Source organism: Haliaeetus leucocephalus, unplaced genomic scaffold (assembly GCF_000737465.1).
Source record: "Haliaeetus leucocephalus isolate CR32 unplaced genomic scaffold, Haliaeetus_leucocephalus-4.0 Scaffold162, whole genome shotgun sequence".
In the NCBI taxonomy this organism is placed as follows: Eukaryota; Metazoa; Chordata; class Aves; order Accipitriformes; family Accipitridae; genus Haliaeetus; species Haliaeetus leucocephalus.
This window is the reverse complement of record NW_010972598.1, coordinates 9,208,171-9,280,259: the sequence shown is the minus strand read 5'-3', so window position 1 is coordinate 9,280,259 and position 72,089 is coordinate 9,208,171. Positions and strand designations below refer to the sequence as shown.

At 43.4% G+C, this 72,089-nt stretch overlaps 1 protein-coding gene across 1 annotated transcript; it reads right to left on the bottom strand.

Moving 5' to 3' along the window:
- Positions 1–60,378: 60,378 nt before the first annotated feature.
- DACT2 (dishevelled-binding antagonist of beta-catenin 2) lies at positions 60,379–70,911 on the bottom strand. The gene is made up of 4 exons (XM_010562963.1): positions 70,816–70,911; positions 67,137–67,269; positions 65,417–65,704; positions 60,379–62,177 (listed from the first exon to the last, which is right to left on the bottom strand). Exons 1-4 carry the CDS (start codon positions 70,909–70,911, stop codon positions 60,379–60,381), a joined length of 2,316 nt encoding a protein of 771 aa, XP_010561265.1.
- Between the last annotated feature and the right edge of the window lie 1,178 nt (positions 70,912–72,089).

Genomic DNA, 72,089 nt, shown 5'->3' with positions numbered 1-72,089 from the left:
AAACCCAAAAGTCTTAGCTGAGGGTTTTTTGAAATTTTTTTTTTACTAATTATACAAGCTACTAACATGTTTCCTGGATGGCAGAGTAGTTCATACCTTCATGAGGTTTATTCTTACTCATGTCAAAGGGGCTAGGTTTTATCTAGGTTTTTCTTTCCCTCTCTGAAGAAGCATCCCAGCTTGGTGAAGCACTTGAGCATGTAACTTAGATCCTTAAGTTGAACTTGATTCCAGTGGAGTTCAGAGACATGCTTAAATTATCTGGTGAACTGGGGACTCTGGAGAAGTGACTTCATAGGGACCAGAAGAAATACCGAGTTGACACAGCAGCAGGACACAATCACTGCCAATAGCCATATAACACTGCGGATGGATGTAGCTGTGTTCGTGTCAGGCAACACAATGAGAAGCTAAATGAGGTGTCAAATATGTATTAGCCTCTCCCGCATTTACATGCTGTAGAGGCGTGTTGATGAAGAGCAGTATATTTTGCCATAACTTTAAAGACTGTTTGCTATCGTGCCCTCACTGCCTGCTCAGTGGCTGAGGGACTGCTGAACTCCTTACAGTTAACTTCCAGCCTTGTTCCACACAGTTAATAAAAATTTGGGAAAACTCAGCAAGAGACTCTGCACCACTTAGAAGTGAACTTGGTTAGAGAAAACCACTACAAATGAAGAGATGTTAGTGAGGGGTTTGGGTTTAGGGTTTTTTGGAGGGTTTTTTTGTGCTTTCTGCTGAGGCAAGATTTTTTTCCTCAGTGTGCACTTTTCATCACATTGTCCAGACTATTTAAAATGAACAGGCAATGGACTTCCCATTTTTCCCTCAGGAGGCTATTCCACAGTCTAATAGATCTGACCCTTCCATTTTTTTTTCCAGCTGACACTGAGCCAATGTTTTCTTTTTGCTACTTCGACCCAGTGCTGCTAGCTATGCCCCACACTGAATAGTCTCTTGGCTGTTTTATGCTCTGAAAAGAATTAAGAGTTTCATTATCTTCTTTCTTTCTCATTTAGCTGTGCTAAATATATTTAACTCCTATCATCACTTTTCATGAGTTGCCTTCAATCCTTTCAGAAGTTTTAATATCATTTCACTGACTTCTCTCCCAAACTGTGTTCCTTAAGTCATTCCCTGTTTCTAAACTTCCTCTCACCTTAAGTGCTGCTAACATCCATCACAGAGTATATGAGCTGTGGCATAGCCCGTGATCACTACGTAAAGACAATAAGTGTCCTCGCTCTGTTGCCTGTTTCTGTATTATTGAGTACTGTGATAAAGAGGAAAGGCACTGTAATACACGGAGCCTAATATACAATTGCTTAGACAGGATCCTGAATTGCTACTCTTAGCATAGACTGTTATTAACATCTCCCACAGTACAAAGACATTTTTACTTATCTTTTCCCTTCCACACCATGCACTTGAGTCACAAAGAAGCCCATTCTTTTCCTTTCCCTTGACATAAGCATTTAAATGTCTTAGTTGTCTGCCTTTTCTCCCATAAACTGGTGAGAAAATGCTAGATAGCTTTTTTTTTGTGCAACTGTAAGCAGTGCTGTATCTGAAAATGGTTGACGTGTTTCTAATAAAAAGAGTTGTGTTGCCCAAGCCTGAAGGTCCCCATCACCAAGCAGCCGGTCTCTGAAGATGGACCAAACTGCCCTAATCTCCACTCTCCTGAAGTGCTGCTCTGTGGATGGCTGCCCACCATGGACTCTGCATTGCTCTGGGTTTGGGAATAATCCCAAAGATTAACAAACCCTTCAGCTTCATGTATGAAGACAGCTGCCTTACTTTAGGCTTTGTAATTGCATTCATCACGCCTTAGGACAAAAAAAATGCTTGTTTGCATCTTCAGTGTGCCTACAGTCCGTCAAAGGGGGCCATATCTGGAGAGACAGAAGTGCTGATTCCAGGCCAAAATGTCTATGCTTCCTAAAAACATCCAGAGTAAGTCCACTGACAAATTAACTTGGCACCCAGAGATCTCAGAGATTTAGACTGCAGCTGAGCAGAGGTGTCGAAGGCCAGCACTTTGGCCATAAACTGTCCCCATTCCCTGCTGAATTTGATGCAAAGCTGCACAAATACTTGCGCTGGGATGGTGCAGGGAGTGGCGCGGAGTAAGAAATCCACAGCTGGAGAATGTCTCTAGAGGGGGTGGCAGATGCCATCTAAGCCTGGTTAAACAGCCCTGTGCTGAAGTGTAGACACTGAAAAGTGGCAGTTTGTGGATGAAGTTTCATGGGTCTTCAGTGCAGGTCCCTCCCTCCTCCTTCTCCTCCTCCTCCCTATTTGTGTTATGGCAGCGCTTAGGAGACACTTGGCATTTTTCATGAGCAGAAAAGGAGGTAGTGTAGCCAGCAATCAAAACCCTAAATCTGAAGCCGCTGCAGAGCTCCGCAGGCTGGCTGCCACCCAGGCTGGGCTGGAGCTGGCGGCGAGGGCTGTAGTGACATACCCTGCACTTCTCTACGGGCAGGGGAGGGATGGAAGGCACCTGCCAGGATCAATGAAGCTGATTTAAAGGCAACGTAATAGTGGTGGTGTTTTGGCACAACACGATCATGATTGCAAAGGAAGGAGGGAGGCAGCATTATTTAATGAGAATAAATTTTTAATACGAGAGGGCAACATTTAAATGAGTCCAAAAATTTCTAGAACTTCTCAGAGACTCAGTGTGTTCAAGGCAGTACATTTCTGCATTTTTAGTGTCTGACCGGCAGAGAATTCAGTGTCCCGTGTCTCTCCCAGCCAAATAAAGTGATTTCTCTTTCCATCAGCAGTACCAGTTCGCAGGGCCGAGCTAGCTTCGTGGCTGTAGGTGCTCTTGTAGCTGTTACCTGTCCCTTTCAGCAGGGCTCTGCAGCAGGAATGACTCTGCACAGGCACAGTCCTACTGCTCTTTGCCTCCAGCCTGCTGTATTAGCCACCCTTCCAACACCCTGATCCTGCTTTTTCTCAAACCTCCTGCAAACAGGCATCCCAGAGGGCTGAAGCCGTTCAGCAGGTCAATACAATAGCAGGGAAAATAAAAGGCCTTACGGGTGTCCGGATCCCCTGATGTGTGATAACGCAATTACCAGCTGATTAAACAGCTGTATATGGCTGAGGTGGGCAGCAGGCGCCTTGTCACCAGCTTCTGGCTGGGCCTCCCCGTGACAGAGCCAGAATTAGGGGTGCTGGGGAGCAGGGAGGTTGCAAAGGTCACTGCCTTTGACCGGACCTTCATCCTTGCCCTTTGCGATTTGCAGGGACACCCTTTTTCGACCTTTCCCTTTGTGCAAATGTCGGAGGGGCAGACGGAGCGGGGAGTGAAAGGGGACGCAGGAGGAGCAGCCTCCCGTGGGCTCTGCTGGGGATGGGGATGGGGGTCTCCGCCAGGAGAGGGGGTCTGGGGGCGTCTGTTGGGACAGGACAGGCTGCAGGGAGTCTCTGGGAGAAAGGCGATGGCGTTGTTGCAAATATTCTGATAAAGAAATCAAAATGTAATCACACAGAAGAGTTAGGTTTGGTTAAGAAGTACAATTGTGAAGCATAATCTATAGGATTGTTAAGTTTGAAACGTAGCCATAGAAACTTTAGGAACTGTGTTACGCGTGACTATAGGAACCTTGATATTGTTGAAGTCTGAAATAGCTAACCATAGAAACCTCACCAGGAAGTTACTGGTTTTTCTATGTTTTGTTTCAAGAAACTAAGGAAACTATCATGGACACCAGTTATGCTGCTTGGAAACCCCTTACCCTTCCCATCTCGATTTGAGTATCAAAGATTCCAATCAGTAGAGCTAAGTGAGATTGACCAATTGTTTTTAAATAAGAATAATGATAAGGTTATATAATCAAAGGACCAATCATTATAAAGGTTAAATTTAAGAGTGAACATAGTATGCGTTTTTATGTAAAGAGCTTATGTTACAATGACCTGACAGAAAAAGTCTATAAAAACTGATGGATTTTGATACTAAGTTGGACACACCTTTGGAGGAGTGATCCCCCGTGTCCCCAGCGCTGCAATAAACGAAGTGCCTGCTTCTTAACTTCACCTTGGTGTGAAGGAGTTTTATTCCGGATTTCGGTAACAGCATCAGGGGTCACCGTTCAGTGCTATAAAACGTGACGCACCAGGAGACAGGGGGAGATGTCTCATGCATTACGTTTGTGTCCTCTGGAAAGAACAGCTCGTTTAAATCAGCAGTGGTCTTCACTGACAACACTTGGAATAGTGGGGTCCTGCGGTAGACCTCCACCCAAATGATTGTAAAAGCGATGGGAGGGTAAAGCCATTCTGCCGGAGAAGCAGTTGTGCCCTATCTTTAGAGGGAAGTGTCGAGCGGAAGGGGCTGAAGCGGAGCGGTGTTGTTCAAGCGTTTGAACCTAAGATAAAAAGATAGGGTTTCCTCAGTGCCTTCAGTATGCCCTTGTACAGCACTTCCCTATATTTACTGTAGGAAATACCTCCAATATCTCAAATAGTGAGGTTATCTGGCTGCAAACACTTATTTAGCCATCTAAGTAACTTGCACCAGGGCAGAAAATAAGTAGTTTAAGTAATGTTGGTGCCTTGGTCCCCAAGGGGCTGGATAAGGTTTGCTGACAGATTCAGTCCCGTGCACCTTTGCATCACTTACTCCTTTGCTCGTGATACCAAGCACCACTGGCATTCACCGAAATCCCTGCTCTGCTCACTTCCTTTCTATGCTGTGAAGTTTTAATGAGTCAACTACTTTTAAGAGAGACCTAACCAACATTGCTTTTGAGTGGCTGCCACCTTCAGCCTTATCACACAGCTTTTGAAATACTGCCTTTTTGTTCCAAACCTCTTTACTACCAGGGCAAAAAGGCGTCAGAAGTGCAGTAGCACCCAAGCGGCTCAAAAAAACGCATCTTTAGCAAAGTGCTTTAGGAAGCGTAGATGGCTTTAACCTGTAACTGGCTGCTGAGCACACAGACTTGGTGTGTAAAACCCTTGATGCCCGGGACGGCTGGTGCAGCGATGGGCAGACACTTTGGCGTAGAGCCCTGGTGAGGGATAAGTGCAGTGTTGACAGATGCCTTTGCAGCAGGAATGTCTCCGCTGGTTGTGCCTCAGACTTGGATTGAAAATGCCTCTCTGTCCTCTTCAAACGTGGGTCTAAAATACCAACCAGGGTTTGGGAGATAGCTACTTTATTATGAGAAATGTCACTCCAGCATAGTGCTAATTGTGGCATTAGATGTATCCTAATGACTCTAATAGCAGCGTTGTCTGATCCGCACTTTTTAATAAGTAGGAAAGGATCCTGCTCAGAGTTCTCTGCAGCAAGACAAGTCGTAATGTCTATTTATTACAAATGTGTACAAAATGTCAATAATGCACTGTATCCACTGGAAAAAAGAGGAGAATCCCTCTGGTCTTACATACAAATTGAGAACAAAGTATTTATCAAAAAATTAATGATTGACCAGTGCTGTTAAATTTATGCCTTTTATTTCGTAAACAAAATGCACAGAGCAGTAAGTAACAGTTTACAGTTCAGGAAGGACACAGCTATCCCCTGTGCTGACAACCACTTATGCTCTATTTAACACAGGGAATTTAAGTGGTGCAGAAAGTACACTTGGCCAGGAATTGCTGTCTGAAAGCCTTTGCAAAGGAAAATGCATTTATTGCCAAAAATTAGTTTTCAGTAGGAAATTTCTTAGTAGTCTTCCAAGTCATAGACCTTCCTCCTGTTCTGTAATTAGACATCAAAGGAAAGCCTGTCATTTAAATTAAAAGATACCGATTGAGATCCTTTGAAACAAGCTGCATGCTGTATATAAATCATTAGTCATATTTCTGTTTATTTTAATCTCATGAATCTACTGTTGAAAGGCATTGTTAAGCATGCAGTCTGACGTTGGAAAGACTCCTATTAACTTTCACAGGCTCTGGGATAGGCTCCAGCGCTTAACAGGTTGTGTAGACAAAATAACACCGGTGATCTGCATTGCTCACATTTGTCCACAGCTAGATCGGACAGGTTATGTTTATTTTGCTTTATATGTGGTGACTGGGTAAAAATGAATGGCCTTTACTATGCAGGAGGTCAGATTAAGCAGCTTAATTAGGGACTCCCGACTTGTAGTCTGTGCATTTATAGATTAGTGTAGGGTAGGCATACGGGCTGGGGGAGTCCGGGGGACCCTTGCAGGGGAGAGATGCTGGTTAGGGCTGGAGGCACACGACACCCCATCAATTCTCTTCTGTGTTCTTCCCCAGCTTTGCAATAGGAAATCCTGAATCAGGGAGGCGTAATGACCGGCTGGGTAATTTATATCGCCCGAGGCATACTTGCTTGTGTAAGAGAGAGTTTGCAGAAAGCAAATGTCACTTCAGATCGAGCAGCAATAGACTGTTTCGGAAAGGAGAGACGCAGGTCTAGCAGTGACATCTTTGGGGATGAGTCCCTGGGCACGCAGGCAAAGGCCACCTCAGTGCCTACGCGGCTGCCTTTCCCACTCCCCAGGAGGAAACCAGCTCAGGTCGGTGGTAAAGGCAGAGATGGCAATTCCGGACCTTTATAGCCTAACCGATGCTATTTTGGGGTTCATTTGCTTAACCTTTGTTGGGACAGGAAGATCAACAGCAAAAATGGTTGAGAAAAAAAACAACCCAACAACATAAAAGAAGGCACAGTGCTTAACTAGTAATCAGGGGTGTGGTAACTGGATGCAGATAAAGTAAAAAATGACAGGCAATGAGTAAGTCCTAGGTATTGTTATCCAGATTATTTTCCTTTTAAAAAGATTGTCTAACAAAGACACTGCTTAAAGTATAATAGCCTACTTTGTTATGACTGCATACATCAGTTAAAAGAATCCCAGCTGCATTACTGAAACCCTTCAGACACCATTTTTTGCTGTTATTAGTATTTGGCATTGAATTGATGTCAATTGTTCACACAGTTCAGCGCTGGGTGTTTGATGTATGCCGTAAAAAAAAGAAAACTATAGAATAGTCTATTCATTACTGACACTCCTACTCAGAAGATGATAACAGAGGTTTTTTCCTGATACTTTGCCCTTCTTTCACCTTGCCACCTAATCAAGATCAACAGAACAAAGTCAAAATTAAAGGTAGCAAAAGGAAAGTTTCTGTTCTGCTTGATTTTTATCTAGTAAGACATCTTAAACTCTTATGAAAAAAGTAAAACAGAACAAATATCAATGTGTTTGCTCAGTCACTCGCAATTACAGAAAGTGGCTCCTAAACACCCTTTAATATTTCCTGATGTTTCCTTGTATTACAGTAGCAGTGGGAGACCAGAGCCCTATTTTTGTTTAGCCCTGAAGAAAAATCAACAAAAAAACAGGGCAAAGTCTGTTTCTACTAGAAATGCTTCTAATACAAACCTCATCCAGCAGGCAACAGATGAATGCAGCAGCAAGCTGCAGGGTATTGACAGCTTATTTGCAGAAATCACATCCCCTTTTTAGACCGTATCCATACTCCTTACAGTCATATTGGCTGACCAGTTGTCAACAGTGGATTCTGCAGAGTGTTTGCTTATTTAAGGATTTCTCCATTTACCAGCACTTTAAAAACAAAAGGATTTCAAAAGCTCACTCTTTATCCTGTCTCTTTGACACATTCTTCTACACCAGACAGATTTGCAGAAAAACGAATACATCGAGTTCCCCATATCTGTGTGCCCACAGAGTAATGCAAACTGGCTATATCTACACTAGAATTGGATTCTCTTGGAGTGTTTTTGATTGTAAAAATAATTAGTTAATTCTGTGAATGTCTTTTTAAATGAAATATTACTTTAGCTAGTTTCTTACCAATCTCACAGTAAAAATCTTTGAAAGAGGAATGCTGCAAGTAATATGCAGTAACTGTCAATTATTTCAACATGCCTTGTTCATCAAAGTCCTGAGATGAAATCTGCCATGGCTGGAGTCTCTGTTTCTGAGGCTGTTAATGATGTTATTCCTGTGCTGAGGATGGGAACCAGGATTCCACCTGTCAGCGCTCATTTGCGATGGTTTATCTGAGGCAGCGAGCAGCCTCCTAGCACTCCCCTGCAAGGATATGCATCAACCACACTTACTGTGCCTATGGTCAACTCTCTGTTTGGGAGCCGCGGGAGAGCTCCCTTTCAGTTCATTCTGACCCTTACTTCCCTTCCCAAGTGAGCATCGTCCAAAACTTCGGCTGGAGAACTCCAGTCAGCCTATGGGCTTTGCTCTTAGACGGTTATTCTGCGTTGAGCTATACTCAGCACATGCTCAAATAACCCAGCGAACTCTGCAAACTAGGCCACTCTGTGATGCTGCCCTGCCCTTGGCTATATTTAATGAGTGTTTGCAGTCTCTGGGTGTTTTATCAGCCGGACTTTTGCCACAGAGCCTGGATTTGAAGGTTGTGACTTTCCAGGCATGAAATCTGGATGAAGTTGCTGTTTTTGAAAAGCCAAGAGCTTTCTTGTGCTTGACAGCCTGAGGCACTTGGGTAGAAGTAAAGGGAGATAGCTTTAAATAATATCTTTGGCCTTGAGTTGTTGCGGAAGAACTTCTTTTACCACCTGTTGTCTCCCCTTGCCACTGCAACGACATAGTGGCACCTCAGGAACCTAATGCTGATTTCTCCCATACAAGACCCAAAGAAGGCTGCCAAGATCAAGGGGTATGCTGATTGCAACCTGGCTTCAATCTGTGACGAGAGTATAACGAATCCGTAACAGTAGGGCAAAGCAGTGCTTGAAGGTGCTGTTGGACCATGGTCGCCTGCCCTGCACATTGCACTTGGAGATGCCCAGAGATGGGAGGTACCGCAGTTGTTCTTCCATCTCTTTGCCTCTTTTTTTCATGTCAGGCCCTCAGATAGGCTGGCATTTATTCTCCTTTGGTGACTTAAGGCCCACAGAGCATGGGTATGCTCTCTTCTGTGATGGGATCCTTATCCTGAGCAGGCCTTTAGGCACTGTTACAGTAAAGGCAGTTTTGCTCTTTCCTATGTAGCAAGGCAAGTAAGGGAGGGCAAATGGAGTGGCTCCTTCCTGAAGGAGGTCAGATGATGATTAGCAGTGACATTCACCCCATGAGCACATGCGAGAGACCAAGGGCTTGATGCGTCTCTCCCATCTGGCTGAGCTTCCCTACATCCATGCATGCGTGTATCTCGTGTTATGCTTAGTATGAGTTGGAAAAAAAAGGAGGTCGAAATACATCAAAAATTATACAATTACACTTTGGGATTTGAACTGGGCTTATGCCTCCAAATATCTATTCAACCCTAGGCTTAGCTTGCCAGCTGCTTTCCAACCTGCAATTCAGGTTCCCATTTGGTGCCAGGGTGGCTCTGCAAGAGCTGAGACTCGTTGTAAATGATGGCCTTTATATTTCATTCTGCATCTGCACAAAGAGAAGTCAAAAGGCGCAGCACAGAAGCGCAAAAAATGAGATGGTCTTTTGTACTTTCAGAGGGAGTGGAAGTTGAAACGATTTGCAACAAGAGGTGACTCACTGGGATTTTCAGAACTGGTCCGCATGGATGGGTGCAAACAGGTCCAAGTGCCTTTGCTTTGACTATGTCTGGTTCGGAAACCATGGAGCTGCGCTAATGCTGTGCTCGAGTTGACTTGCCTTGCCGAGAAGCGAATACAGTTGTGTGGCTTTCAAACCAAAGCTGGCTCACGGCCAAGCAGCCTGGAGCACGGGCAGAGTGAGCTCATGTCTGCCTGCATCCACCCATGGAGACGGGGCGTAGAGGTTGTGTTTAACGTAACTGCAAGGATACCGCTTCTATATATCCCAGGCCTTAACAAGCATCACGCTTATGAACCAGGGCTTTGGGTTTGCCTTGACCAGAACAAGTGATGTGTGGGATGTTCCAGGGAACATCAGCTGAAGGCAGTGGAGGAAAAAAGGATGCTTGAATTTCTGAATCACTTTGAAAACCTGGGGTAAACTCCTTTTTAAGTATGGCTTATTGGATGACAGTGCTACCTAGCAGCAGATATAATCTTGCTGAAGTTTTAAATGTTCTGATTTTTTCCAGAATTAACTCTAAATGAGTTTCAAATTTGTTTTGTTTTCTTCTAGTACCTTCTGCTTTTGTTTCTCTATCTCATGCCAAAGCTGAGGGTTCTAACTGGAGTTTCAAACATTTCAAAATCTGTCACTTAAGTCTTTGTAAAATCAATCTGCTTAGACAGAGCCTACTTATATATACCCAGACAGCAATTCCAGCTTCCTATACTTCTAGCATTACAAAAAAGAAATTCAAAGGAATAATTACTTTCTATATTATGTTAGCTTTAATAAAGCAGCCAAAGAACAAATTGGCATCTGTTTCCTAGAATTTTTTCCGTTATTTAGCCATCATCTCTTTTGAAATCATGAACTTCCTCTCAAAATACTAAAGTGTGATTAGGTTGTGAAATCTGAATCCAATTAAAGAAGATCCTGTGCTTGAAGCATGCATCACTGTCATGAGGCCACCAATCAGACTTCCAAAAAATGAATGTTTAAAAAATGGTATCAATTTACTGTCAAATTTTCACCTAATTAGCTGGAGTACATTAGCCTTGTAAATATACAGATACCTCTTAAAACCCCTCCTAAGTGGGAAAATGAAGTTGATTTAAAAAGAGAAAAACAGTAAGTTTACAATTTCATAAAGAATTGTCCTTTAAAATTCCCAAGGCATTATTAAAGCAATAGCATTGCCTCAGTTTGTATACAAGTACCTAAAAAATTTTCCTCTTACCGGGTAAGGAGTGTCAGACTACTCCCGTGGAGAGTCACACCAAGATGCAAAGATGGCTTAGGGGTGGGATGCTACTGCCTGCATGAGGGTTCTGAAATTCAGAATAAACTGAAAAGTGGGGAGTCCTGGTTTTGAAGGATTTCTGAGATGCTTTGGTCCAGATGAGGAGTCAATGAATTTTTATCACAAAGGCTCCCTGAGACGTCCCTTCTTTCAAGGTAGGTTTTCACCCTTGCTATCAGATCTTCTCCTAGTTGCTCAAAATTTCTGAGTCTGCAATCTGGTGAATTGAATGGTGGCTTCTCATGGTCACAAGGTAAAAGACATTAAAGAGCATACAGACAGTGTCACGTCTCCAGCTATTCTTATCTCAGGAACTTCCCAGGTTTGATTCCCAGCACCCTCCTGAGCTGGTCATCCCACAGACTCCTAGGAACCAGGGAACCTGGTCCACTATAGAGGCATATTCTCCTTTAGTTCTTCCTTAATAGTTATTTGCCTGTCTTAAGTTTTCATCACAGGTATTGTTTAAAGTTAGGTTTAAGTGATAATGTCATATTCTGCTCTGGTTTTGTGTACGTACCATAATGTCTACACCTAACACTAGTTAGAGAGAGATATATATATATGCGTATATACTTATGGATATAAATATATGTTATGAAGTACTAATTTAAAAATGCCATTAAATAAAGTTCCTTGAACAACCTATTACCAAGGTGTTTTTTTTTTTAAAAAAAAGAAGAAACCAAATAACATTCAAGTCAAGACTCAAACTAAACAGAGCCAAAGATGTCAGAATTTGAAATCTTATCCTGAATATATGCTTCTCCGAGAGTATACAGCTGGGGAGGCTCATAGAATGCCAACTAAAATTATTGCCATTTGTATAATGCAATATTGAATACATTTACATTACAGATGATTACTACTGTTACAGAATGCAAGTAATCATGTTAAGTTCAATAACATCCAGTAGCACAGTCCTGTATAAGGGAGGATTTTAATTGCCTTAGAAGAATGAATCCATTGATTTTCCAGGTTTGCTTGCCAGTATTAAGAAATCAAAGTTTTATAAGACTCTCAGCATATCCTTTTTCTTACATCGATTTGCTCTTTTCTGTAAGCCAGGAAGATGTGAAACATTTTTAAACCCCTTTCTTTCCATATTCCCATTAGTGAATAAAAAATTAACTTTGTGGATTAAATTTACAGACATGAGGCAAAGTAATATAGCACATCTCATTTTAGAGGACGGGTACTTCAGTTCAAAGTGTCTCCTTCCTGACTGGATTCAACAAGTTTACAAAGTAACGGAGCATTTGTGTTCAAAGTCTCTTCTCTTAGGAGTACCATGTCTCTAAGGGTACTTGATGGTGTTTGGAAGAAATGTGATTTCAAAGAGCAAAATTTCAGCAAAAGTGATCTGGCAGAAAGAGATTGCAATGGCTTTGCACATGAAACAGCCAGAAAATGTCATCAAGAGACAAAACCAGGATATTATCCGTGGGTTCATGTATACTGATGCATCAGAAAAATCTTCCTGTCACAGTATAAAACACCTACAAATTAAACACAGTGCCTCTTTCTAGAGGCTGTGCTTAGGCAAATGAAAGCAATTAGAATATATATTAAAAATTTTATACTCTTTGTAGACAAGAAGATCCCATTTTTCTACACACAGAATGTGATAAGATGCTGAAATGAACAGCAGCAAGTTAAAATTTTGTGGCATCTCCGGTCACTGATTAAATTCTCATCTGAAAGGTGTTGGGTCAGCAGTAAATGGGGCCATTTTCAACCCTGGGAGAACCAATGTCATCCTCACATTAAAAAAGAAGAGCAGGCAAAGAAACAGTGCAGACATCAGCTGAGGAAGGCTTACTAGAACTAAAGAAAGAATGGCTCATTTATAATGCATGAAGCCCCTTGGCCTTCATTAAAAGGTAAGTATGCTCTTTTGGATACTGCCTTACCTCACCCCGGTGTCTAGAAGTCCTTGGTTTTGGAAAATGTCCAGATGAAAGCCATAATGATATGTAAGAGTAAAAGGGAATGTGATAATGGCTTTGAGGTTGTGACTTGCTCAGCCTACAGGACGTGTAACAGGAATCCAGCTGGGATATACAAGGACCCGTGAGGGAAGTGAGCACTAAAATGTCCTAAATGTCACTAAAATGAGCACTAAAGTTACATCGGGTGCTGCCGCCGCAAAGCCCACCGTGCGTGTGTGCGTGCGGTCAGCGGTGAAGGTGACCGAGGATGGAGGAACCTGCTCCGACAGGGAAACAAAACCAGAAAAGAGATGGTCCTCGGACGGTCTCTGCTTAGGGGTGTGCAAAGAGGGGCTGTGTTAAAAAGCAATTGTTGGCTGTTACGGGTGTCCCTGCAGAAGCGTTTTGAGGTGAAAAACCCCTGGGGAAAGTCTGTCTAGTCAGTCGGCTTTGCTGCCTGACTGGTCATTGCAAGGTAAAGGGCAGACGAAAAGAAAATGTGGAAGCTCACTCTTTTGAGCCAAATCTGCAACTCCTTATTCAGGAAAAGCCAAAGGAGGTCAAAACTGAATCTGTCTAAGATTCAGGGAAGGATGTCATGATTCAGGGCCTGACCCAAAGCCAGCTGAAGCCTGTGGGTTTTGGACTGGGTGTGCTGCTGTAAGCAACAAAGAGGATGTTACCATGTCCATTAGGGTTGCGGGAACTTTGAATATCAGACTGGAAGAAACGCCTTAGCTCATCACTTCCCATCCTGTTTCTATCATAGTCAGCCATGAAATATAATCCCATTTATAATTGCCTCAAAGGAGTTTTTATGCTTCTTTGGTAACTTCATTGCTATGTACAATATGAAATCAGCTGAGCTATGCTGAGAGGCGATGGAGAGGCAGTTAAGCTCAATTAGAGAAAAAGGTACTAGATGTAACTGTCAGACAGTTACAAAGCCTGTGGTTAAAGTAGAAGGTGTTCAACTGGTTATTGAGAATAATTTTTCAGCTTCCAATTGACCGTGCATGGACATCGCATCAAATGCATAGGATTTTCTGGGAATTCCCATACATGACAAAAGGGTCATGCAAGTTAGGAGTTAAATTCTTATACTGACAATCTGAAACTAATGTGTCTGGAAATACAATCATCTACGAATGCAGAGAATGTTGTAAAAGAAGCTGTTCAGCTTCTAAAAACCCCAAATATTAAAATCAATTGCTAAACTGCAGGCCTGGAGAGTGGTGAATTTAAAATTGAAATTTGTGTAGTTGGAGCAGTAATAGACTGATGAGCCTTCAGTGGGAGGTGTGCTATTTTAAGTAGCTGTTATAAAACCACCTAGATGAAAATTAGATGATTACAGAAATGGCGCTGATTTATGCCAAAGGAAAACCTTACTTCCAAGTATAAGGAATCATTAAAGTGTCAACAAATTAGTTGGTAAAGAAGCACTGGCAGCTATAATTATTCAGATTTTTCTTAAAGTCCCTCAAAGAGGCTATTAAAGAAAACCAGGCACCTAGAAGGTGAAAGGTAATGTTCTGCTGTGCAGTGGAAATGGGCTGGGAGACAGCAAATACAAAGGATAAAGAGCCAGCTTTCATCTAGAAATGAGGTTAATAGTGAAGTGTTTGCGATATATCTGCTGGGACTGAGGCTGTTTATTTATAATCCGATGGCAGGGCAAAGTAACAAAATTTGCAGATGATGCTAAGTGATTTAGATCAGTCAGGGATTAAGACATGCAGACATGACAGAACTAAGCCATCAGGCAATGTATTCTGAGTTTGATTCTTGTTCTGATTTTCTTTCTCTTTTTTTTTGCTATAAGCAAAAGCAAAGTCATAAGCATTAAAAGAAATAATGAAATTCCTTGCAGCACCAGACTGTGTTCTAAATGAAGTGATAACAGTTTCAGAGCAAGATTGGCAAGTTATTACAGATGGTCCAGAAGAAACTTCTGCTTAATACCAATGAAAGCAAAAGGGTTTTGATGGTATTAAGAAAGGGGCAGCAAGAATGGGGCAGAATGCTATAAGGCTGTCATATCTCAGTCCTCATCACCCCCTCATTTTTAATAATGTTTACAGTTGTAGTCAGCCAGGCCTCATCAAAATGTAGCCAGGGAAGAAAATCGGTTCTTCCTAAAGGGCAACAGATATGATCTCCAACATGGAAATCTTTCCAGATACTAAGAAAGATCAATGAAGACATTAATAAGAGGGAACAGAAGCTGAGAGGCTCATCAGAAATAAAAGAATGCTCATCAATTTTTAGTACAGCTTTAAAATAAGAAAGAGAAGAATCTGCTAAAAACTAACATTTCTGAAATAGAAAAATAGCTATTCATGCACAGTATGTAATGAACTTGCAGAATCTGCTGCAGAAAATATTGTTAAAGCAAATAGTTCAGGAAGACTGTCAAACTGAAAAATAAGTGTACCATCAATACTCAGAATAGATGGATGAAAATTTGGAAAGAACTGCTTTTTTACAACACTGCTGACTCTGAGACATGAGCTAACCACCATGCTAACCCCCATACAGGGTTAGGAAAATTACTTCCACTGTAAAGCTTTTTCATATCCTTGTACAATACATAGTTACAGCTGCAGTGGGGATACATTTTGTCATCTACCTTTATTGCACTTTTTTTCTCCTCCATTAAAAGAATCAGAGGCCTGTGGCACCCTCCCGCCTTGGAGATCTATATTTTTATTTAATTATTTCGGAAATACTGCAAGGCAGCAATTGACCCTCATCGATGTTCAAAAGCTCTGCTTTAAATATGCCGTCTGAATGGCAGTCAAGCTGTCATCTGTTTCCCTGGCAGAGGTAATTTTGGAACGACTGGATGGTACTTAATCTGGGAACATTATTTCTACTGTGTTACTAGCATCAGTAACTTAGAATTAAATGAGAAGGAAAAGAAATATAGAGTAGCTCCAAAGAGAAATAGAAGAGTGTATGTGTTCTGAAGACACAAAATTAATATAAAGGTCAACAGGATGAAGATGAGATGTTTGGAAATTAAGAAACACCTCGTATTAAAGGATAATCACAAATGCCCTTTGACAATCCAGTAAGCTGTTCTTTCTGCCTTCCTTCCCCTTCTTTATTTTTCTTCCACTGCTGCCTGATGTTTTGTGTGCACATTCAGATGCCAATCATATTTCTGTAGATCTTACATACAAAATAAATGCCATTGTTGACACCCTCAAATGCATTTATCTGTCCATTATCTCTGTTTGAACCTGCTGTTGACTTACAGAAACTGAATCTAAACTCCCATTTTCTTAACATAATAGACCGACTGTAAGGATATACCTTTATCAGCATGTATGGAGAAATTTAAAATTAAAGTGTCACTTATTATTTCTGTACAGACTGCATTGCATTTTACAATCCAACCTGGGTGCCTTTGGAGAGATTTTGAGAGGAATGAGAACATACAGTACCGGTCCAGGTATTTCTTGTGGTGGGCTTCCTTTTGGAGACCCTTTCTCCGCTCTTCTGGGTGGAGAGGCTGGTGCATCCCCACAGGAGAGGCTGCTCCGGGTGGCATCACTCCACTTACCAGCCTCCATCCCAGCTCTGCAGCCGGGCGAGACCCCGGACAAAACCCACTCCTGGCGTGAGTGGGGGCACTCCCAGGTCCCCGCAGGATTTTGCCCCCTCTCCCTGCTCTCCCTGCCGCAGCAGAGCCGGAGCTCGGCTGAGCCGGGCTCTGTTTCCTCTGCTCCCCCTCCCCGCCACCCCAAATTCGCAGCCCCTGGGCTGAACAGTGCTCGTTATCACAGAAGGACTCACAGAGGCTGCCAGGCAGCCCCGATGTGCAAAAAATCAATGCAGCCCTCCCTGCTAATTAAAGGCTGCCTGGCGGGCGCTGGCCCCACCAGTCCAGGCTGGTTATTGCCCCAGCTTTCCCTGTGCCCCCCTTGCAGAGACAGGCACCTGGGGTGATCCGTGTGCGAGGCTGATAGGAAATTATTAGTGGATTCAGCCCTGTTCGAAGTGGAAAACACACTTGTTAGCCTGCCACCCCTTATTGGGATGACAGGAGTCCTCTCCCTTGACAGAAAAGCTTTGTGCTTTTGAAGCAACTGACCCCAGTTTATTTACAAACAGCCACCTATTTCTCTGTGATTTCTCTTCCCTGCTGGTCCAGGCAAGCCCACCCTCCACCAAATGTAGCAGGAAGCATCCCGTGCTGCATCTGCTGCTTTTGAAGGTCATGCGATGGCTCTGCAGAAGAAGAATCAGTCAGGTGCTCTTTGTTTCACCCTAGTGTCATCCACTCTCATTTCTGGAGGTGGAAGCTATGTGTAGGGATGGGGACTGTAATTTCCATTTTGCAGGCAGAGACCCGAGGTGAATGTCCCAAGGTGGTACGGCCTGTGGAAGCCAAGGTTGCAAATGCCTTGCAAAGGTCAGGCTCAGCTCTGGCATTCCTGGTGAGCTACCTGGGTTCGAGTGGGAGAGAGGGGTCAAGGATGGACCCTGGGCTCATGCTGCTGAGCCGGAGCTGTGTCACCTTCCCCATCCCTTGGCATTCGGAGCAGGAGAAGAAGAAGCCCTTGTATGCCAGTTGTAGGATGGCTAGAACTTGCCTAGCTCACTGAAGCTGAGGGATTTCCATCAGGGACTGTGTGAAGATTTATTACTTTGTGCTTTTTATCATGATTTTTAATTAATACAGTGCAGTATCAGTACCATTTTAAGGTATTTATAAACTGGAATGAGCATTTATAACCTGAACGAGGGGGATTTATAAACTGAGGTGCATACTGGTCTGCTCTGAACATACAGTAATGAAGGCAGGTGTGGAGAAGACGTAGAGGTTTACACCGAGATAAACAGCTCTGACTAAATAACCTGGTAAATAAAGGAATGTTCCTGGTGCCTGGGTGCAGGCGGTCACACATGGCCATATCCCTCTCCCTTCCTAGGGCAGGTCAGGGCACATCTCACCTCTCCCTCTTCTTTCCCTTCTCCCCAGCACACCTTCCCCACGCCAAGGAACCCGCCTGTGCCGGGGTGCAAGGGGATCCATCCCCAGATCTGAATGGCTCATGGCACAGGATCCCATGGCACAGCCCAGCAAGCCCCTTGCCCTCAATCGAGTTAAAGTGATTGCAATTCAAGAGGACCCCCCAATAGGCACAATGCACTCCTTTTCCACTCATTAGGGTGGTTTTCCCTGCTTTCTGAAATCTAAATGGAGAGCAGACTGCAGGATTCCGAATGGAAACATGGTTTAGAGATGTTGTGCTGGGACAGCACGATAGACGTTTCCCCTCACAAGCCCTGGCTCTCCCAGGCTGCCTCCCAGACCCCAGGCTCCAGAGAAAAGTGAGCTCTGTCCTCAGGGAGCAAGGCCAGAATACAGTTCTGAGTGCCCTCCTAATGCCATTTTGATTTATCTGCTGAGCAACCATCAGACTCCGTTCAGCTGAAGCCAGCTTTATGGGTATTTATAAGCAGGCTTTTAAAAACAAAAGGTTTTTCTTTAAATGGCTATTACTGAACTTTTAAAAGTCTATAAGGCCCTTTGAAGCTACCAAACGGCACAGGATAATATCATCATCCAGTCAATCTTGCGTGCAGATTCACTGTGTTTTTCAAATCTGCTCATTCCTCATTACACCTATTTAGATGCAAGAGAGCCAGCCAGGTTCAGGTGTCATCGACAGAGGCATCACCAGGGAATCTGGGTGTGAGGAGGAGCAGGATCCATCTCCCAGACTTCAGCAGGGGTTTAATTTTTTACTGACCATTAAAGGAGGTAGGGTCATATTCTGAACTGTGGTAAATTAGGACAGTTCTGTATATTTCCGAGCAATTATGACAATTTCTATCACCTACCTGGTTTTATACTAGCTGAAGGTGTAAGGTGGGGCTGTAATTCAATAAAAACAACATGAATTTTGCTGTTGAGGTCAATGGGATCCCACCTTCAAGAATTTAAAGCAGTCAAGTAGCACGGAATTGATTTCAATGTGCCATTTTCTTCTTCCTAAGGACATTTTGTTTCTTTGAGGTTATATTTGAAGTGTTAGAAGAAACCTGCAGGCAGCAGAAAAATTGAAGTTTGGAGTTTGGTGTATTTTGACCTCGTTCATGATGACAGAAAAGTCACTGTGGGGAAAATCGGTAGAATTCTGCAACCCACAGGAGAACTAGATCACTTTTTCCGAGTTAAAGGCATCAGGCACATGGGTCTGGCTCTTCTGGCAACAGTTCCAGGGAGAAGACTCCCGACTGGACTACCATCACAGGGAATCAGAGTTCTTTCCTAAAATACCAGAGATTACAATTTCCTTTTGTATTAGAGACTGGCTCTGGAGAGAATTAAACTGAACCTAGCTGATCAATACACAAAGCTTAAGCAACCATGTTTTCTTCTGGGTGGGGGAAATTCTTCGATCCATCATTGTTCGGCTTCATTCTTCAGTGAATTAACATCTCAAATGACTATTCAGGTCACACAGGGTCAAGTCGCTAAGGCAGAAGCAGCTTTGCCTCTTGAGGACTATCAGGCAGCAGGGAAGGTAAATAAAGGGTTTTGTTTAATGTTTAAAAGAGCATACTAATGGACAATTAGCCAGGGGATCTGGGAGTAGTTTTTAAATCCACAAAAAAGCAAATCTTCAAACACTGAGCAAACGCGGCCATCCAAGAGCTGTGGTTTGGGTTAACAGGGCAGTACACACCTTGGAAAGGCAGCCTTGGTGGTGACGGTGAGCCCTGATGGTAAGGGCCTCTGATGAGAAATTGGGAAAAAGGCTGCAGGTGTCTGGAAGAGAGCAGATAACCTTAAGCAAAGTGAGTTTGCAGGGCGAGGAAACACCTACACTAAAGTATTTGCCCCAAACATCAGACTTTGCCTGACTTGCATCTTTAGACCACCGTGGCTGCGGTTACTGTTTGTAATATAGATGATGTGGGAAGAAACACCGAGGCAGCTGATGCAATGAATTCAGTACAGTCACGCAGTACTGTGGGTGCTGTTAAGCCCTTCAGAGAGACTAGATCGTATTTTAAAGAACATGACTCATAGGTATTTCATTTCTTATTTACAGTGGGTTGAGAAACAATCGACACGGTTATGCTGCATGTTGGTCACAACATCCCTGCTGTGAATAAATAAATTGAAAAGAAAGAAACGTAATTTTAAAGAAACACCTTATTTCTGAGGTGTTTCAGTGAAACTTTGCCTCTGGAAACGAGGTTAGGGAGTAAAATAGAACTGGCTTTTCACTGTGTCCAAATTTAAACAGTGCGCTCACTACTGAAATGAAAAGCAGAACGAAAAAAAGAAAAAGATGGCACATGCACTTGAAAAAAACAGCTATATTCCAAGTTACTCATTTTTAGTTTTAAGTTTTTTTGTACAGGCCAGTCTATTGGAGTTTGTAGCTCTGTTGCAGAAACATATCCTGATTTTGAAATGAGCTTCCCCAACTTTGTAGGAAGCTTCGTTTAAAAGAAATCTTTTCATGATGCCATTGCCTCCTGAGTCACCATCAGTGAGTGGAACAATTGTTCCTCACTTTTGAGGAGTAGTATTTTGCCTTGGTTTCCTAGTCAAATGATTGATGGTTTCTAAGTCTCCAAGCCACAGCTGAAGTCCTCACACATGGGAGATTGCTGAAGAACCCCTGGACAGAGATGGCGAAGTATAAACATATCAGGGATTTAAAAAAAGTAAAGTAACCAGTAATGAACTAAATTATAGATTTGGTGTCATAAGTATCAGATAATTTCTCAATTTTCTGATCTGCAAGTGGGTTACTTGTTTCTCTCATGAAATTGGGTAACAAGATGAAAATAAGAGGATAAATAACGTTTTCTCAGCTGGGAGACTGAAACAACCCAAATAGTCAAGATTACTGTTGTGAACCTTCCAATGAAACTTACGTTAAAAAATAAATTCAATAAAGGACTAAAGTAGTCTTAAAACTGATCTGAGACAAAGCTCCTTCCAAATTGGGTTTGGCAGGTATCTGAGATATTCATTTGACCATCAGTCTGTTAAAAGAAGTCTGAAAAGAAGTCTTAAACATCTTCTGGTGATACTATCATGTCAATGAATTATGCGGCTGCTTTGGAAAGCAGGGCATTCAGTGTTGCCCGTCAGTGATAGTAGCTGCTAATTAGCAATTTTACTTCCTCCCAGGTTGCCATTTCCTAAGTCATACTCATCAACTTTTGCGTCCCAGTACCCTGCTATATTGTAGAGTGTGGTAACAAGTTAACATTTTCCAGACATTGGGTCAATTCTTTGTACACAGCTTTCTGTACACAACTAGACCCAACCGAATTCCTAGCCCAAATTAGATTGGGACAAGGTGTCAATAAAATAAAGTCTTCTCAGCCAGCTACAGAAATGCAACCAACAGGCATTTCCTGAGAAGTTCAAATTTATCAGATTGAGTAAATAAACCAGTTTCCAGGAGAGGATAGCTCACACTCTTCATTGACAAGTCCTGGAGTTGTGTGTGCGTTGTATTTCTGTACCTAAAAGGGGCTGCAAGTACATTCCTATTATGTCCATGTCAAACCTGACCAAATGCCTAATTAAATCAAGATGAAGCCCTTACTAACCTTTATTAAAAACATAAATGTTCAACAGGAAAGTTGTAGCACATGTTGAGGACATTATTTGAGCACATCTTATTACATTCTTTTCTTCCAGATTTACAAATAAAAGATCATGATTATTCTTGTACCTTCTACAGTATTGTCCTGGTTTGGGCTGGGATAGGGTTAATTTTCTTCCTAGTAGCTGGTAGAGTGTTATGGTTTGGATTTAGTATCAGAAGAATGTTGATAACACACTGATGTTTTCAGTTGTTGCTAAGTAGTGTTTAGACCAAGTCAAGGATTTTTCAGCTTCTCGTGCCCAGCCAGCAAGAAGGCTGGAGGGGCACAAGGAGTTGGGAGGGGACACAGCCAGGACAGCTGACCCAAACTGGCCAAAGGGGTATTTTATACTATGTCACGTCATGCCCAGTATATAAACTGGGGACAGGTGGCTGGGAGGGGCAGATCACTGCTCGGGAACTAACTGGGCATCGGTCAGCGAGTGGTGAGCAATTGCATTATGCATCGCTTGTTCTGTATATTCCAATCCTTTTATTATTATTATTGTCATTGTATTCTTGTTATTGTTATCATTATTATTTTCTTCCTTTCTGTCCTATTAAACTGTTTTTTATCTCAACTCATGAGTTTTACCTTTTTCCTTCAGATTCTCTCCCCCACCCCACTGGGTGGGGGGGAAGTGAGTGAGCGGCTGCGTGGTGCTTAGTTGCTGGTTGGGGTTAAACCACGACAAGATACTACAGTAGAAACTGGATGTGTTTAGTCCTCTCCAGGCACAGCCCACATGGTCTGTGAACGCTCAAGTGTTTCCTATCTAGGAACATCTTTGGGATCTGAGGATAAAAAAGAGAGAATCAGAAACTAAATACTCTTATTGCTGAAAGGAATTCAATTCTCACTGAAGAGATTATTCAGTACTATAAAACATCTGAAACTGCTTCATCTAAAACCCTTTGTAGATATCTGTGGTTTTACCGGATCTGTGTCTGATGCTGGAATTAATTTCTGGTTTGTTAAAATACCTGTGAAATCAGGCTCTTTCTTGAATCTGAAGCCATGTTTTCAAAGGAATAAAGTTTTTAAAAATGTTTCTTCTGCAAGTATTTCAGTAGCGATACCTGTTATGAATTGTGCTGGAAGTTGTAACTGACCTTAAAACGAGGTCATGGCTGCAACGACATCTGTACTTAAGGGGCTGTATCGCACGAGACGGCAACACAACAGCCACGGCCAGTCCCGCAGCCCTTCTTGGCAGCCCGCAAAATGGGCAAAGAGCAAAACGCGGCTCTGAAATGTTTATAGGTACGACAGATCGATTGACCTCTGACAGACACACAGCTTGGGACAGCCTCAGTGCTCCCGTCCCGTCTCCCTTCCTCGCCCTCCTCCAGGGCTGTGTCCCTCCCGGTCGGGAGCGCCCGAGTCCCCGGGACTCCATCACCTCAGTCCATACATCCTTAAGAGGGTCTGGGGTTAGTTTTCGGCTGTGCCAACCAACACTTGTTCCCAGGCACAGTTCAGGCGTTGGTGTAGGGCCGGGGTCGGCAGTGCGGCTCAGGGCAGGGGACAGCAGTAGCTGTGCCCCAGGTAACTTCTGATTTTCTCTGCTTCACCTTTGTTTGGTGGGAAGAGCGATGGGCTCGTGCTGCTGTCATGAACTTCTCAGCTGCCACTGCAGTGACAGGGTGTGATGCATCCTCTCTTGTCTAACACTTAATTTTTTATAATCCACTCCAATTGCCACTTAATTAGAACAAAACTGAACGGTAACATTGGTAGGAGCAGAGCAGATGTTTGGAAAGAGGTTTTTCTCCGAATGAGTGGGGCTGTCTCAGACAGTCTCAACACACCATTTTTCATTCTCTCTGGGTTTTGGTATGGTGGTAGCCAGGTGCAAATGGATGCCCCACACCTGTAGAGCTCCTAACCCTCTCTCATGACCCACAAGAGCCTTTTCTAGGCTGAAAACTCATTTTTATTCCAAGGGTGACTTGGAGCTCCTGAGGGAAACCAGAACACCCCTGTGTTCACTGCTGTGCCCTGGAAACAGAGGCAGCATCTTGTGAAAAGAGTAGTCAGCTTAAATTGAAGCCAGTAGGTGAATAACAACAGAGAAGCAAACCCAAGTAATTTCTGGTGAATTTAGTAAACAAGATCAGCAAGCCAGTGGCTATATTATTGTTAAGGTTTACGTAGACTTTTCAGGAAAATTAACTCAGTGTCAGATGCTCAAAGACCAGCAAAAGACAGTTTAAAGTAAAGTTTCAAAGAACTAGCGGTTAAACTATTACAAATAGTTAAAATTAAAAGAAGGTTCAGTGCCTTTGTAGCCTTGGAAAATTCTTATTTCTCTCCTGGAATGTTATAGGATACAGAAACTGTTTGGACTATAAGGAATGCTATAATTAAAGCTGAGGTGACAAACGAGTTATAAACTGGAAGTGAGGGTTTCCAGCACACACAACACCTTGGGCCAAGGGCTTAGCTGGCTTACGAGCATGCAACTCAGTTAAAAGCTTTATCACTCTTTTACACCTGATAATTTACCTTTTTATGTAGCTATGTACTTTACACATTCAAAGAGTACTTGAGAGTTAAGGAAGTTTGGAGGGTTTTCAGTTCCATCATTATCTTGCTTCGTTTACACTTCCTCCCTTTATTCCTGAGCTGATCCGAGTGTCTGCTTTCTATCTTGCAGGGCTATTTTCTCAAAAGACATCACTAACTTCAGTTATTTTTGCCCACAGTACAACCTGTGAGCTGGCATTATCCCTATTGCATATGGGCAGGACGAGGGACAAACGTATCAAAATAGTCTGCCTGGAGTCATCGGGGAAACCTGCCGCAGACCCAGCAGCAAACTTGAAGCCCCAGGCACAGGGGTGAGCCAGAGAGGGTTAGTATTTGTAAATAAGAGCCTCCAACCACAGGCTCTGAGGATGAGGAAGGATCCAGGCTGAAACACTTGGCTACGGACACATCAGACCAGCTCTCTGCTCTGCAGGCTTTCTGAAGTGACGCCTGGCCACTCAGTTAGGTCTCCTACAGCCACCTCTCTGGTACGATGTGTAGGGGAAGGCTGTGCAGGTCAGTGGCTACTGCCCGTCCCATAACTGCTGCAAAACCAAATGCTATGGAATAGCTGCATTATACCAGTAACAGTGGTGCAAGTCCACAGCTCACCTGAGTCCTCATCCCTCCCACGCTCAGAAGAGAGAAGAAAAACTGTTTTTAGGGCTGTCAGTCTAGAATCTCTCATAAGAAAAACTCTCTACCCCCCAAATCTTGAGACGAAGCCTTTTTTTTTTACTGAATCATTTTAAAATTAATCACAACTGAGAATACTACGCAACTTAGAAGCCCTGCGTACCTGTTACTCACAGAAGACAGGTTAATATTTCAGTACTCTGCATCAAGAACAACCGTGGAGTAGTGTATAAAACAGGCAAACCCTCATTTTTCCAAAGATACAGCTGCTGACTAGCACGACAGAAGTAGACTCATCCTCTGATATTTGGATTTGTGTCAAAAAGAGGTGATCAGTAGAATCACTATTTCAGATGATAAAACTCCCTTAAGCTGTTGGATTTTACGGAAGTTTTTGTTCTTCTTTTCTCCTACTGAAGAAGCACATCTGCCTAGTGACAACTAGGAATGAAGCTGTGGTCTGAAGCAGTAGTCGTGCCACCTGGGTGAGGTGACTCGGGCAGTTACTAGTTATCTGCTTCCCGACCACAAGCTTGTGTCTCTACCAGGTCAGGACCGGGTTGGGTAACCTTGTCCCATAGCTTGGGTTTTACTTACTGTCAGTAGTATTAGGCAGGACTTGGATGGTTAGGGAAGAGGCTTGTAGGGAAGCATGTTACTCGTTATGAGGCTTTGCCTTTTGTATAATATGTTTGTTTAATCCTAAGGGATACAGCCTGTCGCTGAAAAATCTAATATATGAGATTCGACTTTAAAAATACAGCAGTGTTCTGTAAATTCCAGCCAGGTGTATTTGGCTACATTTCATTCACTGTTCCCTATGAGAATTCTCTTTCATATTTTCTGCAAGCAAAAAAGTGAGGGATAGTTTACTGTATTGCTGTAATGTAATGCAATGTAATTGATGTCTGGGAAAGCTTGAGTGAATTTTATCATCACAAATCAGGAAACGTTTCTCAGAACGCAGACTTCACTGCAAGGAAAATGTTATCGAAAAAACCAAAAAAGCTCACAAAGCAAAGTTTAAACCTGCAGCTGGCCTGATGGAAGGAGGTTACTGAGACATGCCTTGAACACTCTTTTCGATGTGCACTGGGCATCAGTTGATGGTGTTTAATTGCTCCTTCTGCTACCACAATGTTTGTTTTCTGGATGATTATCACACATTTTTTTGTGTTTTAGATCTATTTACCTTCACAGTCTGCTGACAAGGTGCTAGAAAATAGTATACCTGTTCCTTTTTGTTCAAAGGTGTATTCTTTTCTAGGCAACTTCTTTGATAGCTGACAGTTTCTGCCCAGAACTCGATGTAGATGGTGCGTGAAGAATCAACTGCTGACTGCTGGACTGGTATTTATTTTTAGAGTTTACCACATGAACATGTCCATGATTCACAGTTAGGGATTTTCAAAAAGCAAGACTTTTCATTCTGAAAAACAAGGTGAGTCAGATGCTGATGTGAGAAAACTGATTAAAACATAGTCTGAATAAGAAAACGAAAGGGCAAACCACATCAGTTTGATAGTTGGTCTCTTGCAAGACTGAATTGCTACTAGTCAGTTACTACCTGTGCAAATATATGGTTTTCTCCCCATATTTACATGCTAGATTTTATTCTTACATGAAGGAACTCTTAAGCTCCAAAGCAAGACTGGAGCCTGAGGATACATGCCTCTGAATACACATGGCAATAAGAATGAGGTTGAGCTCTTTTACTGGAGCAGTTCAATACCTGCACTCCCGTTTCATGCTGCCAGCAAAGAAGAAAGTTTACAATACAGACTGGAATCAAACTTGCACCTCTTGATCTTGGTCCACATTGACCATCCAGCCCAGCCAGGCTTTTCCCTTTCCAGCTCCTCGGCATGCAGAAGTTGAAGCGAGGGATCGCCTCCATCCCTAGGCAAGCACCTTCCCCAAGGAGATCCCTAGCTGCGGCTCAGATAAGCCAATCCTACCAGAGACCTGCTGTGATGAAACGGGGAGTTTTTAGTCCTCCACTCCCTTCTCCTTGGCTCTTCATCTCACACAATGTCATAAATTCAGAGGTTGAGGGATACTGTTGTAGAGTTGCTTGCGCTACAGATATGCACCAAAACCCTACAAAGAACAAGCAGAAATGTACGTGGAGGGACTCTGCTTCCCACATGCACGGACAGGGATTTGTCCTCCACTCAGGGTTACAGAAGAAAGCAACCTCTGTGGCCTTTTGTGTCTGGGATTGAACAATTTAAATAGCAACACTTAGCAAAGAAAGAGGCAAACAGCTCTTTGTCACTGGAGTTTCATTTTCAGAAATGAAGGCACTATGCTAAAGTGCTGGCGTGAAATGCTGCTTACGTTGCCTGGCCCTTGTGTGCCTTCTCTTTGCTCGGCACTGGGCAGCCTCCCTGCTTTGTTCTAAGAAACACTGAAAATAGAGCCCTGCAGCTCTTCTCGGTTCACGCAGAGCCCGGGGTCTGCTCTAACAATTTAACACTATGAACAGTTGAATTACGTTACGCAGGAATGTCCCCTGGCACTGTTTAATTTACTAGCATAGGCATAACCCAAGTGTCTCTTTGAGGCCAGACCGTGAAAGATCTCATAGCTGTAAGGGGTAAGATCCAAGCGGGCTGGAGTGCGCACGGGTGGGAGGGGATGCCCTCTGCCACTCCTGGGCACGGACAGTGTTCTTTCCACTGCAGAAAAGGGATGGCTAGAGCTTTCGACACACACATGAGGTGCCATGTCTTGTGGTGTCTCCTCTCCTTTTCTTTTTCACCCTTTGTAAATGGAAACCTTTCTTGAAGCTGGTGGCTCTCTCCAGGAAGACTCATAAGGATGGCTGAAGAGAAATGTGCCTGAGGATCCTTTTTTCTGGTTCCTGATAATGGCAAAATTCCCACTGATGTGAACAAATTTCTACTGTTATAGATTTACTGTACATTCTTAATCCCAACTGTCCCGAGGCAAGAACATCCTCAAATACTTGCATGTTCTCCATTTCCTAACAAACAATCCTTATTCTGATTTAAAAGAAAAATCTGTAAGAAATTACTTTTTGAACCAACTCTGCTGAAGAGAACGTTTTTCCCAGCTTTCATGCAGATCCAAGTTCTGAAAGCACTACGCTAGTGTTTTAATAATACTCAGCTCTCACTTTCATCAATCTCCTCTCCGGCACAAAAGCTCATCTGCAAGCTATTAGTGTCCCACCTTCGGAGCTCAGATCAGCACATCTGTTGCTTATAAGTGGGGTTTGATATCAGTGAGACATGACTCCATCATCCACCAGATTTATCATTTTAAGGGGGAGAAAACCTGCCCAGCTGGAAAGCATACATGTCCCTTAAGTAAATAGACCTCTGTTTGAATTTCCTATTGGTCTGGAGACAAATGAAATAAAAATCATGGGCTTTAATTGCCAATAAATCTCCATGCACTGCTGTTGTCAAGATGGGCAGGTATAAATTCAATGCTTCCGAAAGGGGTATACTGGAAACAAAACATTTTTTCTTTCATCTTTTCAGTCATTATTTGGATCTCTCCTGCAATTGGATTCAATATTAAAGTATATTACAGTTTGGTTTAGAGTTCATTTCATACTTAAGAATACAGAGGTGATATTTCTGGGTAATGTATTTAGGCATGTTCTTCTGCCTTATTTTGCATTATGCCAATTCTTTGTCATAGAATTGGTTTTGGTGAGAATACTTGGTGTTCACAGGTCAGAATCTGCCCATCAGGGAATGTTTTTAGAAGTGAGTGAATCTGCATTGATGGTACTTGCAACAACTTTTGTTCCCTTTCCACTTACAGGAATAGGTTATGTTTGTTACGACAGCAGATGGTCACCAAAAAAACACAGTGCCAAGTACTTCTTCAGGTGACTAGTGCCAAGACTTTATTCAAGAAAGCAAGTAGAACCCCCAGTTTCACAGTCCTGGCAGTCTTGATAACAGATAGACAAGAACATACCCGCTCATGAAAAATGCGACCACAACCTCTCAGTCCTTCCAAGACTTTCAGAAGTGTTGCAAGCACTTGTGCAGGCACACTTGACAGAAGCTGACTAGCTGAATTCTTTTGTTTATAAAAGCGCTTGGTATTTTGTGGCCAAATGTCAGCTTGCTCCATGCAGGCTTCAACTTGGCACATGAGCTGAGCCTGGCTAGAGATGCCCAGTCTCCCAGCAAGGCTTTCCAGTTCTGGCTCACTGTGCTACCAGGGTTTCAAAGCTTCTGCTCAGCTGGGAGCCCTGGCAGCCCTCACTCCTCCTGCCTGCAGAAAATGCTCTAGGTGATAGCCTCAAAAAAATCTGGCAGCAAAATTTACTCAGCTTCAACAGCCGGACAACAGTGAAAATCACTGAAGAGCTTGCTTGCAAATTATTGGCTGAACTTGTTCTGCATGAAAAGGTACTCAAGTAATGTTTTATGGATTTCCATATACAAGCAATAGAGGCTGTTTTCAGACAGTTTGTTAGAGGAAGAAGCTACAATTGTTAAAGCAGTTATTGCAAATGCAGCATTAGCAGTACAATAAAGCTACCTTAGTTCTTTCAGAACTGGTGAAGTCAAGAGAAATGGAGACAAAAGTAGGAAAAGAGCTAATTTGGGCATATGGTGAAGATGTATGGCTTTCTTACAGTCAAAATCTCCCCGTGCTTTAGGGAAGGATTACTCTGAGGTGCAGGAATATGCAGTACATAGCTTGTATGTGCACCCATGAACCCCCAAATCCTCCATTTCTTCTCTGCTTCAGTGACTGGAAGACAGATAAAATGGATACTCATTTTCAGACTTCAGTGGTGTCTGTTCCAGGGACTGACTGACTAGAGACCAAAGAAAGTCCGTGGCAACACATTTCTCTCATCTGCTTGCCCTGATGTGTAAGAGTGTGCACTCAAGAGTTCTTTATTATGTCTAGTGTGCTAACCAGCTTAAGAAAAATATATTTTGCCCTTGCAAACCTTGCCTTGTTTATAAACAGAGGTATAGAGGGAAAAATAAATTGTGAGAATTACAAGTATAACTACTGAGCTGTGCCGTAGCATAAGTACCCAATAGAGACCTGTCACAGCCTTGTGGGAGCTGAGTTAGCACAATGTCTTCTTTCATTCATGGAAAGACATAAACTTAGGTACCTCAGTTATTGCTGTTCAGTAATTGATTAGTTTGCAATATAAAATAAGTGCAGCTCCTGGGATGCTTTGTTCTGACTGCTCCCATCATGCTTTCACTTTCCTTCTATTTTCACTATAATATGTTCCTTTTACTTGCCATTACAGATGAATGAAAGCTCAGTTATCAGCACAGGAGTTACCTCTGGTGAAGGAAACGCGTACTCAGAATAGAAGTATTGTGCCACCAGCTGCGTTAAATTGCTGCCTCTAAGCTATTGCGGGACAATTCAAGCCTGTTGTAAAATAGATAGCAGGAAGGCATGCGTGTTGCCAAGGAAACCCTTGGCTGCAAGTTATTGTATAAATAACACCGGGGTGGGGAAGATGTGGCTCACAGAAGAGTGGGGAAAAATTAAGAAGTGCCTGGCATGTCTCTCTGCCTGGGGGGGGGTCGGAAGCAGAAGCAGCGAAATAGATTTACCACTTCAAGTAGTTGACCTTTCTTCAGCTGGGAAAAGCACGGAAAGTAGGTCCGTCATTCAGAAGTGATCGGGGAAGCAAATAGAGGCTGGAGGGTAGAAATACGACCATGATGGGCAAGTCCATGCACTGTGGGGTGGAGAAGCAAGAGTGACCCCTGCACCTTCTCATACTCACTACGGGAAGAGAAGCTGGTGTAAACCGCTGCTGGGTTTGCCCAGAGCTATGCAAGAGAAGTGGCCGATGAGGTCTGCGATAAGGGTTGTAGTGGCAACTAGGGAAGTAAGGGAAATAAGGAAGAGGGGAGCCAGCACAGTAATACATGTAAACTTGGGGACCGATTCAAAACCAAAACCAATAAATTTATGCTCTCCAAAGACTATCTACGTATAGCTTCTCTAAGCTGTGTGGACAAGTTGTCAGTAGAATTCAAAGCAAAATAGTGGGCAATGAATTCAACTCACTGCAGCAAGTCACACATATGCCATGACAACATGAATGTGTGCCGAAAGCTTGTCTCCCTCTAGACCTTACAGATAGTGTCTATAATTCATCAGTGGCTTCAACAGTTATTAGTGAAGTGGTCACATTAGCTTTCATCCTTTTTACATGCTTTACTGCTTTGCAGCTGGAACCCAAGCGCTGCGGTGCCGCGAGAAGTACAGCTGGGGTAGTGGGGTCTAGCAGAGAAGGCAAAGGGCTTACAGCTCAGGAGAAGGGCTGATTTCTTCCCTGCCAGTGACGGGAATAGGTCATTTCACCTCCTCATACCTTACATGCCTCATTCGGTAAAATGGGATAACATTGCTTTATCTGTAAAGCAGTTTGAGCTATGGGTCAGAGGAGGGCTCTATAAGAGGTGACAGTATTACTAGCTTCAGGCATTTATGTAAAGAGCAAATCAGTGCACATGCATGAGTACTCCAGAGCAGATGAGGAGCCGAAGTACCCACCGGGCTACGGCACCTGGCACGCTCCAGCACGTGCCTTCACAGCGATCAGAAAGATGGTGCTGACCTGGACTCCTTCTTTCTGACTGCAGATGGTTACAGCAAAGCCAGAGGGAATGGGAGGCAGCAAGCACTTGACACTTGGGATCACTGCTGTTAGCCTTAGGTAACTAGCTTCTCCTGTACTTTCTTATATCATAAGAGTTCCCAGGTGTAATTGCCCATTTAGCATCTTTGTGTGAGGGTTGCTAGTCCCTTTGGAAGCATTACAGAGCTAGACCGTAGCTTGAAAAAACCTCTTCTGACTGTGGAAGGGCTACTGAGATCCACCCTAGACAACTTGCAGGATTGGACCCATGGTTCCCACCTTTGCAGATAAATGCAAATATTGCGAAACTAAGGCCAGGCATTGGGAAACATCTGCCAAATGGTTCAAACCATGATAGAAAACATCTGTGTTGAGTGGTCCAAAATACAATCTCCCATTCAGGAACTTCATCGGGTCTCCTCAGAGTCCATGGCAAACGGATGAGCCCTTAAGGTATTTCACTTTTGGAAGCTGCCATGCACTACCCAGTGCTGTCATGTTTAGTGCTTATACAACAGCATTGCCTTGAACTAGAAGTCACAGTTGCTGGATTTATGACACAATTTCATGAACCGGGCAAGCTTCAGAACACATTTTAAAGTGACTTGTGGAGAAAAATAATCTCTGATTCTTGATTTATTAAATGAGTGAATTACAAATTAACTTAGTATCTTTCTGCAATAAGTTGTTTTAATTTTTCAATTAAGCTGAAAATCATTCATCCAATTTTACCTTAATGAATGAACACTTCCAGTCAGTATTTGTTTTAGAAGAAAGATTTCAGAGCGAGTTATTTTTTCCAAAAGAGATAAAGAGATGGTGGCTTTTTTCCATTTTCAACATGCCATTACTCTCAGAGGTATAAGATGGAGAATGTAAGATGAAATAGATACAGTAATTAAAAGTATAAGTCATTGCCAGAAGATCTTGGAGGATTCCTTCCCTTTCCAGACTATCTACCCCTATTTTCACAGAATACTTACGGCTAGGTGACACTATACTATTCCAGCCACGTCTCTGGAATGTTAATAAATACATATTTTGTTCCATTTCATTTCAGTCCTCAATACTGTCAGATTCTGTACAGTATTAAGTTGAACTTCACTTAGAAATTCTGTATTCTTTAATGTTAGACTGAACTGTTCCCTTAATCCAGTTCCATTTTCCTGTCTCTATACAGGTAATAAATATCAGTTTTACAGGAAGACTCCTTTTGTCTAGTAATTTATAGACATATGGGATTTTAAGCTTTGGTGAGTTTAGGATTCCTCAGATGAAAAAATAGTAGAATAATTCTCAATGGAGAAGCTGGTAGGTCTGATGTATTTTCTGAGCACTGACAAATCAAGGACTTTTTTCATTTTTAGTATGATGAAAAGAAACAAGTTTTTCTTGCAGTTTTTGCGGATTCCTGCTGGTGAAGAGCAATAGGAAGACTTTGGCCCTGGTCCCTCCTCCCGGGGCATTTAGCATTGATTGTGGTACACAGGAATGAAGACCCAGGTGAAGAGTGCAATAAGAACACCTACACATGAAGAGGGCAACTGTTTCATATTGGCTTTGTCTTGTGTTTAGTTGTTTCTAGAGGCTACGTGCTCTGATAGGGGCCAAATATCAAATAAAATGCTGCTAGTGGGATTCATGGAGTGACATCAGTTATTCATTACATGTTTTCATTTTCTCATGATAATCTGCATGCTGAAAAACACCTTCCTGAAGTTAAAAAAATCCAGATAATCCTTGTGGGCAAGACGGAAAGCAGAATGATTAGCTATGCAAACAGGGCCCTAACGAATACTTAAGGACTCTCATTATCAAAGAACATCGCAAAACTGGAATAGATCAGCGCTGTGGTGCGCCGACTGCCAGAGCTCTTCTCCGCCAAAGAGGCATAGTCAAATTCGTCTTTTCTTTGTGTAGTCAATCTTTGTATCATTTCTGAAAAGCATTCTCAAGTGCATCTCTCGAAATGATTTCAGGCAGCTGCCCCAGCTTTCCCTTGCCTACCAGGGGTTGTGCTGGCACATTAGCCTCCTTGCCTTCAGAAGAAGTGAAAGGCCAAAAGTCCACAGAATAAACTGCAGATGAGGCAGACTAATTGGTCTCAAAATCGAAACATATGGCTTCTTTCAGGATCTTGACTTTTTAAATACTTGTTTAAAGTAAACATTTGCAATTCCTCATGAAAGGCACTTTCCTCCCTGAATCCTCTTGACCCTCAGTGACCTTTCTTACCAATTGCACATTGCTTTACCCTTGGGGATGATTAAATCTTGAGAGGCTTTTTTTCCTTTTCTTCTTTTATTCCTCACATTCGTCTCCGAGGACTAGCTTAAGAACCAGCCTGAAGAAAGCTAACCTGGGTCAGAAGGACAGAAACAGGGCAGATGCCCACCTGAGCATCCCACGCCGGTGACTGGGGCCGGAGGGGAAGGAAGCTGCCGTTCACACATGTCCTCACTGCACTTTGTATTCCAAAAAATGGACCACAAAAAATAATCACTGATCACTGACTCACCAAAGCTAAGTTTTCAAGCTCATCTTTGAACCGAAAGGCAGCTGGAATGCCTTGTGTCCCCCGGGGAGAGGGGGAGCGCGGCGAGGGAAAGGCGGCCTGAGGCAAAGTCGTCACTGAGACAAGACATTTCAAACCTATGGCCTGTGGGTGTTGTCTCCTCTGGCAGAAAAAGCCTGACAAAAGTGATTGACTCCAGGCTGTAATGGCTGGCGAAGGCAGGCGAACCCTCCCGGTTTGTCTCCAGGGTGTCAGGACATGAAAGCTGACTGACGTCTCTCTGAAGTCACTTTATTCATAACTTGTGTTCTGGGCTCGAAGGCGCTCCCAAGCCCTGGTGTAATTGTGAGGCACCATCAGAGCTTCTGCCAGGGCCTGATGCTTGCTAACCGCACCGGGACCAGTTGTTGTCCGAGTCCCGGCAACGATTGTTCCAGCCTTTCTTTTCACTCTTGTTTGCTCGGGAGCTAGGAAGATTAGTTCTTGTAAAGCACTTCATTTTCAAAAGCTCCGCTGCCTAACGTCTCTGTCTGTCGAGTTAGATGTCAGCCTGCTCCTCCCGTCCTCGATGCATGAACCCATTCTCGATGCACGAACCCATCCTCGATGCACGAACCCATCCTCGATGCATGAACCCATCCTCGATGCACGAGCAGAAAGGCGGCTGCAGGGCTGCGACACAACGGGGCAGGCAGCACCCACCGCCCTGAGAGATGCGGGAGCATCCCTGCATCCCTGCATCCCTGCATCCCCGTATGCAGGCGAGCGAGAGTCATGGGGGCAACCAGACCCGGTGATGCCACGCACAGATAGGCATGTGGAAAAGCAGGGTGGTGAACTGGGTGGACACAGCCACTGTCGCTGGAGAGATCTGCATTTGCAGCCAGCTCGGGCACTGTGGTGCTGCGTACCTGGCACCCATGGAAATTTCCATCCCTGTACCTCCCCGTACGCTGTACGGAGAGAGATGGGCTGTCTATATTGCTCCTGCCATTGCAGCACACAGGTTTACCTGAGCTGGCTTCAACCTGCCTGCTGAGTACCTTTATGCAGACTAAATAGGTATCTTGTCTAAATGAAGGGTATTTTGCTGGTTTTCATCTTCTGCTGAGCATTGTAGCTTGACTGCTATTGCTCCCCATGGTCTTCCAGAGATTTCTGTACAGGAGCTTGAAGTCCTGCCCTGAGACCCCAGCAAGATGGCAAGGACCTGCAAAGCTAGGCAGGAAGATTAGTCAAGAATATATACTGTGCCTAGATATGGGCACAGACTACACGGGGGAGGCACCTGCTTCCACCAGCGATTCCTCAACGCACAGCTCCAGTGAAGGATTCAAAAGGAAAAGAGACATCCCTGTTACTGGGTGAGGGCTCTCCTTCACAAGGACCTGAGCTGTGCAGGAATTCCCCATTCCACCTACTTTGAATTAAGACCTCGAGTCCAGATTTCACAGGGAGTACCCTCACTTCTGCATTGCTGGATGCCCTGTCCTCCTGGTTGAGCCTGTTTCCAGTTTGTGTAACTCAAGATTCAGGGAAGGTACTTGGCTTGTCCTGTTGCATCTCTGCTATGTGCTTTAACCTCTGTGCTATGAAGTCACAGTTGTCTGATCTCATTAATGTTTATTTATTCTTGAGGAGTGGACTTACTTGAAAGGAAGAGCTCACCTCTGATGCCCACAGCCTAAATGTTGCATCTCCCACCAGATCCGGCTGCTGGCCCCTTTCTGAGTAAGGTAAAATAGGGCTTTAACTCTGGGTCTCCTATCTTGCAGAAGAGTGCCCTGAGCTAGGGAGGGAAAACAGTGAAAACAGCTTTTTTGTTATTAGGAGCCATCTGAGAAGATGAAGTAGAGCATGTCCTTCACGCAACAGATAGGGGAACGCAGCGTCTGAGCATCCCTCCAGGCCTTAGGCATTTGTCTGGTCTCTGCACAGCTTGGCGGTGACAGAACGTAACTTGTCCATGTCTATGGACAAAGTCTTGGGTGTTCAGGGGCATTCAGGTGTCAACTGGTCATGCAGCATCTGAGCAGATGTCTAAAGCCAGATCCAACAGAGACGTCAATTTAAGGCACCGAAGTGACTTTTTTTGTGGACCTGCTCTTTCACAGCGGTGAGCAGGTGTGTTTTTCTGATAGAAACATATGCTCATTTCTGTTTTCTCTCATTCTGAAGTGATCCTGTTTGTCAGTCCTGGATTAGCAAGACACTCTTATGTGAAAAATCACATTTGTAGATGAAGGGATAGTCTTATACAACATCGCTGACACTGGGAGAGTTTAAATGCATGTGTTACTTGAAATGGATTCAGTCTTCAGAAAAAATGCTATTTAGATGCTCATGTGTTTAATCAAGGAATAGTTAGGAGATAGTTCAGTGAGGAATGTCTTATCATAGGATTTAGAGCTAGAGATTGGATCCATATTTATCAGACTCCTTCAGGATGTGCTCCAGTGCCTCATTTCACCTCCATCTGTAAAATGAGGGATTCTTTCCCAGCTGTGCCCTAGGTACAACTGTATCAGAGGCCCAGGTGGGATATAACCAACCTGATACCAGACAGGATTTTAGCTGATCTTAAACGCAAGAATCAATGCCAGCTAGGCTGAACAAGACTCTTGAAGTACGAGCATGACCAAACGTGAGGGCTTGCTGTGGCTTCACTGAACATCTTTATAAGCTTATTTGTCGGTTTCTCTCATATGCAAGGTCTCAAATCTGGTGCATATGGCCATACAAACTGGCTAATGTATGTCAAAAGTGTTCAACTTCATGTGCCAGCAGGCTGCACAGCCATTTTATAGGAAACATTTCTTCACGGAGCTGAATGTACACATGCCTATGCTTATCAATTATCTTTGCTGATGAAGTTATCCCTTCAATTATTCTTTTCCTTAAAGGATCCAGCATTTTATCTCACATTAACATAGCTCCTGGAACTAGGTGGGGAAGTTTCTCTCCTGCTTGCTGGTAATGAGGCCCCACAGCTCTCATTTTCAGTGCAGGTGAGATGGAGATACGCACAAACTTGTCTCTGACTATATCTAGGCTGTGGGTCTGTCTTAGTCCTTTATCTATACCTTGGTCTGTCTGGAGTGTGCCATAACTCCTTGCAGCCTGCATGCCTGGGTTTCCCGCTCAGACATTTGGGAAAATTGTGCCTGCCCAAGCCCTTTTTAGCAAGAAGCCTGGGTGAGGCTGGAGCATCCAGGGAGAAAGCCGCTGAAGAGCTACGCAGCAGCAAGAGCATCCCAGAGCTCCACAGGGCAGTACAAGAGAGAGGAGTTATTCCGAAGGTTTTTATAGAAAAAGACTACAGTTGCAATCTGAATGGAGGTTGCGTTATTCATTCAGATATCGAGGCTGCCACTGTACCTGTTGGATGAAGAAGTTGTAAAAGTAAATGACTGCCTTGGAAGTAACACACTAAAGATGTGCAAAGAGGTTTCTTCATCTAAGTTATCTCTTTAGGTGCAGATAAGAAATTCCTTCTTCCCCACTCCCACTGCAAACCTCATCAGGAACCCTCAGCGAAAACAACTCTCCCAGTCTCCCAAGAGCTGAGGCAACTCCCTGCACTCCACTTGCTAGCAGTATAAATAAATATATTTATACACATATTCTTAAATCAGTATGGTTCAGCTGATGTTGACCGAGGAGAGCACCCATCTCTGGGGCTGTCCCTGTGTCGGCAGGCTGCCCTGTGGCCGTACCACCTTTAAGAGAATTCTTTCTAATCGCAGAGGACCAGGCTGGGAGGGGGCCGTCCTGACCATTGTCAGACACATACACACAATTTCCCTGACATAATTTGGCAATACAATATAAACGAAAGACACACTTCATGGAAAAGGCATGAGGCACACCCTGACCCAGTTGCTCTGCACACTCACCACCCAGCATACGAAAAGGCTGCATAGCTAGACTATTTCCATTAGCTGAAGTAAACACCACTTGAGAAAAGTAGGAGGGAGGCATACCTCCTATTGAAATATCTGAGTCCTTTCTGAAATGGAGATCTTTCAAATGTTTACTGTCTTCTTCCTAAGACCCTGTTTCTCTTGCTGGGGGAATGTACCTCGTGGAGAAGACAAAAAGCAAAGTTATGTTTATAACCTGAGACTATTTTATCTTAGTGGTAAAAAACCTTCTTGTTCAGTTTTAAAATTGATCCTGTTAGAGTTTTCCCTTTGTCTCAGCTTTGTCCCTCTTAAAAGAACTGGAAAGTGAAACATGTTTTGGCTATTCCAATAATCAGGGAATCTACATATGAAGAAGACTGGTACTTCTTCTCGGAAGAGTGTGTCACCCACAGCTCAAGGGCTGATTCCTGGGCTGAGGAGGAGACGTCTAGGAGCTGTCATCTCACCTTTCATTGCCCTTTGAAATTCCAGCCCCTGCTGCTATCTGCACCACGGACTGCAGCCCATAAACCTCTGTGCAGAATGGGATTAGCAGGAATGTTCACCACCTCTCACATTTTATTTTTTTTTAAATGAAGGTGGGAAGAACACGCACAGGATCCCGAGCCCAGGCCAGGTAAAACCGATGCAGACCCAATGATCTCGCCCCTTACTGACAAAGCAAGCAGCGCAGAGAGCCTGGCTTTTCTGCACCAGCTCTAAGGGCAGGTGTGCTTAGCTCCACGCTCTGCAGGGCTCTGGCTTGAGCCTTTGCCCAGACCAAGGGACAGTGGAGAAAGGGACCTGTGGGTGCTCCCCAGGCTCCGAGCGGGGCTCCGCTCCCAGCCGGCAGATCCTGGATGCTTTTTCCAGCCAACAGGCTCTGTTGTCCTTTTAACTGACGGGTCCGCTCCCGCGATACTCGCATGCTTTACTTGGTTGACAGATAGGAAACATCCGTTTCTGGATGACTGAATATACCAAGCTCTGCTTTGATATACTGGCCATCTGCAGCCAACGTTATCCCTAGTTATGCACAAATGGAGCAGCTGCCTCCTGCCACGGCCTGAGCTGACCCCAGGTTCCCTCGGCTTGTCTGTGCTATGCTCTCAGCCCATACCAACAGCCCTGAGCCGAAAGGAACACAAAAAGGTGTATTTACAAGGGGTCTTTTCTGGGAGGTGGAAGCCTGCCTAAACCCGAAGCTGCAGAGGTGCAGATAGGATGCTGCCGAGGGCACCCTGAATCTTCCACGTCCCTGCTGAATGGCAGATTATTAAACTTGGGCCTGGAGCTATATTAATGCAACTGTGCAGCATCAGTCTGGCTTATAGTGTGGACACAACGAATCTTCTCCTGTTGGCCAAACACCACGAACATGCCTCAGGGCATTTCCTTTCTAAACCAGGAAGGATAATACCTCTGCCAAGATTGGGATGTTGCACAGCAAAGTTTGCAAGGCTCTCAGATGTGATTGGGGGCCACACAGATATCAGCAATAATATTTCAGATAGGTAGATTACAAGGTGGTGACTGACTTTGTGAGCTTCTAGCTTACTTTGACTATTCTCTAAATTAGAAGAATAAAAGAGCTTTGCTGCTGAAAGTTTGCAAAAACATTCATTGCTCAACTAAAGATCTATCTTGTTACAGCTAAGGGAAAGCAGTTGAAACTGTAGAATGACTGATTTCACTAGGACAAGCACAAGCTGTTGCTGTGTGCAACTGGCAGCAAAATTCAGCAGTGTGAAGGGATCAATGGGAGAAGATGTGAATATAAAGCAGATAAAATCTAGATCACTAAGGCTGTGTACTGCAAATTCACGCACATGAAATATGTGATGCAATGAACAGGCAACTGAGAATTTCAGCCGTAATTTGATAAGCCTTGAGTGGTTCTAAATGAAGTGGAATAGAAGAACAGAGCGAACAATTTGCAATCACATTCAGATGAGTTTCTCTTAATATATATACACTTTAAAAAGCATGAGTGTTATTATGTAGAAAGAGAAGAACAGAGGGTGATTTTATGCTGTCTGCAGTGATGTGAAGAATAATTTTGGCCGAGCATGTTAATTACTCGCTATTGTTTTAAATTTGCCTCTGACCTATCTGTTCATTGTTGCAACCTCAGCAACGTAACATGTCCTGCTTTGGTTTTTTGCAGGTTTACATAGCACAAAAAAGCAGCACACTGCAAAGTGACCTCTGCAAATAGCTTTGCAAATTAATGTTCCACATCTCTGCCTGCAATTAGACACTAGTAACCACAAATTAACCTGTCAGGGCAGTTTCATACTTTGCAAAACTCAGATAGTTGCAAAAGTGATGTGTCCAGGCAATAAACGTGTTTCTGGCATTCACAGGCGGTTGCAGCTGCTGAGACAGGCAGCTGTTCTCAAAAATTTGGTCATAAATGAGAAAAGCATGGCTTGCTTAGTTGCTGCAACAAATGTTAACTTAGTTGAATGTAGTAGCTATAGTTCAAAGGTGAATTAAACAGACCAGGAGAGGGGCACATGGCTTGGGGCCATATGGCTAAACTCTGCTACCCTTAAACAGGTTGTCCAGGTCTAAATTATCTTTTTGGAACAGCCCCTGGCCCGTGCTGTCTCCACAAAACGTGTCCATCACTTTTCCGGGAGAGGCTGGTCACCATGAGACCAAACCTAACTGGGAAGCCTGATACACGTGCCACTGCCTGAGCCGGTGCCCTGGTCCTGTGGGGCTCACTGGTGTAAATGCAGACACCGGTGACATGGGATGATGCAATAGCAAATCACGGCTGCATCACACGGCTCCAGCAATGTGAGGTGTCAGTGGTGTCAGGAAACCTGAGCCTGTCCTATAAAGCTGTCTGTTATAGAGCAGCACGGGGGATACGAGGGAAATATCTGAATGCCCTTCCTCCCTTCCTTGCCGCTGACTTGCTTTGAAGGGGAGGAAGAGGAAGAAAAGGCACCGCATCTCCGAACAACTGAAATACTGACCTTGCATAGGTTTACACACAATCTTAACTTGGTATATTAGGGTGTAGTCTGACTTGACCTCAAATGTGATCTTAGAAACACTTTAGCAGCTGTGTAAGAGTTTATTATCGATGCAGGAAAGTCTCCTTCCTTGTGTTCTTTAAAAGATAATCATGCTATTGACCCATGCTGGTTTTTATAAGACTTTCACAGTCGTTTTTTTTCAAAGAAATCTGAGAGACTGACCAAATCTTAGAAATAATCCCCTTAAGCCTTTAAACAAAAGGCCAATATTGACCCAAGGACATGTATGTAAAAACCAGGTAAGTAATGGTGAGGGGGTATCCAGGGTGGAACAGCTTTGTGTGGAAGTAGCAGGGCAAAACACGGCACTGCCCTAGGGGATGAGAGGATGATGCTGGCTGCAATAGCCAGGGACTGAACTTTGAATCCAGGGAAGACTGCCCCGCTCTTGTGCTCCTGTGAGCTTGCGCTGTAAGTAACTTCAAAATCCACACACAAATTTTTACTGGCATGAGGTCTTAGACTGCCCAGTCTTTGCTCCTCTGCATCTTCTCTGTACAGAGAGGGAAAGAAATAAGAAAGAATGCTCCTTCTTTGAAAGCTTTAGTGTTGTCATAGGAAAGATATATTATCCAGTGTATATAGTCAGTCTCACACTGGTCTGGTAGGTTGATTTGAGATGTGGAGAACTAATACCACAGTGGTTTAAATGAAGGGTAGAAGAAGGCAACTGCAATTTCTGCTCACTAAACATTTGTAGCAGAAGGGGGGGAAAAAAGGAAAGTAAGTAAATATAAAACACTTGAACTCCCAAGAAGGAGAATGAAAGAAGTGTCACCACAGGACGTAGCTGCTGTGCTCTCTCCCAGCAAGTTCTCTGGGTGCTGATCATAGACTTTTCAGGGTCTGAGGCCATTACTGAAGGTAGCCTGAATATATCAGGAACATTTCTCATTTTTATAATCTCTTAATAACAGGTTACACTCTCAAGGGTATGCCAGGGACGTAAACTTCAGCTATAAATTGTAGGAACTGCATGGGTGTTTTCTTGTGCCCTGAGCACCTAAATACTCCCAAGGAGGAAGATGAGAGCCATCCATGGTCAGCGAGGGCAGAATTATTTGCTTCTGCGTGGGTCAGCTTAGAAAGCATTATTAAAAACAAGGATAAATTCCGGCATTTTAATTGTAGGTCTTCCTGAGGGCAAGAGCCTTTCAAAACCCACAGACAACTCCATTAATGAGACAGGACGCAAAGGAAGCACCGTACTGCTGTAAAACGCACTGCACGCTCCCTCCGAGTGACCAACCTGTCTGAAAACCAGCTGAGTCTAGCCCCATTTAAGTACAGTCAAAACAATCATCTGCCCAAAGACAATTACTGCCTTAAGCAAGAAAACTATGTCAAAGCCAGAGAAAAGAGCTTATATGGAGCCTGGCAGAGCCTCAAGTCTGCAGTCAGGATCAAGGGACAGTACAAATGCCAAGAGAGAGCAGAGAAGTGAGTTTACCTTGCGCATTACAACAGTACTTTGTCTGGCCCATACTTGCATTTAACAAGTTCTTTCCTCACCGTAAATGACAATGACACTTTTTTCTTCACTGGAAAATGCCTGCTTATCAAAACGGAATTTCTGTTCTAACAAACACGCTCATTTTAGCTAAATCTCTTCGGGACTTCAGTTACAGAAAAGCACTTCCAGCTCAAATGGAGTAGGGAGGAGAAACACTGCAGAAGAGCCTAGTGCCCGGGAGTGACAGGGCTCACCTCGGCCGAGAGCAGAGTGGTTCAGTGGATTAAATTAACCGAAACCAACAATTACTGGTCTTTGCCCTGGGCTCGAGTACCCTCTGGAGCAGGATGTGGCTGGACAGGAGGAGCCAGGAGGAGAGGCAACACACAACACCAGAGCGCAAGGTTACCTGCTTGACCAAGCAAACCTCATTGTTTAATTTATTTCAGGAATGACAAAATAAATTGGAAAAGGGGCAGCCCATGCCATGGGTAGGTTCCAGGTTGCAGGGAAGGCAGGGACCCAGCAGCAGCACGCCTGCTCTCTGTCTTTCTCAGATACCACTTCTTCACAGTCAGTATTTCATTAGCAAATGAGAGCAGCCTTGTGTAGCCTTCTCCAAAACATTTGGCTCCAGGGGTAACCTTAGACAGTTGAGTTTCAGGAGGAGGACTGCAGCCAGGGAATGCAAAATAAGTGAGGTTATTTGTTTACTGAAGAAAAGCATCTGATCTGAGAGGAATTTCAGAAAGAGGAGCCTTAGGCACAAAGCTCAGGACAGCCTAGCACAGATGTCTTGCTACACTAGATTAAAAACAAAAAGAAAGAAGTAAAAAAGAGAAGAGTGTGAATTTAGTATTATATCAATCAACTAAAATAATTTATTCTAAATTCGGGAGCCCTATCTAGCATAACAATCATAATGATCTTTTAATAGGCTTGGTCAAAACCCATATTCTGCCTTTCTGGTCCTTACCTAATTCCCTTCAACTACCTAATGGCTTCTTCTCGAAAGGTGTGACAACATCTTCCCTTCCTACTTCAAAAACTGCTTTTTGTTTATTAGTTAATAATTTACTAGGAGCCTCAGGTAGTTCTCCTTCGTAAAAAATGCATGGGCAATCCCAGCTGCGAAGTCAGCCCTGGCACTGTTACACCCCCACATCAATGTGAAATTACCTTAAAACTATTCAACATAAGGTAAAGAGCCTGGCCGCTGCATCCCTGCTCCATCAGCACTGTTATTAAATATCTGCCTCCATTTGGAGGCACCCTAAAGCGCCTGAAACACTCATGGTACTTTTGCACCAGGAGATGGAAGGCAGGTCTAAAACTGCTTGGAGCATCTCTGCTTTTGCAGCTTCTGCTCAGAGGATCCACGCTGTTTGTAGGAGAAGCAGACCTTGGTGTTATCTACTGTCAAAGCACGCGGGAACGCAAGTGGACGTGCCCTTGCCAGGTCATGGGGATGAGAGATGGGGCCGGACTGTTGTATTCTCTACCCCCAGAAAGGGAGGGCTGAAGCCCAGGTGAGCATCCTGTGGGGTAAGGTCTTGAGGGTCTTCACTGTCGGGGGTAAAAAAGGCCATTTTGCAGAGCAGGTTTCCAGCCACACTTACCTGGCAGTGCCGGTGCACCCCGAGGTGCTTAAATCCCAGCGGGAACACACAAAAATGGTTTCCCATGTAAAAATCCATGTCAGTGATGGGCTGAGGAGGGGCAGCGTAAATCTGTTGGACAGCGGAAAAGAAACAGGTGAGGAGAGGTCAGGACTGGTAAGGAAATGGGTAAAGATGGTCATAGGTAAGGACTGGATAGGTCAGGCCTATTTTCATGTGAGAGCTGAGGATTTGCTGCTGCCATTTAAGCATTAGTTCTTTTGAAGGCCAAGTCCTCTGCTCCCCAAAATTGGCATACTGATACTGATTTAGTTGTTTATTTGCATGTCTTTTCCTGAGGCAGATCAAGCATTTTCTTTTCAAGCTGAAATTTCATTTAATGATAGAATTATTGGCTTGGGTAAGTTCTACTGAAACATAATCACAAAGGATATTCTTCATGGAGTACTTTTTGTAGGAAGCCTGACTATTAATATCGTGTACTATGCACCACTGAAAGGCCAATTACTGGGGATTATGTAAGAAAAATCTTATTTACTTGATTTATGTTTTCAAAGAGTAGAGGCAAAACATAATAAACGAAGACAAATTCACATGCAACTTTACTGAGACAAAGATTTTGGTATGAAATACACAGTTTGAACACTCTAAACATTCTATTTTTCTTCATAATTACATCAAATACTTCCTCCCCTGTGTCTACTCCATAGGGAGAACAAACTTTGTGTAAATAAACAAAATTTAGTTTGTGTCTATAAACTTGCCTTACATATACAAATACTTTGAAAACTATGAATAATTTTATACAAATTTTGCATGGGTCGTTGCATAGTGAGTATTAAAATGCAGAACTCATACATGTGTATATATGTGCATATAACCATTCCAAGCTAAAAAATGAGTGATGGCTGTGGCCCAGGATGGGCAGCATATCTGGAGGAGAGTTTACGTGTTTAATAAAAACTTTTCTCTGTCAAGTTGATTTAAAAACTGCAGCTGCTGTTTGAAGCTGCTGTATTTCTTGGAAACTCATTATAATCCCAACAGGGTGTTCTATATTTGAACAACAGCAGTGCATTCTAAAATTTTTTTGCTCACATGATTTTCTGTGACTATTACACAGAACACAACAGATTTTTGATAGAATTTGGAACCCATAAAAAGGGACAGATGTCTTAAAGAACTTTGCAGGTTGCACGCAGAACATTTTTTAATTTCCTTAATAAACTATATTTCTGTGCAATACTCCCGTGACAGCCAGATTTTTTAATGGTCTCGGTAGAGCATTAGATGAGTTACACCTGTCTCCTAGATGACATGTAAACCCTGAACCAGATTCGCAAAGGTTCTTTTATGAAAATTAATGTTTTTGTAGCTATTCCTTTTGTGGGTTATTATGAAAGAAAAGAAATGGTGTGACTGTTTTTTGATTTTGACAACATTTTTTAAATTAAAAGATGTCTTTCCTCTTCTACTCTTTTCTTTCCCACCTTTGTACCATATACCTTTTTTACTAGGTGTAATATACTAATTGATATGTTCATGAAATTTTCCTGGTACTTCTTCTGCTCAGTCTTGTTGCTTATGCCTTTTCCCTTTATTTACACCCGCAGTACACACACTCATTTTATTTCACGGGACAAGTGTAATGCAGTGAAAGGAAAAGAAAATGAAGCCTACTACTCTCTGTCAAATCCCTCCCCAGCCCCACTCAGGCCCAGACATCTGATACAAATTTAAGCTTTCACAAAATAAGAGGCTTTTAAAGATAGAATTACAGTTGGTATAATCTTTTTTTTTTTTGCCATACACAAGGTCCAATAGATCCTGTCGCCATAGCTGATAGAAATGAGAAGCCATAATGCTGCCCATGAACTAGTAACGTACCTAGAACTGTTCTGACAGATGTGGCCTTCAACTGCATTTTTAATGTACTCAAATAAGCTACACATAATTAGGACTAACTTTGCTATCCCCAGATAGATTAATGATTAGTATGTGGGGGCTTTAATATTGCTTAGAGAAGGATCAAGTGACCCTAATTGCATCCAGCTTGTCCATTTAAGTGCTTGATTTTTTCTGAAGGAGTTGTTTGTATAAATAACACATCTTGGTGAAGGGAAGCTGATCTTGTTCTGGTTAAGTTTCTTTTAAACGTGGTGTAAATTACAATTTCAGGTTTTTTGTAGAACTGTACTTCAAAACATTTCACATTAAAACTAATAGAGACAAGGAGGCAATGCATGGAAAAGTAGGAAATGAGGTTCTGAAACCTTATTTATATGCATCAGAATAATTACTCCAGCATGTAGAAGTGTTTCTTTCTCTTTGAGCTAAATATTTTCTTTCCCAATTCACTGTTAAAGCAAACAGAATATGTATGTTTTTGATCTTATTGTTGATTAAGAAAACCCTCCTAAAACCCTGAACCAGACCTCAGAAGCATCATTGTGCAGCGACAAAAGCTTTTTATTGCTAATTGTAAAAGCAGGGCAGTCTCCAGCAGAGAGTTGCTGGGTTGCTGCCTGATGCCTTGACAGATAACAGACAATCAGTGCGACACTCCAAGATTCCCGCTGGAAAAACAAAAGATGCTTAATTTACGAACAACAACCAGGCATCCACTTAGCCATACCATTATGCGCTGGAGAAGACTCTGCGCCAGGCAGACATACAATGAGCTTGCTGCAAAGTAGGGAAAGAGTTGGGTTTGTCTGAGAGTGGGCAAATAACGGCGGAATGGCCATGACACTCATTAAAACCCCCAACTCTTCTGTCCCAGCTCAGTTGGGGCTGTCTAGTGTTGGCACAGCAGGTCTCAGCGTAGAGGTGAACTGTGTCCACTTGGAGATTCAGACTTATTTTGAGGGATTTTCTATCCCTCTGCATGGCAAAATGGGATTGTAGGGGATTTCAGTCCTCAACCACACCGGCATGGGAGGGCGGCAGCAAGTAAAGCTAACAGAGGAATCCATAGGTGAGGTGAGAGCCATTGGGACACTGGGGACCCAGAACAAAGGTCCAAAGATTAATGGGGTTTCTGCAGCTTCCCGGTAGTTTCTTACAGACAAGCTGCAGCTGGACTCTTTTTCCTTTGACTTTAAATCTCTCAGCAAATGCACCGCAGGAGTGTGAGTATGAAATACAGAACTGTGTCACCAGCAAAGGGCAAGTTTTCCTGAAGCAGCGAGGCGGATCTAAGTTTGTTATGTTTGCTTACCCCATTAACTGCCCCTTTTCACCCTTCATCAAATCCTTGTTGTTGTTGTTGTTGTTGTTATTACTACATGGATGCTGACCGGGATGGCATGAACGTGCGGAGGCAGAAGCAGGCAAAGGGGGTCTCTGCCCCACAGCACCTACCCCGTGTGATGGAAGGGCTGGGGCAGATGCCAGGGAAATGTATGAGAAAAGCTGAGGATGCCAAAAATTCAGCAAACAGCTGAGGGCGGCTGGGATCTACAGGTCTTTCAGAGCAGGAGCTGGTGCCTTCGTAGTACATGAGAAACGCTGGGCAGGGCAGAGCTACCGGAGCAGCCCCGAAAATGCAGAGTCTCTGCGCACAGCAGTTTGGCTGCTGTCATTTGTTTTATTAGGTCTTTTGCTTTTAATGTCACTCCAGCCTCTCCAAATGCTTTTGTCTCAGTGAATGCTGTGGCTGGGTGTGGAGACGTTTGCCTTGTGGAGTTATTTGTAGCTACAGAGCGTGGGAAGAGGAAGAGATGGATAAAGGGCATATAAAACCTGGCTGGTTACAGGAAAGACTTGCTCCCGCACCTGCTGACTGTGCAATTAAAGCCACACATCGTCTGCCAGTGCCTCATGGAGGCTGGCACATCCAAATCTTGTAACGAAACCAAAGGTGGGCTCATCCAGACGTGGGAAAGGGGCTGCGTGGGGAAACAAACCTGGCAGCCCCTCGGCGTGAAATCACACCCGCTGGGAAATCTCAGGAGGAGAAGAACAGGGGTTCGACCAACAGACAGCCAAAAAGCCGTATGAGGAATAATATTGTGATGCTGAATTACGGACTGGGCTGAGGTTTGGTTATCCCAGGCACTCTGCATCTGGTATGATGGCAAAGCTGACCCACAAACTGCTCCTCCCCGACAGTCCCACGCAAGCGCGTGCATCTTTACTGCAATTTAGGTGCTCTGCAGGATACTCGAGAGAAATGGCAGGTTTTGGACAGTCCTTAGAGCGGAGCTGAGACACAAGCAGTGACCTTTTGACCATGTTTGGTGGTTTTTAACACTGTGCTGGAATGTACACTGAACAAAGAGAGCAGTTTCTATGAAAACAGGTGCATTTGAACTGGTCAACCAAATACAGACTGCTGAACAAAATGGAAATGCTACTGAGATTCCTGCCAGACCCCCTGGGTGGGGAGCTTTCAGTTAAGACCAGAGGAAGCTATCTCTTGCATAAGATACAGTTAAGTCCTGTGGCACCCTATAGCTGAATGACCTGCCATCAAAAGCTACCCTTCTCCTCTGGCATGCAGGAAAATTGTCCCTTCCCATTCATATGTACGCTAAGGGCTCATGGAGCTTGCAGGAACTTGCTCTGAAGTTTGTTGTTATTTTTTCTTTTTTAACTCTCCAACAATATCTGAATTACATTCCAGAGCTGAAACAATCACAGTAGTGCAACTGTCAAAACTATTCGGCAATTCCCCTTACGAGTTACGAAAGTGCACATCTTACTGAAGGAAGAAGAATGCATGTTACCTTTACTGAGCCCACCCAATGGAGTGTCCTGCTGGGAAAATCCCTGTCTCTGGGGCCAGAAGCTTTTCCCCTTTAAATTCCTTTTCAAAGTCTGCTTTTTTGTTTTTACTGTAAATTACCTAGAAAATCACAGGGCTTCAAAAATTGAGTATGTGTGCATGCCTGAGTCGATACAGTATATTTACTTATACATTTAGTACCACCAAATGAAATGAGATGAGGCACTTCATGTTTATAGTCCTTTTTTCACAGGGATGTTTGTGATAGGAGTTCTGGGTTCGTTACATGAAATTGTGTGTTTAGGTAAATCTACAGAGGTTTGATGGCTTGGTCCTTCTTATCCTGCACCTGGTAATTCGGACTACTGCAAACAGTATGAAAACAGGTCAGAAATATGCAGGAATTAGAACAGTCATACTTGTGGAGAGGTCCCTGTGAAACAGGCACTTTTTCTGTTGATAGAGTAGATCTAGGAATAGCAGGCATCCAGGCTACCAAAGACATGCTCTCTGTTTCCACTGAACAGTTTTATACAAGTAGAGAATGAAGCTTTGGTCATGCCTTGGATTTTGGTTTTGAATAACTTTGACAGAGCTGGAGAATTTATTTTTTACTGGTGTTTTTTTTGGGGAGTGGTGGTGGTGGCATTTGTTTTGGTTTTTTTTTACCCTGAGTTAAAGATTGTTTGGTCATTTAACTCATTTAACTGTCATTCAGGGAGAAAGTCTCTTTTACCTTTTTTTTTTCTCTATGGAAAGAATGGAAGTTTTCTTTCCTTTCCCTTTGAAACAGTGTAAAGTCGTATGAAAAACAGCCATTTTAAAAATCAGCTGAACTTTTCAAAGCCTGTGAAAACCAGTTATGTGCAAATTCCCTTTGATTTGATTTAAGTGACTACATTAAGTGCACAGGAATGGTAATCTGGCCTTTTTGATTCTTAAACAGAACAGTAAACCAATTCTTAAACAGATTATTGAACAGAACAGTAACTAAAGCCCCAAAGAAAGAGGGACACAGCGTTACATGCTAATGTCTAAACAGGTAGATGCTGCAGCTTTTCAGACGTTATTAGATATTACTGAGTTTTTGCAAGTCCATTCAAGCTTCGGTGTCCTCTGGAGTAAAAAATAATTCTTCACCTCTGCAGAAGAAGACAAAGAAGAAAGAAAACTACAGGTCTAAGGGATTTTTAATGTAACAATTTTTGATTGATAGATTCCTGTTTTATTTCTTTATTCTCAGATTAATCCAGGATTTGGGTATAATTTCAACAATGTCACAGCTCTGTGCTGTGTATGTGCTCTGGCTTGCCCTTACTTGTACCATCTGTACGCTTATGTGCTGTGCCTACCCTGAAACTTATTCCCAGCATTGCCAGTACTGTCTAAAATAACTCCTTTATAAAAAACCACAACGTAATAATTCCATTTCTTCTAACAATTCTTTAGATATCTCGGTGACAGCTATATACAATCAAAAGCAGCTACCCACACCCTCAGAAATCAAATGTGTCTGATCTGATGTTACTTATTCAAAAGTCAGGTATCGCTGAACTGAGTCACTTTGGCTCCTTACAGTCAGCACTTCCCGAAAACGATTCAGCCCACCGATCTGGGAGACCTGCTTTGGAATGAGGTAATTTCCCGGCTGGCGGCAGTGCTACTAGCACTCTACTGGCAATACAAGGTGCCTAAGAGACTGGTTTAGCCCAGATTCCTAAATTTTAGATGCCTTAAGACAGACGTAACAAATTCCATCCTAAATCCATTGATATTTGCCTTTAAGGCATTGGAAGAGACTTTTTCCTCTAGCTTGCTGGGAAATTTTAAATTTGCTTTGTGATCTAAGGATCACTCTCCCCTTAAAACCGAAATACAGTATAGGAAGCAGAATAAAAGTTAATAGAGTCTAAAGCTCAAAAGGATTACAGAAGGATTTAGTCTGACCTCCTGCACATTACAAGCCACAGACTACAGATGAGATGATAGAGAAAGATATTTGTTTTTTTCAGAATGACAACATGGAAAGTGTTACTTTCATAGCAAAAAAGGGCTTCTAATGAAATAATGGAAAAATTTCCATTGAAGACAAATTCCTAGCAAGATACAACTTCACTTTATAATCTTCTTCCTAATGTTTAACTAGAAAAAGCGTTATATTCTTCTAGAGATTTGGTTTGATCTAGCTTGAACTCACAAATGCTTACTGAATTGCTACAGGTGAGTTTAAAATGCAGAGAGAGTTTTTTCTCTGAGTCTCTTCAGAAATCCAGTTTGTTTTAGGGAAGACTTAATGATTTGTTTGCTTCTTTAAACATAGTTTTATAACTTCTCAGATGAATATTCAAAGCAAACTGCAGTCATTATCCAGAGTGTTTTATTAAAGGAAGAACAGAATGTCTGCTAATTCAGGAAGCCAAGTAAACCGTAGATAGGAGGCTCTGTATCTCAGAGAAAGACCTTTAGCTTTACAGGAACAAGATGCTTTTCCTACAGGTGTTTGATCCTACGGGTGTTTGAGTAAATGAGAGCAATTAAATAGCATTGTGCAGGCCGGCAGGCCCAACATACAATGGCTGTATTGTATATTACAAGAGATACTTTATTTATTGTATTCATGCTGTGGATTTCTTTGAGTAATATGTGTCTAGTGAAGACAGTAATTATTCTAGCTGCTTTCCTTATAGTCTTGCGTAAGTCTGTATACTTACAGTATATACTTTTTTATATATAGTATAGTCTTTATAGTCTGGATACAGACTTGGCCTTCTTACACCTGGAAAGCTGATGTGAACTGAATCCATAGGGAGATGCAAACAGTGGCCCTTTGTTGCAAACCACATTATCACATTGAGTTTTGTTATAAACCACAACTTTATTAAGGGCAATTTGTGCTCACACTGGTCTTGGAATATGCAAAAACCAGTGCTCTCCATCAGGGAATCAGGCAGTGTAACTTCAGGCTTAGAAAGAGGCAGCTCAGGGAGCAAAGTCTGCTGTAATAAAGGAAACTGCAGGTCAGGTCTCTGCTTCCCAGCATGTGTTAGGACAGACGGACACCAAAAGGCACGGAGCCCGGCTTCTGCCGGGCACGCGCTTACCTCTGCAGGATGGGGTGGCCGCGTTGGAAAAGTCAGGGAAAGCATCCTGCAAAGGGGCAAGTGGGAGAAATCAGCTCTGTAATTATAGTGTCTAATTATAGGTGATGGTATAGAGAAAAGTTTCTATGAAAAAAGCCATACTTGGTTTCTATTCATTCTAACGGCTGCCTGCAGAGCTCTCAACACACACCAACCGCACAGGGCTTGATCCTCCTCTAATTTGTAAAGGTGAAAATCATGTATACTTGTGTCGAGGATCTGAACCGGTGTGGTGAGGAGACCGAGGGGTGTCGAGCGGGGTCATTCAGCCCGGCATAACGTGGGCCGACGCGCGACCCGACATGGCTGGTGTCTGCTTTGCCTGGCTGCACCTGGAAAAAAGAGAGTGGAGGGTCTGTTTGTTGCCTTTTGGGTTTTGATTTCTAGCCCAGGCTGCATCCCACTCTGCAGTAGCTTCCCTTGCTGTCTAGGGCAGTTAACCCCAAATCACGGACCCCAGAGACCTACGAACGGACACGCGCCATGGGAGTACATTTCTGCGGGCTGGCTGTGGGAAGATGCCCCAACATTTCCTCGTCACGAGTTCTCTGCACGCTCTGAGGTTCGTCTTTATAACTTGACGAGCCTTCTGAGAAAATGAGGGGTTCCTCTGGAGGAAGGTCCAGGACACGGCAGCCGGGGAAGCGACGGAGGTTGGCTGGAGGGGACGGGGGGCAGGAGCAGCCCCCATCCTGGGAGGTGACCCCCAGGGACCCGGCACCGTGGGCTGGGCTTGGGAGGGTGCCTTCAGCTGCAAACACGTGGGATACCTGGCTTCTAACCCCGTTTCCGTGGCACACATGCCTCCCTGAGAACCACACCGGTGTTCCTTTGTGGGGGAGGCTGCTGTCATGATACACTAACCACAGTGCTAGAAAATTATTAACCCTCCTATAATAACAGAGCTTTCAAGTGTCCCTTTTTATCACACTCCCTGCCTATCTCGCAGCCTGTTTCAGTCCTCTGGACTTATTTAACACCATCTGTGGAGAGCTTTTCCCCTTGATTTGCAGTAACTCAGCATCAGACTGTGAAATTGTTTTTTTCTCATCTTGGCTGTCCTGGAATTCTTCCTGTTTCTGGCTTTATAGATTCCTTGTTCTGAAGCCCTCTTCATCTTGGGCACCTAGGAGACAATATGTGGTTTTTCAGCCTTTTTTGATTTGTGAGCTCCTAAAAATTTGAAATGAAAGTTCATACTGTGGTACAGTGTCGTTAAGCCTGCTGGCATTAGGCTTACTATTCATAGTTACCTTTCTCTGACCTCCTAGAAGCAGCCCATGCTCTATAAATACTGGTCATAAAGCTGCGGTTGTAGGCATACAAGTATTATATCAATTCCAGTGCCCCTGTGACAACAAAGGAGACCCAGGATGCAAACACAATCAAAACCACAGAATCTAAATGTAGCATGAAGAGCTAGAAAAGCCATTCTACAATCATACTCATTTTATTAGAGGTAATTTGTATGTCCAATATATGCCTACTTTTTTGGGGGAGATGGAGAAAAAGGGGCAGAATTTTCTAACACATAGCTATGAGTACACTTCAGATGATTCAGAATTCAGGTGCAAATCAGGTAAGCACATATGAAGCTTCCCTGAACATCTTGGTTTAACAAAATGTATCATGGACTTATTTTCAAGCAATTCAGCCCACTCCAAAGTTAGATTTGATAGAACCATCCCCAAACTCACTAGCTTCAGTAGGTGTAATTAAAACAAAAAAGGAAAATGTTCACAGTACTAATTTTAATCAGCAGCATCTCGTTCTCAGTACCTCTCCAGTACTGAGACCTATTTTCTTTGGAAAATAGTCAGAGTCAGTGACAAGATACAGTGTAGTCCAGAACCTTTTTTGCTTTGCTTCCAAAGCAATGTCTGCAGACATAATCACATCCACCCATCCACTGAACTGCCTCTTCCCAAATATCTGTATATACATCTAATGATATGAAGACGTATGGCAAATTTGCATTCTAAGAAATAGCTTCATAAACCTCAGTCCTTATGGAATATAGAGAGTTCTACACTAAGGTGAAATTCTCAGCAATCAGAGTGCACAGTGTAGCTGATAAGCACCCTGTTCTTCCACTAATGCCCCAGTGAAATAGCGATATTGGGGACACAAGAGATATTGATTTGGTTACACACAGAAGGATGGTGAGCAGCAGTTAGTGAGCACGCTTAGGATATATTCAGGACAATCTCCTTCCCTCTGCAAATAATTTCTATTCAGGTAGCCCTTTGCCACAAATTGCATCTGAGATAAGGACTCTGTTTAATTCCAATGATCTCAGCATAGGAGACTTTGGGTGTGCCCTAGCCATTAACTTCCTCCACTTCCTTGCCTTTGAATTGGTTAAAAAATGGTTTCTGCATTGCATGTTTGAGATACATCCTTACTGCAACTGTCTCTGCTCTTGTTCTTTCGCATGTCCAAGTGCATCAAGGGAGGGTCAAGCCAGATAACCCTCCTAATGAACAGCATAAAAATGAACTTCTGCTTCTTTTCTTTTGATTTTATTCTTTAGGGAATGTTAAGTAGAAAATAGGAAAAAAAATGCATAAAAAGCCATACTACTGGCATTTTCTGCCAAATTCTCTGTACCCAGACAGTGGTCAAACTCAGAGACTGTTTTCATAATTGAACTTCTTGGCTTTCATTAGTGAGTGAACTAATGCTCTTAGAAGATTTAAGATTTTGTTTGTGTTTTAGCATTGCAGTGGCCCAGACAAAGTCTTGAACTTTTATATGTTAAATAGTAAAGCTCTCATTGATGCTACAACTCATCATGTGGGTGCAAGTTTCATTTCTGGATGCCCACTAAGGGATATTTCCTGTTGTCTCAAGAGTCAATATATCCATATCATTCCATCTGGGAAAATGCAGAAGAGTTTGGTAGAGTCTTACATGTAATAACACATTGAATGAGTTAGAACCTTTAGCTTTTTAGACTTGGTTTTGGGATGCTAGGAATGGCGAGAACATATTGCATGTAAATAAATGTAGGAGTGAAGGTTTGCAGTAATGCGTATTTCTCAGAGCAACTTGTTAGCCTGACGCCTCTATCTTGGATGCTGAAGACTAGGCACCCAGAGTGATTTGACAGAGCTTTTGAGCACATCCAGCTGCCCAGGTCTCCTGCTGAAACTGAGATTCTTCATTTGGGGCTTGTAAGTCTGCAGTCTGGGTTCAACATTGCCTGGTCAGCGCTGCCTGGTCCATTTGATCTGTAAGCTTTCTCCTCTCTTGGTTTGTAGCTTTACAGGATCACCAGACTGCTAATACTCTTTCAGTTTGTGTTTTGAAAACCAGCATAAACATGAAATGCCATCTCTGTGCACAGCCCTAACCATCTCCCTTGCTCCGCCACTAACACAGATGTGACATGGCAGCAGGATTCTCCACCGGCAAACCAGCCATAAACACAGTTACTTCCACAGCCTGCAGCCCAGTCAAGAATGAAAGCGAAGTCTGAAATCCTCCTTATTTTCCATCTGTGATGCTAATCATCCCACTTGCTGACATCTTGAGAACAGCATAAGGGGACAAATGAATCTGTGGGGTAGCTCCTGTGACTTCCCAGGAATTATGTCATGGGTGAATTTGATGCACTGCATCCCTAGTTACAAATGGTGAGCCAGGAAAAGAAAGGAAAAACACTGGAATGCTTGAAAAAAATCAATACAAGCTAACAATAGTCTCCAGTCTTCATTATAATGATAACATACAGAATTAACAGAATTGATGGTGGCTGGACTTCTGCTCATTTCAGCTGCTATTCTGCTGACGTTCTGCATTGCAGTATAATTAGACATACTGCGGTGGTGTTAAACCTGAGAAGTACAAACATCAAAAAAGAGCCCTTAGCTGAGCATTTTCCTGGTGATCTCTCTTCACCCATAGCTGACGAATCACAGTAGCTGTCTGTGCAGAGTAGCAGCTAATGGTGGAATCCCAGGTCTCCTTCACATCCATATAAGATACAGGAGACTCTGCCTAAATGCTGTATTGGTGTCTTTGAATGTATTTCTCACAGGCGAGTTTCAGATGTAGGATTCCTTGTTTTCCAGATTAACATATGTTCTTTACGTGGTCATTCAAGCTGCTCGTCCCAGGGCAGCTTCTTGGGGAGCATGTTCAGCGAGGGGGTTTGAGTTCATGGTTAGGGAGCAATAGGTATTACAGCTCCCTGCAGCAGCCGCAGGCTTTGCTGTGCTGTGGAGGGCAGAGGGCTGCTCTAGTTAAAAGCTGAGCTACTCTTTTCCACTGAGCACAGCTGGGGTGATCCCTTCACCCTCAGGATGCTTGAGGAGAGCTCAAAAGGGGCTTGAAAATGAAAGCTGCTGCTATTGCTTTAGAGTAGCAATTGGGCAGTCCCTCCCTGGCACGCTGTTGTCTTGTTCCCCATCAGAGACGGCCGTCACAGATGCTTTCTTTTGCCGCACGCTTCCTTTGAGCTATCTTTGCCTAACTGGGGATTTTGCACTTGGTAGCCTGGAAGGACTCTGGGCTGGGGCACTCCCTGACCTTGCAGCTCAGCAGCGATCAGCCTGCGGCTTTGGGTGCAGGTGGCCTGGGACTATTTCAAGCGCAGCCCCCAAATCCCAGCGCTGCCCAACCTGCGCGGCAGCGGGGCTGGCTTGGCGTCCTCGCGGCGATAAAGAAACTAGCAAAGGCTGCTGGGGCTGGAGCTGGCAGAGCCCTCTGGTGCCAGGGCCAGCCTGCCTCGTCCTGCGGGTATGACTCCCTTCCCAAAAAGCCGCTGCTGTCGCCTGCCTTTCAGCTGCTCTGGGGCACCTCTCGCCTTCAGCTCTCCCAGCTTCGGAGCTTTGGACCAGGATGGGTAAGCAAACACTTAAAAAGTCCACTGGACTCAAGTTTGCCAGCATGAGAATTACCCGTAGCTGGTTTTGAGACTTGCTACGTGATAACGGCCTTTCTTTTGAGGAGTGCCTTGCCTGACCAGAAGTCACTTCAAACGAAGGTCTGGTCTGAAGGATGGTATCTCCAACAAAACATCAGTTCTCCGACTTTATCCCATGGTTTGGATACCGGGTGTGGACTTGAACAGCTAAGATTGTGTCAAGGCCAAGAAGGCTGGTAATTATCCAGTTCCAAAATTATTAGAGCAATAAAAGGATTATTGAAGTTTTAAAAATCATAGTTCTGATCTATTCCGCAAATTGCTCTTAAAGCTTCCTTAATTCCCTTTCCATTCTCTCTTTTGTTCCTTTCTTTTCTTTCCTTTGTGGTTTAGGAGCAATTTGCTCCTACACCGAAGTGTAAATGTCTGCCTTTGACAGAAGGAAACTGCTGATCTGGTGCATAGATTTCAGCAGTGGATGGTTTTGATTCAGGAGAGCTGGGAAGGACGATGACAGATGTTAGCTCCTGCAACAGAGACGCTGCATAAAGCTGTTCTGAAACAGCCGTCAGATCTATACACTTGCTAATCAAGTCACAGTGAAAGTGCTAAACTTCTCACTCCTAAAGTGTATCAGGTTTGGTGCTAGACTCCTAATTGAATCGCCGACTGACATTTTTTGCGTTCTCTTAGGCCTTTATAGTACAAGACGCTGCAAGGTAAAAACATTTTGTGGATTCCTTCTGGAAGGGAAAATAGACAGTGAACATGTCTATTTTGTATTGCCTTGACCACGAGTAAAGCTGGGCATCCCTTATTTTCACTATGAGGCTTCATATGGAGCTGAAAGCTGGTTTTGTGATGTTTAGTATATACATATAAAAGAATGGTGCATCAGAGTATTTATTGATATTTGTTGATTTTAAAAATGTTTCAGATCAGTTTGCTTAGGAGGCGGGTACTCCTGGGTGCTGTCAGCAGAGCTAGCCCATAGTCTCTGATGGACAGAGCACCGACAGGCATGACACTCGTACCTGGTTGTTACCAAAATTCTCAGTGTATATGCCAACAGAACATCCTAATTTTTACCAGTGTACTGAACTACAACCTTATTTTTGGTGCCAGTATAGCTGGACTATCGAGTCTCCTGCCCTGCTTTGCACTGTCCTACTTCTTCCCCCCAGAGCTCCGGTTCCAAGGCAGTTTCTGCTCCAGCAGAGGAAAGCAGGGTTTCCAAAGAGGAAAGCAGGGTTTCCAAAGGGGAAAGCAAGGTTTCCAAAAGGGCAGTGCTAGGGAGAAGGTCCAATGTCCTGGAGTAAGGAGGGGTGGCAGCACCCGTTCAGCCCTCCCCAGAAAGTCACAGCTCCATAGCGTCACTGCACATGGTGATACCTCAACATTTAACAGCAGGTTCCCCGCACTGCTGGGGTTCTCCAGCACCACGGATTTCCCCTGGATCAAGTGTGGGCACATAATCATGTATTTCTGTCAAATCAGCCATGGCATAGGATGATGATGTTTGTGCCAGCTTTATGCTTTTATGTTGGCTTTATGTGGGCTCTGGGAGGAGAGACGTTATCTGACCTGGCAGAAAGTGTGAGCTGTAGAGGCAGTGATACCTCACCTGGCATAAAACCTGTCAGTACAAAATTAAGTCATCATTTTTCTCTATTTGAATTGGCAGTGCGAGTTCATTCTGGATCAGCACTTTCATCATGTGTCTGGCAACATTTCTGACGGAGTATTAACAGCCCTAAAGCGGGATTTACTGAGTTGTGGGATCACAAACTTATTGTTTGAGCTCACTCTGATAAAAAGGCAGGGAGCTACTGGGTGGCGGTTTTTACTAGGTTTCAGAATGCTCCTACACAGAGCAGTTTTCTAGCAAGGAACAATTTCCTCCCCCATGAAAAAAACACCCTCAGAATTCCTATCTAACCAATAAACCCCACCCCAATACAGAAAATCCATGGATTAGAGGTTCATATGTAACTTTTGACACACTCCCCCAAATGAAACCTTTTGTGTAAATGGGAAAAGGAATCCTTTTGTGGTGTAGAAAGTCAACAAGGCATAAATCACTATTTTGTTTGCTCTGTTGCTAAACATGCTGAACAAGAAACCACCACCAGACCTGTGAAATTCTCTCATTAATCCTACCAGAGTGATTACATCCAATACTCTTGGGACCAAGAAAAAACGTTTAAACATATTCCACTGGCTAAAATGTAGTAGTTTCCTAGTAAGGATGGTGTTATGCAGTAGCTCAAATACTTGAATTAAATGACTTTACGTAACTTTTACTTTTCTCTACTTCATTTTCCAAAAATGATTTGAAAATAGAGGGGTTTAAAAACATAACGTAGCTTCCAAAGAATAGAAGGCACTGGCTAAAAGTTTAGTCTTTCAATACTTCTGTTTGCTAACGAATGCTTGGAGTAAACAAGCACTCTTTTACCCACAGTTTCTGCAAAGCGCTTGCCTTTTGTTTCAGACCCAGTACACTCGGCTGAATGAGGTAATGCCTACATCTCCTAGGCCAGGAATGTATTCAGATTGGGCACTGAAACAGGGTAGGAGGATAATACCTGCTCTTTGGTAAACACAGAGTGAACTTCGGCTCAGCTTCCAGATTGCTGTGCTTGGAGGAGAGAATTAGGACTGCTTGTCTGAACACAAAAAAATCACTTCATCGGTTTAGCAACCAATTCAATGCTTCACATAGGTGCCCTCAAATGCATTAAACCCACATTATGTATACATAAAAACATGTTTTAAATTAAGAGTGTCTTGTGACAAAATTGCATCAATTTAAGTGAGTCAGTTAAACACTACCCTGTCCTAAACACAAATACTGTTTTTAAATTCACTCATTTAGAAGCAGGTGCTGAAGCAGGTCTCCTGAGGTAGAGGCTGAAAGGACCCTGGTTCTGACTGAGCTGTAGCAACCCTCTGAAAAATAAAAAAAACACCTCTCTGCACAGCGATCATGAAAACACAGACTTGTTTTGCCAAAGAAAGCTCCTCTGCATTCCTGATGTGACGTTAAGAGTTCTGAATAATTTTCTTTAGACATCAGACAAGGACAATTTTCAGAAGTACATTAAATAGTATTTATTGGGTTTGCAATTTCAGGGGCAAAGCTATAATCTCAGTCCCAGCTATTCACACACTGTGGCACATGTTCTTTCACCCATTCAACAAATGAACAATAACATGGAACATCATAAAGAGGCAGTTTGAAAAAAAATCCCTATACTCTCAGTTTTGAAAACAGGAAACAGACTGAAGTATTGTTCTCATTCACAAATACATTTACCTTCTTGATTAAACATAGTATGTTTTTATGGAAGAACAGACTCATCCTCCAGATGTTTTGGAGAAGGTATGGGATGGCTGATCTGAAAGAAAGTAAAACTATGGAGAGCACTGAGAGCGCTTTTCCGTACGAGCACAGTGACAGCTGGACGGTTAATGCAGGCTACAGGCTGCAAATAATTCCTCAGAAGAGGGAGGGATGCTACCAAATATGCAGTTGGGAAGAGCCTCTCTTCTTGGGAAGCCTTTGTGTCTGGGACTGATTCTGTGGGTGCATCTGGTCAACAAACCATCAAGAGCCTGCCTGTAAAATCTTATGGCAGAGGTTGTTTTCATTTTCACCATGGCGACCCTTCTGCATAGTAAAAAAAGGCAGCACACAATATACACAGATCCATATTTACAGAATAAATGGCAAAAGAGGAAATTAGATACAGTGACACTTATGTCCAGGCATTAACAAACAAGATCCCTTGTGTTGATTCAGGGGTTATTATTCACAGTTCCTTTAAGCAAGTCCTTTTCTCTGCACACGGGTTCTCTTGTTTTGCTAATGAGAGCCAGCAGGATGTCTCACTGTAAGAAACAGATGCTTGCTCTCCCTTAAACCATGGTCATGACCTTCAGAGAGGCAGGTTGGAATCTCCTAATCTTCTTCTTCAGTGCTTTTGAAGCTTTGATGCGACAGATTTTGGGCACCGGGGGAAGAGGCTTGGAAGAGGCCTGGACAGTCCCTGATTGTCTGACCGAACCTTCGGGCCAAATCAGCTCACTTTCATCCCCCTCGTCATAGTCAAGGGCAAGGCTGCTGCTGTTACTGCTGCCATCCGAATCGCTTTCACTGGACTCGCTGTCCCCGAAACGGTTAGCTGTGAAATCGCTGACCTCCCCTTCGCTGGTCTCTGCTATGGTGGAGTGAAAGAGGGAAGCGCACTCTGCAGAGTACTCGGAGTGGTCTGACTCGCTTTTGGCATAAGCTCCGTGGCGCTGGCTCTTGGGGCGAGCCCTCACGCTGACAGTGCGCAAGACACCAGCTCTCCTTGCTGGCTGCCTCGGTGCTCCTGGGCCAAAGCTGCTCGAGAGGCTGGCCAGGTGGGCCTTGGCAGAGATCTCCACTGTGGACTGCCACTTGCGCTGCTTCTTCTTGTTGGCTGTATCTGCGCAAGCTGCTTCGAGGGAATACAGTGCATTGGCAGAGGTTCTGTAAAGCTCTGGCCCGGGTGGCACTGTGGGGAGCCTTACCTGCACTGGGAACAGGCTAGACTCTGAGCACGACCTGCCGGTCACGTCACCAGAATAGGAAGGTCTCCGCACGAGGCTCTTCGCTCCATGTGGTTTTTGGGGCTGATTCCACTCCGCAGGCAGCCTAGCAGCCCCATGGGACCCTCTCGCCTTCTCCACGCAAAAGGCTTGCCTCCCAGGCCGTAGAGCCTTTTCACTGTTCCTCCTCTTTATCTTCACCGCCTTTGTTTTGGAGCTGGCAAACCTGACCCGGACTTGGTGGGATTCTGCTGGGACAAACTGAGCATGAACAAATTCGCCCCGTGCCGCTCGCTCATGACCCCCAGCGTTAGCCAATTTGGCATTGCCGCACCTTTTGAGGGGCAGCTTTCTGGGTGGGATGGCTTTAGCATTCCAGGTGCCCGGGCTGGAGTCCTCCTGGCACAGCTGCGAGCAGGATGAACTGGACTCCACACTGCTCTCCGTCACTTCTGCCAGAGGAGAGCCCCTTGCTGCTGCCTTGGCAGGATAGCAACTATTCACAGCTGATGGCTCTGCGTCAGACCGAGTGGATGGCTGTTCTTCATTCACACAGCGCACAGTCTCCTGCTGCTTGGCACATTCCCCCTCTGGCACCTCCCTCTGCAGCTTCCCTTCAGCTTTGTTACTTTCCAGAGAACTCACTTGTTTTTCCAGCTGGCTACTGCTGCTGTTAATTTTCACTCCACCCGCGCTAGGGGTTATAATGAGTCTCTGGTGCATTGTGGCTGGCTGGCTCTTTGTTGAAACCCACTCACTGGCATCAGCCCGATTGTTCCCTTTGCATCTCGTCAGCTGCAGTAATTTATTGATGTAACCCCCTGGCTTGGCCTCAGCGGTTGGCCTAGTCCGAATCAAGTTGGGACCTGCTGCAATAGGCACGGGTTTGCTGGGAGGAGCCTGGAGGTCTGCTTCTGGGGATGTCCCCACCAGGGAGAAAAGGGGACTTTGTAAAGCCACCGCATGAAGGGGGCTTGGGTAAGGATACACGTCGATGCCATTCTTGGAGACCAAGTCGTTCTGGAATTTGGGGTCCATGCTGAGCAAGGGCATGTCTCCGGCATGGCACAGAGGCAACATGGATTTGGGATCTGTCTCTTTCTGAAATCTAGCGTCTGCTGGAATGAGTCTTTCCAAGTCACCTACACAGTGGATGAAAATAAATAACCTAATTAAATCACAGACAATTACATTCAAACTGGCTTATGCCAGAAGTGCCATTTCAGAGGGATGTGCTAGCTTTTACTAAGATCAGTGGCATGAATGAAGAAAATAGTCTCAGTCCTCCAAGATCTCTGAATTACTCCAAGGCTTTTATTCACCTGAGCATAATGGAGATTAGAATGGCTTTTAATGCCAATAATAAAACTCATGCTCTTGCAGGGAATTTAAACCGTGCTACTTGGATGAAAGTAAATCCGTGCATATATAAAAATGTTCCAGAATGTCACAGAACAAGAGGAACCCAACCAACTAAACAAAAATAAGGGATCATTTTTATTTCTTAACAGAGATAAAAAGTGAATCCAACAACTAGAAAGCCTGAAGCTGAATGTCACCTAGAATTATCCAATACAACAGATACAGTTTTCGAACACTTTCCCCCCAGGATAGGATAAGGACTTCCTCTGGATATATAACTATAACTCAGAAATTAATGAAATTTCCAGCATGCAGAGCCAATGGTATTTTTTTTTTAAGTAGTTAAATATGAATTCCAGCTTTTCCTCCAATCCTTTTATATCACGTGTCTTGGAAAAATCCATAGCACTCAACCACCTGCTTTAAGAGGACTTCAGCAGACTCTAGGTTATAGTGTTTCTTAACCTCTTAAATGCTGGAAGCTGTAGTTTTTTATTCTTTTGCATCTTGGTTTAGTAAGGCATTAGTAAACAGAAACGCTCAACGTGCATGGGAGAGCCATTAAGACTCACATGTCCCACAGGCCAGAGTGACATGATTCTACTTTTCCTTAACCCCAAATCCAATGAAACCTCCTAACCAGATCTCTCATTTCATTTGATAACATTACCAGTCTCATCACAAGTAAGTAACTTCTTAGAGTATTTAATTCCAGAACGAAATATTGAGAGGTTTTATTAAAAGGCAGAAAATCAGGAATGCCATAATTCTTTGTGTGGATTTTATAAAAATCAACCTTAAGGACATAAAAGAATGGACTAAAAAATCTTTACTTTGAGAGAGAAAAAAAATCTAAGGGTAACTACTCAGGCAGATGGGAGGCTCAGACCCTGAAGATGGCATTTGTGGCCACCAATTCAGATCTCTTAAATTTCAGAGTACTGTCAAGGTTGCTCTAAGTTACACTTGACTGCTGCACCTTCCTCTCAGGAGCATCTCCTGTGCACTGAGAGGACAGGCTGTGTTCTTGTGTGAAGCAAGACTGTTCCATCCAGAGAAGTCATCCCATAGAGTGCTACAGTGCTGTGTTACCTCTGGTACCAAGAGTACTGGAACCATCTGCAGCTAGCTTGGATTTCTCTGTACAACAGTGCAGTCTTCAGTGCCAACAAATCCTCAGGGAACTGATTTCCTGGCTGCTTCATGCTACCAGGAAACCCAACCATCAAATCCAACCACATATTTCACTTACAGTGACTCTTTCTGTCCTGTGACAGGAAGCTTTTGAAAGACTTCGAAATTTGGCATTGTCTGCAGCGTCCTACCTAAGGCACTTACAGACCTGCTACAGCAAAGGTTGGGATGATGATTTCTCAAACAACGTATTTTCATAATGAAAATTCTTTAGGAAATTGTTGGCAGCGTGTAGTGGTGCTCTCTTGTGCAAACAGACCAGGCAGGTGTCAAAAGAATGCTGTGCTTGTGGTGTCTCAGCAAGCTTTCCGCTTGCCACTGAAAGAAAAGGCAATTGGTTTGTACCTGCAGCTACCTGTGGGGACAAGCTAAGGAGAGGAAAAGAGACATTTCTTCCCCTCTCCAAATGATGATTTTCTGAAGTAACATCTTGCCTCACTTCCTGCAATGTAGTCAACTTTGCGAGCATTGTTTCTTCAAGGCTACACCCACTACTACCCCACTACTTATGCTTCTCACACTGGAGGAAGTAAGAGGCTGCAGCCAGGAAGAAGGGAGGTGGTGGTGGTGGAAAAAGGAAGGAGGACTGAAGGAGGTCTGTAGCCTCATTCCTGCACCCCTACTTAACATCAGCTATCCCTTTTTCTGCTAGTCTGTCTCCATATCCAAAAACCCATCAAGCCCTGGGGGTCTTAGCAAAATGTTGCAAGGCAGGAAAGTTTCTGATAAAACAAGAAGTCTGTCATCTGAACATGGAAGCCACAGATCATTAAGCTCAGCTCCATCCCCAGCCTCTGAGAAGCCTTGAGAAGACTTTGCTTTTATGCTGTTATTTAGCACCATCGCTTCAGGTGTGTCTGCACAGATAGGTACAGAACAGGCGGTCTTTGCTTCTGCTCCAAGCAAGATAGAGGTGAGCTAGCTCAGGTCAAGAAACTGTGGGAATGACTCCAGAGTAACACGGTACTTGAAATGATGTTCCCTACGGCTTCCCTGTTTCTGTAATGGAACTGTCACACATGTGGCTGGGTCACCATATGAACTAACACAAAGCTGCTCTGAGGCCATGGAAGGACCCAAAATAAGAAGTGATACGATGTCACTTCACAGACGGCTAAACAAGAGATTTGGAATATTAATGGACTTGTCCATTTTGTCTAAAGGTATGATGCAAAGTCATGGTTGATCCACTATTAGGCTTGTGACTGGTTCCTAGACAGTCAATTAACTTTTGGTGTCTTGTATCCCTAACTGTACGTAACAAATTATGAAAAAGAGTGTTGTCTGAGTCCACATTGATTTGAATAAATACGGCAAGGTATATGTAAGTATTACCATACTCATTTTACAACAGATTGAGAAAACAGGCACTAAGTCTGGAAGCGTCTTTTTCTCCTTAGATTTCTGTAAAATCATTCTCAGTAAAATGCAGCACCTCTAATTTTGAACTCCCCTTGCATTTTTCATACATCCCTGCATCTTCACACAAGGTGTTTCAAATACTGCAATTTTTCTGATTTCCCAAGTAGGTAAATTAAAAAAAGTATCTCAACATTCATTACAATTTTATCTCATGCACTTAAATATTCTTCCAAATAGAAATGCATATGTCCTCGTACTTGTTATTGTTTAATAGTATCTGAGTATGGAGACAAGTGAAAGTTGAACAGGAAACGGTTTGGCTCTGTGGTTTTGATTAATTCTCACTTTGTATATGGAAAATGAGTGCTATGTATTGATTACACATTGGTATATTAGGTCCTAAAAGTAATAACCAGGATTCTGCCCTTCTCTTGAATGAGTATCCAGTTCTGCAGTCGATTACCTGTGGAAACTGGCCTCGGTCGGGACCTGGCAGGAGTCCCAGAAACATCTGTGCTAGCCGTAATCCGACATCCATCACTGACATAGGTTCCCTGCTGTTGGAAGCTGGTGGTGTGCACAGTAGTTTCGTCTGCAGACTTGGGTCGGTAATCAAACACACTGAGCCTTGCTTTAGGGTGTTGAGAGCCGGGCAAGAGACTGGTGTGGGAGGAGGAGATGGACTCACTGTACACAGAGGTACAAGAATTGGAGAGCGAGCAAGAACCACCGTCGCTCAGGTCATAGAAGCCTGCAGTGTTAAAATAAATAGGAAGATATTTCTTATTTACAGTAACTAAACATGCTCTGTAGAAGAAAAATGCAAAGAATAAAATAAATCTTCTTTGTTATGTGCCACAGGCCTAAATTTATGATCACTTATTTGGGTAACTTTAGCAGAGGTATACTCTAATTCAACCACCTTTTATTGGGCTTCTGCATATTTACTTAGGCCCTGAGCCAGCTTGGCACTCACATGCATGCTCAGTTCTGAGGCTGGGATGGGGTGAAGTGCAGCACCATCACGCCCAGTTCTTCACTGGAGAACATCTTTGGGGACTATTATGCAACTGGTGTAAACCAGGGCCATCTTATGCTGTTGTAACTTGTGCTAGCTGCATACAAGCACAGCTTGGATGGGAAAGTAGAGTAAAACTAGCCTGTGATCAGAGCTGCCAAGTCTGTGATAGCTGGAATGTCTAAGGGCAGAGAACGGAGGCTATCTTCCCTCTCCAGGTCTTGCGATCATTGCCAATTAATTATGGAAGTATTAAAAAAGGCTCGTATAAATTCAAGATAGGAATTTTTCTTATTCCTCTCTATATAAAGCAAACAGAAAAGGAAGCTGTTTCCTTTTGAACTGCGTGCATGGGCCTAAGCATGCACCTCCTGAATTTAGACACTCAACAGAAACTTGCACTTTGTATATCCACTCTGAGTACCAGGCTGCAAATCCATATGCTGTAAATAAAAAACCTCTTTCCTTGCCTCACTAAAGACTTAATTCTGTTTAAAAAGCAATATTCCCATTGTCCCAGACTAGATAACAGAAACTGGTTTTAACAGACATCCTAGCTATAAAAGTCTGTAGTACAGCGCTCTCTGTGAACCAGACCAGAAACCTGAAACTCAATCTCTTTCTGTCCATGAGAGCATTAGTCAACAAACTGTTGGGGTGTTCTTTCTCAGTGTCTTTTAATAGAGCTGTTTCATTTTTATGTAAATGATCAAACATTCATTTGGCCAGAGCACTGCCAAATCTTCAAAGCCTTAGCAAGGTTCAGGACACTTCTTGGATTCAAGCAGAGCACTGACATGGACGTTGGTCTCGTTCACTTCTCGTAAGTACTCTAGCCACTTTGCCAATGGTCATTCTGCACTGGACAAGGTAATTAATTAATAAATCTGTCTCCTCCTCCTTCCATTTGTGGCTAAAATGTCCATTTAAAAATAAAAAAAAAATCCAGAAAAAAATACTGTTTGAGTGAATAAGCATTTTCTAACTAAATCAGGAAAATTCCCACCAGCTCTGTGAGTGTGCTCTGCACCAGATGACTACTCTCCACCTCAGCCAAGGGGCACTGTTTCTGACCAAACAATACAGAGAGTTTTGCTTAGCAGCTGACACCCTTCAGTTCTCCTAGCACCACAACCCTGGGAATAAACGACCAAGTGCACGTTACCTGAGCTGGGCCGGCTGTCACTATCCAAGTATTCACTGGAGGTCTTGCTGACGTCCAATTTCAGCTCACTTATTCGCTGATCTAGCTGATCCAGGTGGCTTTTCAAGCCGACATCCTGTCTCCTCAAACGAGACTAATTCACAAGTCGAGGGAAGAAGGAGGAAATGAAGAATAATCATAGTTAGAATCTCAGCAGCAATGCAGGAATTCAGGCCATCTGTGCTGGACAGATTCTGCTCTCATGAAGTGTTCTGCTTAGCTAAGGACTGTTGCAATTGGCTCTCTGTAACGAGACTGACAAGTACAAAACATTCTGGTTTTCAGTATATATTGTCTTTTGCCCAGCTGAACATGTTCTCAAAACTTTTCATACCGAATATACCTATTTTAAAACTTCAGGTTTTTTGTTACACCTATGGCAGGAACTGTGCCTTTAAAGTGGATGGCAATGTTTTAACTAATTAACATGCTAATATATGCACTGCATTTTGCCATACACTGCCTCTGAGCAGAGGATGAGATAAACGTTATGGATTGTCTGCATGAACTGTAAGATGCCGCTTGATGAAAGGAAACCGCTGTATGTAAAGGTACCTTATTGCCACACAAAGTAAAGGCAGCATACTCATTTCTGTAAAACCCTTGGCTTTGATGACACGTCTTTATAGTTGAAAGGCTACGCTGCATGAATTGCGACACCTACTTTGCTGAAAGTTTTCCTTGCATGTCTCGTGGCTAGATATTTCCACACATCTTATGCAAGGAGAAGGTGGTATTCGAATACTGCTGTGAAAATGACTGTTTAAAATAAACGGGGTCTCAAGCTTGTGAATAATCCTTCAGAAGCCAGCAACAAGGTCCTCTGCCTACTGCAATCACTGACCAGGCTGATCTCAGCTAACAGCTCCCGCAGTTGCTCCCCCAGGGTTCGTGCCGTCAGCTTGGCGAGGCAGATGGCCAGGCGTTAGGTACCGGCCAAACAACCATGGCTGGTTTCCGTCACAAACTTCTCACGTGGCACTTGGCAAATTATCTAGGCCCAGTCCTTATTTAGGCACCTTCTAATTATATCACACTTCACCATCCATCCAACAGCACTTTACAGAAAGGTGGTCTCTTGAAGTTGGTTGTAAAGTTGTGCTCACAGACCTCAAGGGGCTGGGTTTCCACTCAGTAATGGCGAGAAAAACATACTAAGATTCTTCTTTATGTGTACATTTCAGATTTAAAAATACAAGTGGCAGTTCCAGCAGCATTTCCAGCCCCAAATAGGAAAAAAATGTAATCTAGGTCCCTTGAGCTAATTAAAGTATCTGCAAAATTAAATGACATGCAGAAAATCAAAATCAGTATGTACACATTTTTACCTCCAGCTTCCTTGTGTTCAGATAATTCAGCTTTTAATATTTGCATTTTTAGGTTTCTCCTTAGCTATAAATACTAAAAGCAAGGAAAGCTAAGGTCCTAAGGCAATCAGTAGATGATTAGATACTGGGATTCACGGAAAAAAGACAGATGTCCCGAGTCTCATAAGACAACTGTAACGGCTGGTGATGCTGCTGAGATGAATGAAAAAAGTATTTCTAGTGTGCTTGTATGGGGAACTGGAGGAACACATAAGACACAAGAAATAAAGCCCCTTTTTGTCAACGTCACGCATCTAGGAAGGCTTAAGTTCAAGAGGCTCACTACTGCTTCCTAGGAAAACCCATGGCGATTTTCCCTCTTCCTCTTTCATATAAACAAAAAGGAAGGGAAGAACTGGATAATAAAGGAGATTTTCTATCCCATCTGAATGATGAATGCATGACCTCCTCAGTACTTCTTTATTTCCTTTATGGGGAAAAAGCAGAAACATGCCGTGCCTCCTTCAATCCCACCTACTCAGGAAATCACAAAGTTTTGTTTTCTCGGCTGGAATTAATTGCTTAATGATTAATGTTTTGCCAGCCAATCCCTCAGTCTGTGGTTTCTGATTAATGACAGAGAGGCCACAAGGCTCTCAGGTATTCAAAGATTATTTATTATACCTCCAGGTTCTGTCTGCGCTTTCACAGCATTTTAACCAACACACGATTTACATCATCGTTTTTAACCCTTTTATGGTGTCTCACACCACTGGGTTTTCATGTTTCCGGCAGACTTCGTAGCTTTGATCTTTCAGTTAACTCCTTCTGCACTCCAAGGCGAGTAGCATTCCTCAGACCATTTGGATAAGGATTACTTTTCCGGTGTGTTTGCTTGAGGTTGTTATTGCTCTAATAACCACACTAAGCAGCACCCAGAACAATAAACCCTAAACACACTCTTTCTCAGTTCACAACATTAATTTTACATAAGACTAAACCTTGCAGATGAAACCATCTGTTTGCTTTGGGCAATGCAGCTGTGAAGACTTCTGTACGCTACACAATGCAGGACCAGACTTTCCAAATCAACTTGTACTATCAATGGCCTACAGTTTTGGGGAGCCAAATGTGGGATCTCGTCATAACACTCACTTTTCAGAAGGAAGAACACTCTCTGAAAAGCAGGTTCCTTTAAGTCAATGCAAATCGGTACCCCACATCAAGGCACCAAAACCCACTGGTCATACTTGACTATTCTTCTCAGCTATTAACCTCTTCAGTTAAAGGGGGTTTGACATTTATTGGTTGTAGATTAGCACCTGATAATTTTATTAATCCAACTGGATTTTGGAATGGACAAAAGATAGCATTAATCTCATCTAGCTGTGCACATCTAAAATCTATTCACCCTTGGGTCTTTTTGTAACTGATGGTGCAAAGCAGCCAGTTTCAGAGGAGAATTAATCTCACCTATCCCAGACCCTTATTCTACAGTGAGGTGAATTCCTTCTGGAAGCACCTCTTCCTCAGTTGAAAAAAAACTTTAAGTTAGTTTAATATTTAAAAATTAAAAAAATCCCTGGTTGATGAGATGTTTTCTTCTATTTAAAACTATCTAAAGGTGGTGGGGGGGAAATCTGTGCAAAATGCAGGGTACCAAGTGTTGTTTTTTTTATTTTCTCTTCAGTATAATGTGTCCCTTCTCACATTCTTATAACATCACGAGCCACCTGAAAGCTTGCAAAACAAAATCATTGGATTCAAAACAAATCAATCAATTTTTATAAATTTGTTCTCTGAGGAAACAGCTGAGAAAATACTGGATGCTGCAGCCTTAGATATCCATCTACTTTGACAGTGAAAGTGTCACAGATTTCTTTCTTTGTATTAGCCTGAATTTGCACCTCTTCTTTTCCCTCTATGTCACCATGATATCATTTGGCCAAGGGACTAGTTTAGCACCTTTGGGATCACTGACAGTAGATGGCATCACTTAACTCTGCTTCTCTTCTGCTACAGACTTGATCCTGCCTGCACCGTGCAGCTGCCAGACAAACCCCTGGCCACCAAAAAAAGCCACTGGCCCGGGCAAAAAAGGACGTGACTGCTAAGGGCAGCAGAAAGCCTGCAGCCTTGCTGCCTACAGCAGACTGCTGTAAAGGCCAGCTGCTGGCTGTCCCTGGTACCTGTTGTTGGGGAAGAGACTGGGGTACTGGAGTGGCATCCAGACGTAGTCCCTACAGCATTTGATGGCTCTGGCTCTGCTCCACTCATTCCCACTAGAGGCACTTGACTCCTTAAGGGCACTGCCTCTGCTCTTCTGTTCTCACCTCACCATTACAGAAGAAGCCTGGCTTGACTCTTATCTGCCTCGTTTCCATCGCTGAGATGCCTTGAGCCAGCTCCAGCTGATACACCTTCCCCATTCTATATTGCAAGGACCAAACTTCTAATGAATTAAACCATGTCCACGCTAAAGCCCAGGGCTACAGCCCTACCTGAAACTTGGATCAAGATACACTGCAAGGCAAAGCTGCATTTACATTGTTAATGAGTTTCTCAGTCTGAAAGCTTATAGAGCAGCAATAACATATGCGATCGTCCATGGGCCAAGAACAAGAACGATGAAGAGGTAACAATCCCTGAGCAATGCTGTGCTTTGCATTTTCTGTTGTTTTAGTTTTAACTTAATTTCTTGTGATCATGAATTTTCAAGGGTTTTGAGTGCAATAAGCTGCTCATGAGTCACTGAGAAACAGTTTTCAGCCTGTGGTCGCCGAGTTCACAGGATCTGTGGACTACTTCTAACAGGACTGCGAAAAGCCTGTTTTCAACTGGGTTTACTTTGCTATTGAGCAGCTTTGAGATATGCACCTCTACTCAAATATATGTCTGCAATTTGCAGGGGAAGAAACCAATAAAGGTACCAGGTACGCCACTCTGAAAAGCTTCCAGCAGCCACGGGTCAATCGGAAGAGCTTTGTATCACTACTCTAAGCATTCACACAAAGGCATTTTTGCTGAAGAACCTTCTCCTGGATTTGTGTAGTTCTGAGTCATCCCTCTCAAGCGTTTTGAACACTTCCCTCCCAGGCACCCCCAGCAGACACGTTGCCTATAATCGCACTGGCACCTACTGGCCAAATCCATCCCTCTCTGGCCGTGTGCTGAGTTACTCTCGTCCTCCCAGCTCCTGCATTTCTAAAGGCAGCAATTAAGGCCAATTTTTTCTCCCATTTTAACAGCCAGTTTCTCCCACGTCCTTGGAAAGACTTGCAAGGTGCCAGTAAAGTCCTGACAAGCTACTCTTCTATTCCCATATTTTATTCGAAAAATATATAAACAAATGAGTAATTAAAGCACAACAGCTGACATGAAAAAAGAATAGTCACTATGGCCAGAGGTCATTGGATGTTTCTGTTAACCCAGTGGTCCCAGACACGAAATGAATGCCTTCAATTCCTTTGTTTAGTTAAAAAAAGAAAGAAAGTAGAGCCATTAATTAAAATTATCAATGACAGGTAATCAAGTGGTTGGCAGTCCACTTGTCCTGTATTTTTTACTTTAATCAAGATATGCCCGCTGCTGTGTTTTCACATGTGGT

Bases quoted from the DNA above. Each gene is read 5' to 3' on its own strand.
- DACT2 (XM_010562963.1), bottom strand. From the start codon at position 70,911: ATGGGGAAGGTGTATCAGCTGGAGCTGGCTCAAGGCATCTCAGCGATG. The intron at 67,270-70,815 runs GTGAGAACAGAA...CTTGTGAATTAG, and splicing joins GCTTCTTCTGTAATGGTGAG to TCTCGTTTGAGGAGACAGGA. The intron at 65,705-67,136 runs GTAACGTGCACT...TTAACACTGCAG, and splicing joins TGACAGCCGGCCCAGCTCAG to GCTTCTATGACCTGAGCGAC.